This window comes from Microtus oregoni, unplaced genomic scaffold (genome assembly GCF_018167655.1).
Source record: "Microtus oregoni isolate MIOR12 unplaced genomic scaffold, Mior012 000009F_ref0000495, whole genome shotgun sequence".
NCBI classification, from domain to species: domain Eukaryota; kingdom Metazoa; phylum Chordata; class Mammalia; order Rodentia; family Cricetidae; genus Microtus; species Microtus oregoni.
The window spans coordinates 32,014,204-32,086,292 of record NW_024543068.1 but is presented as its reverse complement, the minus strand read 5'-3'; positions in this window follow the sequence as shown (position 1 = coordinate 32,086,292).

Genomic DNA, 72,089 nt, shown 5'->3' with positions numbered 1-72,089 from the left:
TCTCTCATTTTGTCTCTCTCTCCAACTTTTTAATGTGACACTGATGCATTTTTTGGCCCCTTGATATTTCAATGTATTATTGATGCAGGGTGTGAATTCCTTGTCATCTTTAGAAGACGATATCTAGCAGTGGGCATCCTGATCTTGGCTGTTGTTTCTGTAATAGGAGCCATTTGTTTCTCTTACCATTTTATTAACCTTATTCCTATTTTAAGTATGTTCTACTACTTAAAAACTTTTCCTTTTATTAATTTTTCAGAGTAGAACCATTTCAGCCTGAACACTGGAAACTATTATATTAATGTTTTATATATACAGGATAAACAGGATATAGTTCGAATTTGATATATTAAATTATAATAAATATATATATATATATATTAATATAAAAACATTCTTTAATATAACAATATATTATATATTTTTATTAAAATTATCCATAGGTATTCTGTTGCGGGAGGTCCTCCCACTCCTTGCATTTTGTCTAGAATTCTCAAAGATATAGTCTACTTAACAGAAATAAAAATTAATTCACAGCCTACGGTGTGGGAGTTCCTTCTGTCTGTGTGTTGCTTTTCTTTTCTTTGTGTGTGTGTTGCTTTTCTTGGTTAATGAATAAAGAAACTGCCTTGAAATGTTGATAGAGCAGAACCTAGGTAGGAGGAGAAGATGGAACTGAATGCTGGGAGGAGGAAGAGAGGAGTCAGAGCAAAACACCATGGAACTGCCAGATTCAGGCATCCCAAATCTTTGCCAATAAGCCACTGCCATGTGGCAATATATAGATTTATAGAAATGGGTTAAATTAATATAAGAGTTAGCCAATAAGAAGCTAGAGCTAAGGTCCAAGCAGTGTTTTAATTAATATGGTTTCTGTGTGATTATTTTGGTTCTGGGCAGCCAGGACAAACAAGCAGCCTTCCTGTTGCAAGCCTATTTCACAAAACTGGATTTACTTCTCAAATATCACATTTGATGTTTAGATAATAAATCAATGAAAAACATTTCTACATCAACAGGCTTTTGTCAAACTCAGATAAGAATAAGTTTCATGTTCTCTTGTGCAGCAGGTTGGTTTTAGAAAGACTAATGAAGCTAATGTTTCAAAAAGCTTAAGGAAAGGATCTCAGATATTTTTGTCATTTTGGAATAATAAGTGCTTCAGGGAATAAATGTGTCTAATCTAATTTAAATATATTAAATAGGTTCATGTATTAGAATGTAACTGCATATACCATTAATGATTACAAGTCATAAACAATGAATATACTAAAGTCTTTTTAAATGCTAATATGTACACATATAGAGAAAACACTACGACATAACAAAGTTTATGAAGAAATACTTTGTTGAAGAAACAAAACCTAGGGTATGAAGTAATTATTAAACATAAAGCCAAAGAGCAATTATATGAACCTAACTCCATTTGGAATCATGTATGAATAAAAGATGAAATTTGTTCTTGGTGTATCCATTCAAACTGGGTCTCATCCTATTTCTTATTCTATAAATGTCAATAATCATAATGTCTAGCTTTGTGGAAATTATTCTATTTCTCATGCTTAAATTTATTTCCAAGTGCAATTCTTTTACCCTCCTTCTTTAGTGACACACAAAACCATTTACTTTTCTATTCTTCCTAATATTCTTTAACACTACTTCATTTCAGATAGATAAAATACTAACATTTTGTGTGTGTATATATATATATATATATCATATATTTTACTTACTATTTGGAACATATGGTGATCTCCAACTGAGTTCTTCAGTTCTAGAATACTACTTTACTTTTTAATTAAAAATGGAATAGAATTACATCAATTTTTATCTTCCTTTCTTCCCTCCAGGTTCAATAAGCCTCCTTTTCTCAAACCCTTCCCACATCTTGCCAGTCTTAATATTATAACCCTTTCTTCTTTGATTATTTTTATATACACACTAATGAATGTATACAAATATGTATGTATATAAACACACACACACACACACACACATGCACACACATGACCTGCTGAGTCTGTTTTTGTTGTTTATGTGTAAATAATTTCAATGCTAAATCACTGTTGTTGGAAAGCCGATTAGGGGATTCAAACCTGGGAACGGCTGATTCCTAACAGAAAGTCTGCTGTGAAACAGTCCTTTCTAGAATAGGCTGCATTACTAAGACTAGATCACTGGCAAAAGCAATGGACATGGTTAAGGCGGAAGGATATAAATTAAATGTGGTCCACAACAGGACAAAGAACTAACAGTAATCCTTTTTTCTTCGAATTTATTTATTTTCCTTAAATAACGAATGTTCTCCAAATACTTCTTTCATCAGACCTCCAATACCATTATCAATTGCTATAGTTTACTGTATGGAAATTGTGTTTTTTCTCTGGTCAGGTAAGATTCTTCTCAGTCTGAACATATACCTTTCAAGATTAGATCACCTTGGATTTGATCAAGTTACTAAGTGACTCAAGGTATCACTACCTTTACACATGACTAGAAATTGGAAGAAGAAATCCATAACAATGAAAATGCAAGCTGTTATTAGAAGAGACAAATACAATATTTGAATAAGAAAAAGTCAAGAATTCTTTGCCTTGACAGTGAATTGTCCTCACTTGAACATTATTTTCTTTTTCTTTCTTTTTTTTTTATTAAAAATTTCTGCCTCCTCCTCCTCTCCCTTTTCCCTCCCGCTCCCCCCACTCCCCACAAACCAATCCCCTCCCCCTCCATCACCAGTCCAAAGAGCAGTCAGGATTCCCTGCCCTATGGGCAGTCCAAGGTCCTCCCCCATGCCATCCAGGTCTAGGAAGGTGATCATCCAAACTGGCTAGGCTCCCCCAAAGCCAGTACATACAGTAGGATCAAAATATTGTCCTTGACTTCTCAGCAGTCCTCATTGTCCACCATATTCAGAGAGTTCGGTTTTATCTCATGCTTTTTCAGTCCCAGTCCAGCTGGCCTTGGTGAGCTCCCAATAGATCAGCTCCACTGTCTCAGTGGGTGGGTGACCTCTTGCGGTCTTGACTTCCTTGTTCATGTTCTCCCTCCTTCTGTTCCTCATTTGGACCTTGGGAGCTCAGTCCATTGCTCCAATGTGGGTGTCTGTCTCTATCTCCATCCATCGCCAGATTAAGGTTCTATGGTGATATGCAAGATATTCATTAGTATGGCTATAGGATCTGGCCATTTCAGGCTCTCTCTCCTCAGCTGCCCAAGGACCTAGTTGGGGACATCTCTCTGGACCCCTAGGAACCCCTCTAGAGTCAAGGATCTTGCCAAACCTATAATGGCTCCCTTATTTAAGAAATATACTTCCCTGCTCCCATATCCATCCTTCCATTATCCCAACCATCCCATTCCCCCAAACTCTCCCCATTCTCCCCTTCTCACTTGTCTCTCCCCATCTCCCCTTTCCCCCATCCCACCCCACCCCCCCAGTTTCAATTTTGGCCCAGCAATCTTGTCTACTTCCAATATCCAGGAGGATAACTACCTGTTTTTCTTTGGGTTCACCTTCTTATTTAGCTTCTCTAGGATCCCGAATTATAGGCTCAATATCTTTTATTTATGGCTAAAGACCCAAAAAGATGAACATGGGATGGACATTATTTTCAATTACCAAAGTAAAAATATAAAACCTGCAGAACCAAGAAAAACATTGGGTAAGACGTGCTTAAAGACGACAGTGAGTGAATGAAAGAATGTTTTACACTTTAAACATCTAGAAGAAATGATTTTGAATTTTTTCACTGCATAAAAGGATATGTCTGAAGAGATAAATATGTTGACTTTAAACAGTATACAACGTATCTATGTATTACAACTTAGCACATATACCATGAATAAGTGTAGTGTTTAGGTTTTGATATACAAGGTAAATAGAATAATGTGGGAAAAAAAATCACTAAATCATCCTCATAATGTCTCTTCAAACAAAAATGGACATGGGGGCTAAAAGTGTTTATGACTGCACGTTTTTACTGTGTTGAGAGATTGAAAAGATAAAGAATAAATATATAATCTCTAGTCCCTTGCTTAGTTCTCTAATGTCTCTCTGTCTAAATTACAAAGGTAGACTAAGAACTAAAGAAAATGACATTTTTCTAAGCAAAACTTCCTTATGTTAAAATTAGGGCTGCCAAACTTTTTTTTTTTTTGTATTGCATGAGTGAGTCATGCTTAGAATCCCTCATTAAGCTCAAATCAATTAAGGTCTGTCCTCTGGCTCTCTTTCTGCACATGTAACTATACAAGATTTCAGGTATCAAATTGCACTGTGAAGAAGTAAATCATTTGAGAGTTAGGAAAATCACCACAGTTGCACTGAGTGACAACACCAAACTCCATCCACTTTTCGAAGACAAACTGTTAATACAGACAGGTGCAGTTTTCCTAAAATACTGCAGAGCATTTAGAAATAATGAGACAAAGGCAAAATAATATAAAAGGTAAGCTTAAAATGACAGGAGATGAATAACAAGATCTTTGCAACAGGAGAAGAATCATGTATTCACGTAGTTTAAAAATAGAAGACAAAAATGTCTTAGAAACTGAAACTAGAATTTAAGTTTGAAGGGGTTTCTAGGATGCCACATGAAGCACATAATTTAAAATAGAAATTTAGAGCACAGTTAATACTAATATAAAAAAAGACTTTCTGAAAGTTTTTTAAGGCAAATAGCTGCTGATATCCCTATCAATGAAATCATATTGTTATCCTTTTCAGTGGAAACATAATTTCAGTAATGCATTGCAAGTACATTTTCATAAATGTATAACCTCAGGTCTCTCTAAGAGAGCTCTGACTATTTTCTGGAATTAGTTTTCCATACACAGGAAGTGCTGTGTTTTTAAAGAAGCTGGGTGTACAGGAGCCTGAAAGTGAGTCTTCAAAGTATGATCCTTGACAATAACTCGTTGAGGAATAACCACGTGATCACCTTTGTATATATACCGTGTGGAAGATAGCGAGATAGCACAGCAATTACGAGCACTCGAACCTCTTCCAGAAGATCATATTGGTTCCTAGCATTCATACAGTGTAGATGAATCTATGAGTCAGGGAGAGAGAGTTGCCATGGAGCCAATGATGGAGTCACATGCCAGAGCATCACCGGTCAGGCACAGCCATGTGACGATACACAGATTAGTAGAAATGAGCTAATTTTATTGTGAGAGATTGTCATTAATATGCCTAAACCATTGGCCAAATAATTATAATTAACATTAAGCCTCAGAGTGATTATCTTATATGTGGCTGAGGGGCCGGGCAGAACATATAGAAGCTTCCAACTACACATAGGTCAGTTCATAACCACCTGCAACTCCAGCTTTAGGGATCCAGTGCATTCTTCTGACCTTGGGAAATTATATACATACACACATATTACAACTTGAAGCATACTAAAATAGTTTAATAGTATTATAATTACTTTATTTTACTCTGGCTACAAGAATATTTTAAGCTTTCCTCTTCACAAAAAACCTTAATCACAGAAAATGGTTGCATAATGCAGGGGCAACCAACTCAGATCAACCACAGCAACATACAATAAGTTAATTTCATGCCTATGGTAAGGTGAAAAATCTCGGTTCACTATTCACCTACATTATATCAGTTAGAGACACTAAAATTCAGATTATTTGAATAATTTCAGTTTAAAAATTGTAACTGATATTCCTTGCCAAATTTTTGTAAATTCAAAATCAATTTTTAGTATAAATGTCCTGACATCTTCTCTCTCTATTGGGGGCCAGTCTTTTCGCTGCAGGCATCTAGCAGTTTAAAAGAGAAAGGCAGATGTCAATCTGCAATGGTTTCATAGTGGCCCGTTGTTAATAAGTTAAATATTGTCTTTCTTTGCCATGTGGTCTACAATATACAGAATTAATGAAGCAGGTGATAGAGTTTTCAAGGCCAATCCTTAGTTCCCCTGCATTTTAATTTAAAGGGACTTTCATTTCTTTTCAGTTACACTTACAGCACTCTTCACTAATAGGATAAATTATTCTTGCCCTATTCTTTCACGTGTCTCTTTCTCTACTGTGTAACCATATTCCATAGCTGCTTATGTCACCCAAACACTCATTTAGAATGAATTATAGTATCCAGTTACATAATTATTGTCTCTGCTAAAATTTCAGGTCGTAGTTAAAGTTCTACATTTTAACAGCTGGCCATGGGAAATTAGGTAATGAAACCTCACAGACAAGGGAATTTCCAAGTAAGCAGAATAATTCATCCTTGATAAGCATTGTACAAAACATTAATACTTATTGAAACAGTTTCTAAAAGCAATGCTGTAATGACATCCATAACTAATAGAAGATCAACAGTGGCACCATTCAGATGAGATGATATGTTTTATTGGAATAAAACTAAGGAATACAGTAGGTTAACGTTTAAACTACCCTGAGGCAATGTCGCTAAGCTAGCTTACAGCCACTAAAGAAACTGTAGAGGAAATTATAATTAACATACATCCCTGCATGAACACATGCACACATGGAAGCAGAAGACTAATTCAATAACAAGCTGTATCACACGTTCAGCAACAGTTGTGTATTTTGTTCCTAGACGAGTCTCTGCTTACCTGAAATTGTATACCTCCGGGAAAGAACTTACCTGCATTCTACAGTAGGCTTCCTTGCAAGTCTCCCAAAGACAGGTGTAAGATCTCAAACTATTAAACTACTAGAAGAAAACAAATGAAGGAAATACTTTAAATTACTGCTCTGAGCAGTGTTTTTTTTCCTATTTTTTTTAAAGAAAACAGTTATCTTTTTTCATTTTACATACCCATCCCAGTTCCTAATCCCTCTCCTCCTCCCATTCCCTCCACTTACCACCCCACAACACCTCGAAGTCACTCCTCAGAGAGGGCAAGGCACATTGCTTTGGGTAAGGTCCAAGGCCCTCCCTACAATATATAGGCTGAGCAAGGTATCCATCCAAAGAGATAGGTGCTAAAAAGTCAGTATAAGTAGTAGGGATAAATTCTGGTGCTACTGCCAGTGGCCCTACAGTTTTCCCCAGGCATTACACCTGTCACCCACATTCAGAGGGACTAACTTGGACCTATGCTATTTCCTTCCCTGTCTGGCTGGAGTTAGTTAGCTCCCATTAGCTCAGATAAACTGTTTCAGTGGATGTACCCATCATGGTCTTGACCTCTTTGCTCTTATTCTCTCTCCTTTGACTCTTCAACTGGACTTCGGGAGCTCAGTTTAGTGCTCCGATGCAGGTCTCTCCCTTTGTTTCCATCAGTTGCTGGATAATGGTTCTATGGTGATATTTAAGATATTTAGCAGTCTGACTACAGGGCAAGGCCAGTTTGGGCTCCCTCTCCTCTATTTCTTAGGGTCCTAGCCTTGGTCATCCTTCTGGATTCCTGAGAACTTCACTGGTGCCAGGTTTTTTGTTATCCCATAATGGCTTTCTCAATCAAAATATCTTTTTCCTTGCACTCATCTCTTCCTCCATCTTGACTATCAATTTCTTCTTTCCCTCTCCTTCTTTCCTCTTCTTCCCCTTCTGCCCTCCCTACTACCCTACCTCCATGCTCCCAATTTTGTCAGGCGATCTTATCTGTTTCCCCTTTCCAGGTGAATATATATTAGTTTTTCTTAGGGTTTACTTTGTTACTTAGCTTCTCTAGGATCATGAACTATAGACTCAACATCCTTTGATTTACAGCTAGTATCTACTTATGAGTGAGTTCATACATGTTCATCTTTCTGGGTTTAGGTTAATTCACTCAGGTTAGATTTTTTCTAGTTCCTTCCATTTGCATGTAATCTCAAGATGTTAATGTATTTTTAACTGCAGTAAAAAAAATGTGTAAATGTGCCACACTTTCTTTATCCATTCTTTAGTTGAGAATCATCTAGGTTGTTTCCAGATCCTGGCTATTACAAATAATGCTGTTATGAACGTAATTGAACAAATGTCCTTGAAGTAAGATTGAGCATCTTTGGGTTTACATCCAAGAGTGATGTTGCTTGGTTCTGAGTTAAGTTGATTCCCAATTTTCTGAGAAACAGTCATACTGATATTTAAAGAGCTCACACAATTTTGCATTCCAACAATAAATGGAGGAGTGTTCCCCTTACTCCACATCCTCTTCAGCAAAAACTATTATTCATGCTTTTGAACTTAGCCATTCTGACTGGTGTAAGATGGTATCTCAGAGTTGTTTCAATTTGCATTTCCTGATGACTAAGAATCTTGAACATTTCTTTAAGTGTCTTTCAGCCATTTGAGGATTCTGTGTTGAGAATTCTCTCTAGTTCTGTACCCCATTTTTTAATTGGATTATTTAGAATTTTGATGTCTAATTTCCTGAGTTATTTATGTATTTTGGAGATCAGTGCTCTATCTGATGTGGGGTTGGTGAAGATCTTTTCCCATTTGGTGGGATGCCTTTTTTGTCTTATTGACTGTGTCCTTTGCTTTACAGAAGCCTCTCAGTTTCAGGAGGTCTCATTCTTTTCTTGTTGCGCTCAGTGTCTTTGATACTAGTGTCATAGTTAGGAAGTGATCTTATGTGCCCATGTATTTAAGGTTCCTTTCCTCTTTCTGTTCTATCAGATTCAGTGTGGTTAGATTTATATTGAGGTCTTTAATTTATTTGAACTTAAGTTTTGAGCATATGGATCTCCTCTATTCTTCTACAGGTTGACATCCAGTAGCACCACTTGTTGAAGACACCTCCTGTTTTCTATCGTATATTTTTAGCTTCTTTGCCAAAAATCAGATGTTCATAGGTGTATAGATTAATATCTGGGTCTTTGATTTGATTCCATTGGTCAATCTCTCTATTTCTATCCCAATACCAAGCTGTTTTCATTATTGCATCTCTATAATGGAGCTTGATGTCAGAGAGAGTGATGCCTCTGGAAGTTTCTCTATCGCAGAGGATTGTTTTGGCCAGTGCCCCAATTGTCAGCCACATTTAGTGGGTCCAGTTTGATCCCATGCTCATTCATTCCCAGTGCAGGTGGATTTGGTGAGCACCTATTGGCTCTGGCACACTGTCTCAGTGGGTGAGCCAACCCCTCATGGTCCTGACTGCCTTGCTCATCTTCTCCCTCTTTCCTCTCTTCAACTGGACCTTGGAAGCTCTGTCCAGTGCTCCGATGTGGGTCTCTACTCTATCTCCACCTGTCACTGGATGAAGGTTCTATGGTAAATATCACCCCTTTTACAGCTGTATCATTGTAAAAAGTTGGGGGCTTGTATTCCTCTTAATAGTTTTCAGAATCATTGAGAGTTAACTTTAATTTTTTAAATTTGTCTTTGTTCACTAATCTACCACTCACATCTTGCACTTCCAACAATTCTTACTGTTATAGTGAAAGGTCCGTTTGATGGCAGCGTGTATTTGAAAGGGATGTGTAAAACTTAAAGCTTTCAAATTATTTTAATCCTATAAAATTTGACCATGTGAAAAACATAATGTAAAAAAAAAATAAGAAAACAATAGGCTCAGGGGTTAATAAGTAATTGTGTGCTATTTCTAAAATCCAGGAGAACACAATATGAAATCAGTTAATTGGGTACCAACATTTAGAAGTAGTTTTAAAGTAATGAACAGAGGTCAGTGACTTGGGTAGTAAATATCTTCAAGTATTGGGATTCCCAGACATACAGCACATTCTGGTCTAGGAAAACACTTGCAGTTTGCTTTCCTTTTAGTGCCTGCTGCAGTCTTTCCAGCTCTATAGCCTAGAGTGTATATCTACATGTTTCAAAGTAATTTTATGTAATAAATATTTTCCAACTGAGAAATTTAGAACATTGTATATGTATGTGTTAATACTTACTTAACCATATAGCATAGTGGTTGACAGTTGAATTTGAATTTGTTTTATGAATTGTATTACACCTATTACATAGGAATTTAAATTTAAGTCAATTTAGAATTGATTATGGGAGATAGCATACAGAAAATGTAAGTTCTGGTATTAATTTAAGAATGAAATAAAGGCCAGCACCCCCAGCACCCCTCCCCAACAATGCCCTGCTGTATGCTAGGACCAGTGCTCAACTTTAGTTTTAAGCTCCTAAACTAAGGCGACCCACCCAGAGCGGTGAGTGCCTCAGGTCCCCTGTAAGGGAGCCAGGCACCTTCAGCTCCTGCGCCAGGCTTCCTGCGCGCTCCTGGATACCCCCCCCCCCCACTTGCTCCATTCATCCTGTTGGCCCTGGATCATTGGGCTACCAGCGGCCCTGTTTAGTTGCTGAGGAATCCCATCAGGACGGGTGAGTGTGTGCTATCCAGGGGTGGCTGTCCCGGAAGAGAGCACAAACCCCCTCCCCCAGCTCCTTCTGCAGGGCTGTCTTTCTTTCACATGACCCAGCACCCCCAGCACCCCTCCCCAACCCTGCCCTGCTGTATGCTAGGACCAGTGCTCAACTTTAGTTTTAAGCTCCTAAACTAAGGCGACCCACCCAGAGCGGTGAGTGCCTGCCTACCCGGCAGGCCTCAGGGTCCCCTGTAAGGGAGCCAGGCACCTTCAGCTCCAGCGCCAGGCTTCCTGCACGCTCCTGGATACCACCCCCCCCACCCCCCACTTGCTCCATTCATCCTGTTGGCCCTGGATCATTGGGCTACCAGCGGCCCTGTTTAGTTGCTGAGGAATCCCATCAGGACGGTTGCTGAGGAATCCCATCTGGACGGGAACGGTTCCTGCTTCTACACTGAAGAGATATACCCTGAGAGTCAATCACAGCAAAGACTGGACCAAGAGACCAGGCCTCTCCTGGCTCCATTTGAAGGAAGAGATGGGAAGGCGCCAATACAAGAATTCCTCCAACAATCTGAAAGGCAACATGACACCACCAGAAACCAGGGATCCCGAAATAAGAAGAATTGTACACCCTACTCCTGAAGAAATAGAAGAAATCGACTCAAAAGTGAACTATATGAAAATAATAGAGGACCTTAAACAGGAGGTGAAAAACTGCCATAAACAATTAGAGATTACAAACAAAAAGGTAGAGGAAATGAATAAATCGCTCAAAGACACGCAAGAAAACCAAGAGAAACAAGAAAAAGCAATCAAACAGGTTAGGGAAGCGTTTCAAGACATGAAGAATGAAATGGAAGCAATGAAGAAAGCACAAACCGAGGGAAGAATGGAGATGGAAAATCTGGGTAAACGAACAGGAATGACAGAAACAAGTACTAACAACAGATTACAAGAGATAGAAGAGAGACTATCAGACACTGAAGATACCATAGAGAAAATAAACACACTGATCAAAGAAAACAGCAAAACCAACAAATTCTCATCACAAAACATTCAGGAAATTTGGGACACAATAAAAAGACCAAACCTAAGAATAATTGGAGTAAAAGAAGGAGAAGTGCAGCTCAACGGTACAGAAAATATACTTAATAAAATTATAGAAGAAAACTTTCCCAACCTGAAGAAAGAGGTACCTATGAAGGTTCAAGAAGCATACAGAACACCAAATAGGCTGGATCAAAAAAAAAAAAAACATCCCCTCGCCATATAATAATCAAAACACAAAATATACAGAATGAAGAAAGAATATTAAGAGCCGCAAAGGAAAAAGGCCAAGTTACTTATAAAGGTAAACCTATCAGACTTACACCTGACTTCTCTATGGAAACCATGAAAGCCAGAAGGTCCTGGATAGATGTACTGCAAAAACTAAGAGATCATGGATGCAAGCCCAGACTACTATATCCAGCCAAGCTTTCGTTCACTATAAATGGAGAAAACAAAATTTTCCAGGATAAAAACAAATTCAAACAATACGTAGCCAAAAATCCAGCCTTACAGAAAATTATAGAAGGAAAATCACTAACCAAGGAGTCCAACAATGCCCACAATAACTCAGTCATCTAGAGACCTTTCACCAGCGCAACTCAAAGAAGGGAAACACACAACCCCTACTACTAAAAAAGTGACCGGAGTTAACAACCACTGGTCATTAATATCACTTAATGTCAATGGGCTCAACTCACCTATAAAAAGGCACAGGCTAAGGGATTGGATACGAAAACAGGATCCAACATTCTGCTGTCTACAAGAAACACACCTCAACCACAAAGACAGGCACCTACTCAGAGTAAAGGGCTGGGAAAAGGCTTATCAAGCAAATGGACCTAAGAAACAAGCAGGTGTGGCCATACTAATTTCTAACAAAGTTGACTTCAAACTTAAATCAATCAGAAGAGATGGAGAGGGACATTTTATACACATAACAGGAACAATTCATGAGGATGAAGTCTCAATCCTGAATATCTATGCCCCGAATATAAAAGCGACCACGTATGTAAAAGAAGCATTACTAAAACTCAAGGCAGCCATCAAACCACACACACTAATAGTAGGAGACTTCAACACTCCTCTCTCACCAATGGACAGGTCAATCAAACAGAAACCTAACAGAGAAATTAGAGAATTAATGGAGGTAATGAAGCAAATGGACTTAGCAGACATCTATAGATTATTCCACCCGAAGAGGAAAGAATATACCTTCTTCTCTGCAGCTCATGGAACCTTCTCGAAAATTGACCACATACTCGGTAACAAAGCTAACTTACACAGTTACAAAAAAATATTTGTAACCTCCTGTGTTTTATCAGATCACAATGGATTAAAGTTAGAATTCAACAACAATGCTACCCCCAGAAAGCCTACAAACTCATGGAAACTGAACAGTCAACTTCTGAACCATACCTGGATTAAGGAAGAAATAAAGAAAGAAATTAAAGTCTTCCTTGAATTCAATGAAAATAAAGAAACAACATACTCGAACTTATGGGACACTATGAAAGCAGTGCTAAGAGGAAAGTTCATCGCACTAAGTGCCCACTTAAAGAAAACAGAGAAAGCACATATTGAAGACTTAACAGCCCACCTGAAAGCTCTAGAAAAAAAAAGAAGCAGACTCACCTAGGAGGAGTAGAAGATTGGAAATAATCAAACTGAGGGCTAAAATCAACAAAATAGAAACACAGAAAACAATCCAAAGAATCAATGAAACAAAAAGCTGGTTCCTGGAGAAAATCAACAAGATTGATAAACCCCTATCCAAACTAATCAAACGGCAGAGAGAGAATACGCAAATTAATAAGATCAGAAATGAAAAGGGGGACATAACCACAGACACAGAGGAAATTCAGAGAATCATCAGATCATATTACAAAAGCCTGTATAACACAAAACTGGAAAATGTAAAAGAAATGGACACTGTTTTAGATAAATACCATATACCAAAGTTACACCAGGACCAGGTGAACAATCTAAACAGACCTGTTGGTTGCGAAGAATTAGAAGCTGTTATCAAAAACCTCCCAATCAAAAAAAGCCCAGGACCAGATGGTTTCAATGCGGAATTCTACCAGAACTTCCAAGAAGAGCTAATACCCATACTCCTTAATGTATTCCACAATATAGAAACAGAAGGGTCATTACCTAATTCCTTTTATGAAGCTACAGTTACTCTGATTCCAAAACCACACAAAGACTCAACCAGGAAAGAGAATTACAGGCCAATCTCACTCATGAACATCGACGCAAAAATCCTCAACAAAATACTGGCAAACCGAATCCAAGAACACATGAGGAAAATTATCCATTATGATCAAGTAGGCTTCATTCCTGAGATGCAGGGCTGGTTCAACATACGAAAATCTATCAATGTAATCCAGCATATAAATAAACTGAAAGAAAATAACCATATGATCATCTCATTAGATGCTGAAAAAGCATTCGACAAAATTCAACATCCATTTATGTTAAAGGTCTTGGAGAGATTAGGGATACAAGGGTCATACCTAAATATAATAAAAGCTATATACAGCAAGCCGACAGCTAACATCAAATTAAACGGAGAGAAACTCAAAGCCATCCCGCTTAACTCAGGAACACGACAAGGATGTCCACTCTCTCCATACCTCTTCAATATAGTACTTGAAGTTCTAGCAATAGCAATAAGACAACATAATGGGATCAAGGGGATTCGAATTGGAAAGGAAGAAGTTAAACTTTCGTTATTCGCAGATGATATGATAGTGTACATAAGCGACCCCCAAAACTCCACCAAAGAACTTTTACAGCTGATAAACACCTTTAGCAATGTGGCAGGATACAAGATCAACTCCAAAAAATCAGTCGCCCTCTTATACACAAAGGATAGGGAAGCAGAGAGGGAAATCAGAGAAGCTTCACCATTCACGATAGCCACAAACAGCATTAAATATCTTGGGGTAAATCTAACCAAGGAAGTGAAAGATCTATTTGACAAGAACTTTAAGGCATTGAAGAAAGAAATTGAAGAGGATACCAAAAAATGGATGGATCTACCTTGCTCTTGGATTGGGAGGATCAACATAGTAAAAATGGCAATTCTACCTAAGGCAATTTATAGATTCAATGCAATCCCCATCAAGATCCCATCAAAATTTTTCACAGATCTGGAGAGGACAATAATCAACTTTATATGGAAAAACAAAAAACCCAGGATAGCCAAAACAATCCTATACAATAAAGGATCTTCTGGAGGCATTACCATACCTGACTTCAAACTCTATTACAGAGCTACAGTAATGAAAACAGTGTGGTACTGGCATAAAAACAGAGAAGTCGACCAATGGAATCGTATAGAAGACCCGGATTTTAACCCACAAACCTATGAACACCTCATTTTTGATAAAGGAGCTAAAAGTATACAATGGAAGAAAGAAAGCATCTTCAACAAATGGTGCTGGCACAACTGGATGTCAACCTGTAGAAGAATGAAAATAGACCCACATCTTTCACCGTGCACAAAACTCAAGTCCAAATGGATTAAAGACCTCAATATCAGCCCGAACACACTGAACCTGATAGAAGAGAAAGTGGGAAATAACCTACAACAGATGGGCACAGGAGATCGCTTCCTATGTATAACCCCAGAAGCACAGACATTAAGGGCAACATTGAATAAATGGGACCTACTAAAACTGAGAAGCTTCTGCAAAGCAAAGCACACTGTCACTAAGACACAAAGGCAACCTACTGACTGGGAGAAGATCTTCACCAACCCCTCAACAGACAAAGGTCTGATCTCCAAAATATATAGAGAACTCAAGAAACTAGACTTTAAAATGCTAATTAACCCAATTAAAAAATGGGGCACTGATCTGAACAGAGAATTCTCAACAGAAGAAGTTCAAATGGCCAAAAGACACTTAAGGTCATGCTCAACTTCCTTAGCAATCAGGGAAATGCAAATCAAAACAACTTTGAGATATCATCTTACACCTGTGAGAATGGCTAAAGTCAAAAACACCAACGATAACCTTTGCTGGAGAGGTTGTGGAGGAAGGGGTACCCTCATCCATTGCTGGTGGGAATGCAATCTTGTGCAACCACTATGGAAGTCAGTGTTTCGGTTTCTTAGGAAATTCGGGATCAACCTACCCCTGGACCCAGCAATACCACTCTTGGGAATATACCCAAGAGATGCCCTATCATATGACAAAAGCATTTGTTCAACTATGTTCATAGCAGTATTATTTGTAATAGCCAGAACCTTGAAACAACCTAGATGCCCTTCAATGGAAGAATGGATGAAGAAAGTATGGAATATATACACGCTAGAGTACTACGCTGCGGTAAAAAACAATGACTTCTCGAATTTTGCATGCAAATGGATGGAAATAGAAAACACTATCCAGAGTGAGGTATCCCAGACTCAAAAAGATGAACATGGGATATACTCACTCATAATTGGTTTCTAACTATAAATAAGGGTCACGGAGTCTACAATAGGTGAATCTAAAGAAGCTAAGTAAGAAGGTGAACCCAAGGAAAAACATATAGTTATCCTCTTAGCTAAGGGAAGTAGACCAAATTGCCGGGGAGAAAATTGGGATCTTGGGGTAGGGTGGGTTGGGGGTAAGGGGAGATGGGGAGAGAAATGTTAGAAGGGAAGGAGGTCGGGCCTTGGGAAAGCAGGAGGATTGGGATAAAGGAAGGTTGGACAGGGGAGCACGGAACCACAATTCTGAGTTAAGGGAACCACTTTAGGGTTGGCAAGAGACCTGACCCTAGAGGGGCTCCCAGGTTACCAAGCTGAGGTCCCCAGTTAGTTCCTTGGGCAGTTGAGAATAGGGAACCTGAAATGACCCTATCCTTGAGCAATACTGACGAATATCTTGCATATCATCATAGAACCTTCATCTGGTGATGGATGGAGATAGAGACAGAGACCCACACTGGAGCACTGGACTGAGCTCCCAAAGTCCCAATGAGGAGCAGAAGGAGGGAGAACATGAGCAAAGAAGTCGGGACCACGAGGGATGCACCCACCCACTGAGACAGTGGAGCTGATCTATTGAGAGCTCACCAAGACCGGCTGGACTGTGACTGAAAAAGCATGGGATAAAACTGGACTCTCTGAACATGGCGAACAATGAGGGCTGATGAGATGCAAAGGGCAATGGCATGGGGATTTGATCCTACGTAATGTGATGGCTTTGTGGGAGCCCAGCCAGTTTGGATGTTCACCTTCCTAGATATGGACGGAGGTGGGAGGTCCTAGGTCTTACCACAGGGCAGAAAACCCTGACTGCTCTTTGGACTGGAGAGGGAGGGGGAAAGGAGTGGGGGGAGGGGGAGAAGGGTGGGAGGAGGGGGCGTAGGGGGGGAGGAGGGTGAGGGAAATGGGAGGCTGGGAGGAGGTGGAAACTTGTTTTTTTTTTTTCTCCTTTTCTCAATAAAAAAAGAAAAAAAAAGATTATTATGTTAAATGTATTTTTAGTTGAAGCAATAAAAAGTAAAAAAAAAAGAATGAAATAAAGGTTTTTATTTATTTTAAAAATAAATAAAATTTATTTCTCTATTCTAGGAGGCTTTTTAAAAAAATGAGAAAGTGTCACATAGGTAATCCTTGCCAGCTGTCTACAGAGTGTGAATTTCTCTGTGGCACTGAAATATTCCATTTCATCTCAGGTACTTGCTACAAATGTGCATTGCAACTTTTTTCAGGCAGGTGAACAAAAGACTAACATTTTAATCCCAAGGGAAAAGAAGAATCGATCAAGGAGAAAAGTGACTTCAATTAGTTTATAAAAAAAAGAAAAGGAGAAAGAGAATTGTACTACTTACAGAGTGGCCAATTCCTACATGATGACATTTCTTTCTGTTCAACATACATCAGTCTGAAAAGGCAACATAATTTGATTGACAAGCTATGGCACTTTACATGTTCAGAAAGCCCTGTGGATACAAAGAGCAGACTGACACTGTTGATTGCTTTCTAGAGGAGTAAGTTTGTATCTTTAAGGGGCTTGTTATTATAGAGAGAATGAAAAGAAGATGACATGTTTTCTTTATTTTTTTCTTTTTAATGAAAGTCTGTAAATAAAAAAAAACCCTAGCTAATACACTGTATACTATGGAAATGAGTAATAAATTCAAAATTCACCAAAATACATTTAAATCAAAACTATATTGTCTCTACTGATGTTCTCAAAAATACATTTAAAATAAATAGCAGATGCTTATAATTAATATCATCCTGTTCTGGGGAGAATAACATTTACTTAGGAACATTGAAGGGGAGAATTTATTTTTCTCATTCTTCTACTACATTAAATAAAATTGTTTTGACTTAATTATACTTGAAGTTAAGAAAATGTCAAATACATACAAAATGAAATATATTTATTTTAAACATGAAATATTTGATACTTTATTGTATACATGGAACATTCCATACATAAATTTTATTTACTGGCTCAGGTCACCTAATATAACTCTGAGGAATGAAACCAGGCTCTGGTTGGAAGGGCCACAGCAAAACTGTGCCTGTGACAATTTTATTGAGAGCAATCAGACTTTTACACCTTCATCAGAGACAGAATATAATGGCAGTTGCCAGGATACAGTGAAATTTGCAAGCCATTCAGGGGACACCAGATTAATGTCTAAGAACAATTGTCCCTTCAAGTTTACATGCATTTTTGACTACTAAGGAAACATACAGAGAAACACAAATTGGCCCGAATACTTCACTACCTGAAGGAGGGCATCTGTCTCTCAGGAAAGAGAAAGCCTATTGACCCCAGGAACCATGAACTCTCACCTGAAAAACGTATTACACATGCTCTCAAGACAGCTAGGCCACATCAGTTCCATGGTTCACCACACATTTCAATATTAAACTTAAAAAAAATTAATTAAATTGAACTTTACCCATTTAAAAATAAAAATCACCCTGAGGAATAATTATTTTTTATTGAATACTAAATTACTTAGGTTATTAATTTTTATTTAATTATTTAATGTAAAATTGACATTGTACATAGTTAATGACACTAAGTTTTATGTACAATTAACAATTAATGACTGAAAACTCAAAATCCACATCATATCCACTGTGCATAATCTGTATCACTGCAAACCTCCTAGATATAAGTTGGAATTTTCATGCTAAAATAATGTTCCCCTTTGTTTAGAGGATCATTTTAAATTATTTTTATTTCTCTTATGTGAGATCAGATGATGCTCATAAGATTATGACTATAATGTTCTTAGAATCAGCAAAAATTTTGTGATTATTTTACATATCAGTCATATTTAATCCCCCTAAATACAGCTATAATCATGACATTAGATTCAGTTCCAGTTACTATTTGCATTTCTAAAACATGCATTTCCAGAAAATGAGCACAGGTTTTACAGGAAGAAATATAACATATTGAATATTATATGTTATAATCTAATAAACACAAAATTGTTGAGAAACTATAGTCTGTCTCTTGAGATCAGTTACTGCAGCAGTAGCAAGTCTACACATTCCAGCTGGGAATGTAGTCATGAACTGATTATAAATGGCTGAGAATCAAGAGACTTCCCTCTGTTACCCATGGCAGATGTCACTATCAACATGCCCAGAATGAAAGCAAACAAGAACAGGAGACAAAGAATCACAATAGAAAAGTAGGAAGTGAGCACTTTGTGCAGATGTTACAATTTAGTACACAGATGACTCTACCAGAAAGCATCTAAAATTAATAAACATCTTTGGTAAAGTAGTAGTATGCAATATTACCATACTAGCTCCTATATTAAGAACCATTATTATAAAAATTTAAGAAAATTAATTAAGACTGAAAGGATAAAATACAAGTATAAAATTAATAGGCTTAAGATAGTTGACCTAAAATATATAAGATGTTTGTTCTCATTAGTTTTTTTTTTTTTTTCTGTCTGTTTGGTTTTTGTCAACTTAAAATAATCTAAGCTCCTTTGGGAAGAGGAAACAGCACCTGAGAGGATGCTTATGATTGCCATATAGGAAAGCTGCATGATATTTTCTTGATAAATAAAATGTGGGATGGCACAGCCTATTGTGAGTGGTGTTGACTTTTGACTGTATAAAAAAGCAAGTGGAGTGTGCCACGGAGAGCATGGCAGATATCTGTGTTCCTCTATCGTTATATTTTAGTCCCTGCCTCCAGGTTCCTGCCCTGAGTTTCTGCCCTGGCTTCCTTTCCTTGATGGAATGTTAGTTATAAGATGAGATTAAGTTTTTCCGCCCCTAAGTTGCTTTTGGTCATTGTGTTTATCACAACAGAAAGCCAACTAGGACAATTTTTCAGATAAATTATTTTTTAAGTGTCATATTTTAATGAAAATATTAATTTGCAGTATTACACATATAAAAAAAATCATTGTGCTGCGTGATGGTGGCACACGCCTTTAATCCCAGCACTTGGGAGGCAGAGACAGGCGGATCTCTGTGAGTTCGAGACCAGCCTGGTCTACAAGAGCTAGTTCCAGGACAGGCTCCAAAGCCACAGAGAAACCCTGTCTCGAAAAAAAAAAAAAAATCATTGTGTCTAAACGCTCTCCAACAATCATCCAAGTATACGTCAATGTTTTAGTGAAAATAACAAAGTAAACTCATTTTAAAAGTTTCAAGCGTTAAAACTCAGTATTAATATAAAATAAAACAATTATTCGCACAGAAATTTTCTAAAACAATTTGCTAAAATAATGGCTTGCCTTCCGGTTCGCAGGACATCGAGTGTGGGTTCTGCATTCTGCCAATGCTACTGAAGTAGTCGAATATTATGTAAATTGGTGGAAGAAGCAGAGTGGGAGTCATACGCTAAAAGAAGAAAACGAGCTAAAGGTTGCTTTTCTAGCCTAATGACACTTTGAGTCCTGCAGGATGCTCACAGCGGAGTTCATGCATTTATTTAAACGTGCACTGTTAAGTTTAAATCTTTTATCTGTAAGTGGATTTGTAACGATAAATAAGTCATGCCTTCCAATAATGAACAGATCTACTGTTGCCCTGTTGAAAATATCCTAATCAAAGTGCATTGAAGATCTAGGCAGTGGTGGTACTGTGAGCTTTTAATATCAGTACTGTGGAGTCAAAGTACTGAATCTGAGGCCAGCCTGGCCTACAGACTGAGCTAGAGGACAGCCAGGGCTACACAGAGTAACCCTGTCTTGAAAAACCAACCAATCAACCGAAAAAAAAAAAAAACAAAAAGTGCATTGGGGAAATGTTTTATGCTTGTAGTTTTGTCATCTTTATTAAAATAACATCACTATCTTACTTTATTTTTCAATGCCTTCCGAGTTTTTCTTGATACATATTTTTCTATCTCTTTTATTCTTGATTTGACTAATAGATATCCCTTTGAATGGGATGACAGAAAAGATCTATTTTAAGAAAAAAATTGTAAGTACCAAATCAAGCAGGTACCTAATGTGAAGAACTTGTCATACCAATAGTACCATAGAAGTGCCTGAAAAGCTGAAAACTGAATAAAAATGAAAGGAAACTATGTTTAAGTTTCCAGCATGGACAGCATATGTAATGTGTTTTCTCTGAAAAGGGACAAACCGTTAAGACTCTTGATAAGAAATAATCATGGAAGTTGTGAGTCAGAGCATCAATACATACCAAAGCCCCCAAACAGGAGTTAAAAAACACCGATGTATTCAGAAAAGAAAATGAAAAGGATATCTGACAGTTTGGAGGGGCTCCAAGGAAGGATTGCCATGTGCTTGCCATGAAGGAGTTCTAAGGATTGGTATCCATTCCTCATTGATCTATTAGGTGAATTGTGGGTGATATTGGTAGAAATTGAGATACTCTGGTATGAAAATCACCATTTTTTAATTCAACATTAAGCAATAACATGGCCTACACATCCTTGAATGACAACTGGAGAGCTGATCATGAATCATCATCTCAGGAAAGTTACCAAATTATGCTGTTAACTTTTGTGTCCTCTCTCCCTCAACTCGTTTTAATTGTTTGTTGGTTATAGATCACAGGTTTTCACTTGGTTGATTTTAGGCAATCTGAAAGTTTACAAACTAGTATTGACCCTGTCCTATAGAGAGTTAATTTCTGTCTCACTATTGAGTTTGCATTGCTAAAAATATGCTAACGTGTGCCAAATACATTAAAGATTATTATAAGACTTGAAAATCAGCTGTATTTCAAAAGTATCAATATTGACAAAGTTTATGTGCATGTAATTGATATGTAAATGAGACCTGTCTTTCTGAACAATAATCTGTATACCATCACGACTGAAATTATTTTTTTAAGATTTTGTTTTATTTACGAAGATCGTTTGTGTGTGTATACATGTACATGTGAGTGTGTGTGTATCCATAAGTACACATGTGCCACCAAGGCAGAAGAACTGATATGGGTGATGAGATTTAAACTTGGATCTTCTACAAGAGCAGCAAATTGTCTTAATCACTGAACAATCATTTCAACACCTAAAGGTATTCTATATACAATATCCATTATTGCTTATTTCCTTTTATCTAAAAATACATTCTAAATTTACATATAAATGCACTGGAAAATAAATAATGAAGAATTTGTTCTCTGATTCACCATTTGACTCAGGCATCAAGTATTACTATGTAATGACAGTCTCTCCTCCAATCCAAGTGTCTACGAGATAATGTGCCACATAGAAAACAATAGCATCTTTGATTTCTTTATTTGTTTGTTGAGATGGGGTTTAACTATGTAGCCCTGGCTACTTTGGAATACAAAGATCCACATAGCTCTGCTTCACAAGTGCTGAAACTAGAGATTTATTGATTGATACAATTAGGCTCACCTAAACTTGTTTAATGGCTTAAAACATTAGTGAAAAAAATCTTATTTCATCTCTAACATGTAAAATACTTACATGTTAGAAGATATAAATTTCATCATTAGAAGAAATAGATGATGTGAAACCAGGATAATTTTCAGTGTGTCCTCTAGTGAACTGAAATTAGAAGGTTTCTAACATGCCAGATCCAAAAAGATAGATCCATGCAGTGGTAATTTGCATTCTAACTTCTGTGGAAAGGAAAGCCATGGAGCCATTAGCAAGTAAGATTGCTCAAGTGACTATTCTGATAAACTGCTAGAGTAAACAATGCACTAAAACCTGAAATTTTCCAGAGGGTCGATAGACTCCACTGTCCTGTGTGAATATGCAAGAAAAATCCAAAAGATAAGTACAAAATTTCAAAACATTTAGAATTGCAAAAGCACATTTCTATTTTACATATTGATAAAATCTCAAGAAAATTTAAGATATGTATTGAAGAAAACTAAAGCATAATCCATCAAGGTTTACAGAAGTCAAGGAAAAACTTACAACACTAAAATAAAAAAAAAAGTATTTTATAAGAAAGTAGACCAGAAATTGAAATTGAAAGCTTCTATCTTAGGAAACAAGAGGGAAAAATAAAATGAGTACATAGTATAAACGCAAACAGAAAAATAAAATTTCATGTAGGGCAGAAATCAATGAAATTTGAAAAAAGAAAAATCTATACTACACAATGCTCATTATTTGAGAAAATCAGCAGGATAGAGAAATCCATATCCAAAACAACTAAAAGACAGAGAAAGGATATCTAAAATTAATGAAAAATAAAAAAGATAAAAGGGATATACATAAACATAACAAAGACAGTTTCCATCAGTCTTAACCAATATCAAATTAAATAGAGAGAAACTCAAGTAAATTCCTCTAAAATCTAAACATCAGGAAGAAGATAAAGTTTTCCAATCTCTCAGTATATATTCAATATAGTACTTGTCACTATAGTAAGAACAATAATACAACCAAAGTAGTGAATTCAATAGGATACAAATAAAAGAAAGTTGTTAAAGGGTTTTTTGTTTTGTTTTGTTTTTGCAAATGATATAATTTCATACATACACAACCTTCAAACTTCTAGCAGAGAAAAACTATAGTTGATAAACACTTTCAGAAAAGTGGCTGAATATAAGATTATCTATAACCCTCCTATGTAAAACTGAGAAAAGGACTGAGAAATAAATTAGCAAAATCATACATTTCACAATAGCCCAAAACAGGGTAAAATAACTTGAGAAAACTTCAACCAAGCAAATGAAAGACTTGTATACTAAAGAAAAAATATTTGAATAAACAAATTAAAGAAGGTATCAGAATGTGGATCAACATAGCAAAAATGTTCATGCAATTCCCATCAAAATCAACATAATTCTTTATAGAACCTGAAAGGACAAGTTTTGATTATATATAGAAAAACAAAAAAATTTGAATGCCTAAAAAGAGTCTAGAACTGCTAGATGTCCCAATATTCTCAATTTCCAGCTGTATTACAAAGCTATATTAATAAAAAAAACACATGATTTTGTCATAAATTCAGACTGGTGAATTGAAAAAAACAGACATAAATCCACTCACTTATGAACAAATATTTTTTGGTAAAGAAGTCAGAAATTCACACTAATTTACATTATCCAGTCATCATCAGAGAGGCTTCCTCAAGCAGCTGATGAGAAAGGAGACCCACATCCAGATAGTATACAAACAGAGAATCTAAATTGGCGGTATCCATCAAATCCCTCCCCTCAGAGCTAATGGAATCCCTTTGAAGAGCAATGTAAAAGAATATGAAAGACAGCTGACCAGGTGAGCACTGCCTTCGGAATCAACTAATCAAGATGCATAAGAGCTCACAGATACTGAAGCAGCATGCTTAGGGCCTACACAAGTCTGGCCCAGGAATCTGTGTATACATTTAGCTATTATTTTAGCATTTTTATGGGACTCCTAAATGTGAGAACAAGTGAGTCTCTGACTCTTGTGCCTGCCTTTGGGACTGTTATACTCATGCTGGATGGGTATGTCCCTCTTCAATATGGTAGTTTTTGCTTCATCTTTTTCCATTTTATTTTGTCATGTGTGGATGTTGACTCTTAGAAGCCTTTTTCTATTTGAATGAGAAACAAAAAGGTAGTGGATCTGGAAGGGAGGAAATATGGGAAGAGCTGTAATGAGCAGAGGCAGGAGAAGCTATAATTAGAATATATTGTATGAGAAAAGAACCTGTTTTCAGTTAAAGGGGAACAAGCATAGAAAAATGACTCATCAAAAGTTTAGTAAAAAATAACCTAACACTGGAGAGAGTTGTACACATCCAAGTACAGGAGGCATTATGCTCTAATGAAAATTCCAGAACTATGAAACAAAAAAATAAATATCTTTTAAAAAAAAAGCACATGACCCACAAAAGCAAAATCATTAGAATTTCACTAGACCTCAACAACACACAACTCGACAAAAATATTCAACTCAAGAAAAAAGTCTTTTTATCACCCTTTTTATCACTGAATATAAATAATGGCCAGATAAGATTATGCATATGCACATGCATCAAAACAATGCATGAAAATTATATTTTCAAATTGATTAAGACACAGTTGATCTGTAAACATAAGAATGTAAATAATACAATTAATGAAGACAAAGTCAATATTTTAGTAGTTATTTAAATAACATCTATGCACAAATGAGGACAAAAGGCTATGAGAATCAAAGGAACTTGAGAAAGAATAAAACTTTGTGTAAAGGAGAAGTAGAAAAATATATATAACACGTTCATCTTAATAAACAAGAATCTTTCAGAGTAAGATTTAAGAGAAAGGTTTAAGAGGAAGTAATACAGACATTAACCAAGAAGCAAACTAATAACATTTTAGGACTTAGCATTTAACTTTAAATACAGCCTTTAAATGTAAACTGTCTTAATGCTCTAATTAAAAGACAAAGACTTGTGGTTATATTAAGACAACAAAAACAGCTCATATGTTTTTTATAAGCAAGAAACTCATTTTACTTAAAAAGTAGACATGGAAATTGAACATTAAATAATTGCAAAATAACACTGTAGGCAAAAGGAAAAAGATATCTGATAGTAAACTGCAGAAACCATACTTTAGAAGACACAAATGGACTTAAAGTAAATCAAATTTACTTTAATACTAAATACTACATACTAAAAATGAAACTGAACTGTCCTTAAAAATATGACTTGATTGCAAGTTTCTACTGAACATTGTTGGATATCATTTTAAATTTCAAAAAATACTTGTCATGTTATTGTTCCAATAAAATATGATGTCAATACCCCAAAATCATTAACAGATTTTATATTAAAATTTACCTTTGCATTAAAATTTACTACAAATTAAATGGTATGGATGAGGACTTACAGACATTTGTACCAATATCTGCAGAACATAAATTCTACCCAGTAGCATTCTACACAAACAGAAAAATCAAAAAAATTTTGTATATTTTCTCAACTGACAAGGAAAAAAAGAAATATCCAGACATGGAAACTGAACAACACACAATCAATGATTATTTTCCCATTGAAATAAATTGGTGTGAAAATTAATTTCCTAGAATCAAATAAAATTACCACTTGCCAGGATATAAAGGGTTTTAAAAAGATAGTTTTGTAATGAAGCATGCAGATGTGAATCTTTGTATTTAGAAAATTAGCAAATACTTCTTTAAAATTCTTGACTAAATTTAAACATAATATGACTAAACAAGTTTATCAACAAGATATAAGAAAGTAAAAATATTATAAAGTGTGTAGTATTAATAGTCTCCTCAAAATGAACTGTAGAAGAATAAAATATTCAACATAAGCTCTGGAAAATTTGCTTATTCAATAAAAATGTTAATATCAATATTTTAAAAAATACTCCATAAAATACAAAGTAAGTTTGCATGGGAACCTCTGATATCAATGAATCTAATCCTCAGAAAGGGAAATTCAAGACAGTTCCAGGTCAGAGGTCTTTTGATCTTGTTTCTGAAGTACATAGTGTGTGTTGAAATAGGATCTTATATTCAAACTCTGGGGATTAACCAAAGACAACAGCTTCCAAAGGAAAGGGACAACCAACAGTCTTACCCAGCTATGACGCCTATAAACCATAAAATGTCCAACATGCTACAATAAACATAAGTTTAGGCATACCATGGTGGTAACCAATAGCTCTCTAATTGAACTTCAAGACTCACACAACAAGAGGGAGACTATGCCTGGTATTGGATATATTGTTAACACTTCAGGACTAATGAAGCTATGATTATTAGAGGAGAATCCAAAACCATTACTTTACTAAACCAGCACAACCCCTAACAACATTTTATAAACATTTGTCCTTATGCTCAAAGAAAAGAGTAGGCTTCACTCCTCATCAGAGAACTTCTCAGTGTAACATTTGGAGAACACTACAAAACCCCACACCAATTAATATGCATAGTTTTGGAACTCAGTCACAATAGATCCATTTACAAAACACTATACACCAAAGGCTCAGAAAGCACTGCAGAAGAGTATGTGAAAAGATAGTAAGGACCAGGAATTTTGCGGTGAGATTGTAATTCCTACTAATATCTGAAGCTACATCCATAAAATTTCATCAATATGATTGCCCAAATGTGGACTGAACAAGGATGAAGGTAGGCCAAACTGAATGGGGAAAGCCAATAAGACCGCAACCCTATCCAAAAACTATATGCAACGTAGGAAAGCTAAGAATAGGCTTTCCACACAGAAGAGCTGATCAATGGCTGTCCAATGCCAAATTATCAGCCCAGAAAATACGCAAAGAGGTAGCCTTATATGGGCTGAAAGGGATATATTTCAAAATGTACAAAAGATACAAGATACATTCTAAAAGATTATATATATATATATATATACACACACACACACACACACACACACACACACACACATGCATGCATACAATAGCAGTGCAATTGAAAGGCCATTAAAGTGAATGAGAGCAGAGAAGAATATGTGGGATGGTTTCTAGGAAGAATTTTTAGAAAGGAGAGTGAAGAGAGAGATACTATAGATAAATTGTAATCTCAAAAATAATTTAAAATACAAAAAGGAAAGAAGTGTCCAAGTTAATTCTACAATGTAATGCCATAATTTAATAATAATAATAATAAATGGATACTATGATGCCAAAACTATTAAGAACAAAATGATATTGTAGATAATTTTGATTTATAAATATGGATTTAAGACTCTTCAATATAAGTCATAATCAATTTTCTGTCATTCCAATGATGCAAAGAAGATTCAATATGGAAATCAATTAGCATAAAACAGAACATAAATATAAACAAGGATCAAAATCAAATGATCATTTAAATAAAGGCAAAAAGTTTTGACAATGTTCAATATTCTTTGTTTGTAAAAATTCCTGAGGAAACTAATAATTGAATGATTATACTTCAACATGATAAAAATGGATATGTACAGACAACTGATTATCAAGTCTCTGTTGACTGGGGAAACCAAAAATAATTACTTTAAAATAAAAATTAGAAAAGGTGGTCAATTCTTACTATTATTCAATATATTGTTTCAATTTTTCAATGCCATAAAAAAGATAAACAATTTTTACTAACCCATTCATATTTCCAACACAGGATACATTATTGATGTAGATAATTACTCAGTTGGACTATAAAACTATGAATTTAGGATCTTTTATACTCACATTGATATTGGCATACTGATGTATTTTTAAAAATGATAAAAAACAATATAATAGGAGTGAAGATGAATATGTGCTTGTATATTAACTTGATGGAATATCATTTATACATAACAATAAAATATATAATCAAATGATGAATAAATGTGTCAAATATTAAATGCATATTGCCAAATGACACAGAAGAATGAATAGGCTGGATACTGGAGCATTGCAATTAGTCTGTCAATGTCAAAACTATGGAGACATTGAAACATACTTAATTGCTACAGGTTTGAGGAAAGAAGGGAATAAAAGAGAACAAAAAAATCAAATTGTTTGTAAGAGTATTTTGTTTGGCATGGCATTGCAATGGTAGATATGTAATATTGTGGATTTTAAAAACCACTGTACCTATAAAGCCTAAGAAAACAATTGTAGCATATGAAGGTCAAAAGAGAGATCATCGAGGTTAGCATACACGAGAAAAGCAGGTCATTTGTGACTAGAGCATATAATTGTGCTTTAAATTTATAGAGACTAAAATATCTCATTTAGGAGATAGGAAATGAGGTTGGAAAGCAGAAGAAAAAACAATTCCTGGATATGAATGGAGGCTACAATACTAAAAGCAAAATGAAACACACATAAGCCTTTTGTTGATAAAATGGCCTCAAGTGGGAATAGATCTATTTACTCTGATGTTGTTATGCATATGTACTTAAATTGTGCAGTTAAATAAACAGCTGCATGGCAGCTACATTTCTCATCAACAAAGGAATGATTACACATAAGCAAAGGCCAGAGACTGGAATGATCAATGTGGTAATAGACTTGCTTTTGAGGCATCAGTATAAACAGTTGCTTTATTTACTGCAGACACATATATTTCCAGATACAAATATGATTTATATATGTATCTATACACTTCAGTATGCATGCATGTATCTTTTGTTCCTTTGGCTGAAAGCTTAGAAGAAAGAATTTTCTCAATCTTCATGGCTGAAAGCTTAGAAGAAAGAATTTTCTCAATCTTCATGAACAAATTGGTTACCCAGATCATAGTTTGTAATATCATTCTTCATTAAATGCAACCACATCTCCTTGGAGAAATAAATGGTAAATTGAAAGGCTGAGGCAAAAATCTATGGAGCTGGGAGAATCATGTGGTGCTAGAAACCATAAAAACCTGTTCAATACACACATATATGCATGTGCACACACTCATTCACACAAATTCATATATGTACATGCATGAATGAACATATATGAACACAAGCATTTATATACATAAACAGAGAGAGAGAGAAAGCATATATCAAAGCAACACATGAACCACCTGAAAGCCAAGCTATATAGCCTAAGTAAATAATAAAGAAGTGTCAAGTTATAAACTATGTGTTAAATAAGATGCATGATCCGTTCTGATTTAGTAATTATGAAGAATTAATTGATAGATGGAAAAAGACAAACATCTCAAAAAGAATCCACAAATAGTTGCCACTTGTTAAATATTCCCCATGTTTACTGATTTTCTATTGGTGAGCACATCATTAAAATCAGGGTAATAAAGTTGATTCCATGATTTTTTTTTCTTGTTTGAACACTCTGTCTTATTACTAAGTTGCACTGGGTCTCCTTAATTTTTTTTATCAGAATCACACCACTTCTTTTTGTTAAAAAAAAATATTTGTTTTTCTCTTACATGAATGTTTTGTAGGCATTTGTAAATAAGCGTCACCATGTGGATGCCTGGTGCTGAGAAGATCCTAAGAATGTGTCTGGTTCCACTGTACTGGAGTCACAGATGGTTGTGAGACATGACAAGAAGTTTGAGAACTTAACCCAGAAAGTCTGAAAGACCAATCAAGGCTCTTAATGGCTCACTCATCTCTCCTTCCCATCTCACCAACACTTAAACACTTTTTGGAATTTTCTAGCCTAAGGTGTGTTGCTTATAATTTGGAAAGTATTTTTAACTTTTTTTCTCGCTTTTGCCTTTGATAGCCCTGTGCTAGAATGAGGTTAATTCTCTTTAAATAAAATAAATATAGTTTGTAATATATTTACTTAAAACCAATTTATCATACTCATGTCACTAAATGTAATAACCTTGCTTTCTCATTCTGAGGGTTGACCTGTAAAAGTTTATGCAAAAGCTATGAGACCCTGTATTTGACAACCAATACTGAAAAATAGTTCCCATTATATGCATAAGAGAATGCCATTGAATTATGCCCATCAGAACTTTTTAGTTTTTATTTTTCATGCTAATGCCCTTCTTATCCCTGAAAAACAGCATAAGTCCTTCGATCTCTGATTTTCACCATTTCCCTCTGTGCATACCCTTGGATGCATTTACTGGCTAACACTCTGTAATCTATTTGAAGCCTTTCCTAGGAACTCATTTGTCATTGTTGATTTCTCCATTTTCTTTAAGATTTTAGCAGGTCAATGTCCTATAAACATTTCAGTAGTCCTTCTTCCACAGCCAACATGTCTGTTGGTTCTGTCGTTGTTCAGCTCATGTTAGGCAGCCCCTTTGGTGAGATTTTATGGGTTTAGCTTCTAAATTGGTTTAAGTGCTCTTCATAAAATAAAGATAGAAAGGACTTTATCAGATGCATGATTTTTAGATATCTGCTCCAGTTTGTTTTTCTTAACTTTGCATGGTATATATAAAGAAATACTTTTAATACTTTTATTATGTTATTGGGTGACTGCTATTTTGTTCTCTGTGTTTTTATTGTCTAATTTGAGGAATGTTTGTAATATAAAGTCATACATATTATCCCCCCCATACCTTTGCAAAACTTATTTACCCTTTAGTCCAAACATGTTTTAGATACATTTGGAGTTATCTCTATGCAGAGTTTTACACAGCATTCTACCATATTTTGATATTACAGCTTTGTTGGGTAAATTGTCTTATATCAATTTAAATATCAGTTTATCTTATTTTATTTATTTGCTTTAATGGTGATTTTATTCCACATTTTAAAAGGATTTTATACATATTAAATTATTCCACCTTTACCGAAGTTACAAAGTAAAAATAACATCCCTTACCAATGCCTAACAGAACAGTTTCTGCTGCTAACAGATTTTGGGAGACTATGAAATTAGATTTCATCCTTCATTTTCTAATCATACTTAGAAGTTTTAATCATGAACATAAGAGATATTTTCAGATATTTTTCGCAGCTACTGTCACAAAAATTGTTCATTGTGATTTTACTCTATAGATGTGTAATTTTACTCTATAAGTGTGTTTTCTCAAAAGTTATGCTAAGTAAGGTAAAACAGGTAAGAAAGACTTTAAAGTTGACTTACACAGTGATAAGAAAATAAAATTTCCTGATATGTTTTTGACAAGTATTATTTCTTCAAGGTCATTCCATAGATTGTTAAACTCTCAGAGGCAAATTATTCTTCTTTCATTATTCCTCAAAGAACTAATTTATTATACCACATCTAGTACTAATAATAATTGAGTGGTTGTGAGATAAAAATACACTGTTTTTCTCCTAATTTTGTTGAATATATAAAAGATTACTCAGCCAAATATGTCCAGAAACTTTTCAGAGAGAGCAGTAAGCGAAAAGTTAATTATTTGATCTTTAAATAGTTAATAATATGTAAAAATAGTGGAACTCTACCTTTTATTTCTTGCCATATTAAGTTAAGCCATCAATGATATTTTCAAATACTCTGCAAATTATATGTCAACATGTAATGTTAAGGCAGAGCAACAGAAGATACCAATATAAAAATGAGAGGATTCCAAGCCACCTGATTTATTTAGTGAATAAAAGGGACAAGCAGTTGACCAGCCCAGTATTTCTGAAGGAAAAATCATTTCACACAACATTGAACTTAGATCAGAGCAATAGAGTGTAGGTGAGAAAAAGTGAATCAGATAAGTCGCTGAGTGTCTCTAGAGAGAAGATAAGCAGCACAGAGTGTCTTCTGCAGAGGGAAGAATATTGGGGTGAGAAGGTCACAGTGATCAAGCTTCTATGTGATTGACTATTAAATCCAATAACCTCCGCAGGTTTTTTTTTTTAATCGACTTCTCAAATCTCCATTAAGGAAATGTCTCAAGGGAGAGAGATAAAATAAACCACATGGAAAGCAAATTGAGATAAAGACAACACCAGGAATAAACCCAAGCTACAAATTAATCTAAAAATAAAGATGGCTGTTCAATATAAAGGAGCAGCATTCTGGATTGTGCACCCTAATTCCAGACTTAAACGACCTGCATCCACTGCTGTTGCCCTGGTTACCTCTAGACAATGTGTTCTGAGAATGCATAGGTTGCCTGACAAAATGGAGAATAGTAAACCGTCTATGAAGTCCTGAACATTAGAAATATGTCCTCAACAAAGTTTAACTTCTCAAACAGCTAAGGAATTAGTAGTGATAATTGGTAATTGAACAGAAGAATTAGAACAAGGTGTTGTAATAACCACTCTGTGAATGCAGTACTTCTTAAAATTTCTTGTTCAGTTATAGTCAGTTTTCTCTTTGTCCTATCCAATGGCCAAAATAAGTAGTGAAAATTGGTGTGATTAAAAGTTATAATTTTTACGTAAATGCAAGCTCTATTGTGAAGATGAAAGTGCTAATAGCAGCAAATAACCAATGTGAGATTAATAGTGGAACCGTAGTGACAGAGCATGGGTATGGTGGGCATTAAATAAAGACACAACTTTTAGAGATGGAGTGAAAAATCTAAGGTTATTTTTTTATTTAAAAAGCGTAAGATTTTAAGCTTATGTGTTATTTTTTTGAAATTTCATGTAATATTTTTAGAGAGTGGTTTACTGTTCTCCTGGATAGCTTCAGCTGTCAAATTGGCACATCCCAAAGTTATCTGGTGTTGACAGAGTTATCTGAAGGAGTCTCAATGGATGATTGCCTTGGTCAGATTAGCATGTGGTAATATCTATATGACATTTTTAGATTTTAATTATATATATACATATATGTGTATATATATAATTTTTGATATTATAAAACATTTAGATTATTTCATCTTTTCTATTTCCTTCTCCTTTCATATAACCCCTGCCCCAATCATTTTCAAATGCTTGGCTCCTTTTTCTTTAATTATTGAAATACATGTTTTTGATTTATGTCCATATAAGTATATAATGCAACCTGCTATGTCCATTTACTTTTACTTATAGGAATGTTTTCAGGGCTGATTATTTGTTATTGGATAACCAGTTGGTGTACTCTTCCTTAGAGGAGACCATTTCTCCTACTCTTAACACTCCTTAACTGTTGTTCATTGTTTGAGATTGATGCCTTCTAGACTTTCCCTATTCTTAGCATTAGCATACCTATTGGTGTCATCTGTGACTTGTGGGGCATTTTCTTTGTTTACTATAGCCCAGCCCCTTTCTTCATGTGTGTGTGTCAGGGGCTGGGGGAGTGGGGAGTATGGTCTTTAAGCAGGGATGCTTGGGTTATGTAAGAAATGTAGCCTTTGTACTAGCAGTGAGCTGTATCCTTCTGTGGTCTCTTTCAAGTTCTTGCCCTGCTTGAATCAATTTTCTGCAGTCACACAGTATGGACTGTACCCTGTAAGATATAACAAACAAATATATCGTTTTCTCCCCAAGTCACTTTTGGTTACGGTGTTTATCACAACAGAAAACAAGCTAGGACAGCCACAGATACCTGAAAATAACAGATGTGAATATATATGAAAGGGGAAGTTACCATATCAGGCAGACAAATCATTATTTAACTGTGTAAATCCTCATAAGTAATATATACAGTAAAGAATATTTTACATTTAAATTATGTAATTATTTTCACTTTTTTGGGCTATAAAACCATATACTATGCTACTGGAAGTTTGTATCTCTTTAATAAAAAATATATACATACATACAGTAAAGAGGATTCCTCTTAACTTTTTTATTTTGTTCATAAAGTCTATATGCCAGAAAAAATAAGAATTATAATATTATAATAATTAGAATCTGAATGAGTCCATCCCATCTGTTGTACACAACCACATATATTCCTATGTGCACATACCCAGGGAGAGGATGAAAAAGATAGGAGAAAGAAGTCTGAAAGAAGAGGGGTTTCTTTTTAAACATTTTTTATCACATGCTTATTGTCATATAATATAAAATTTAGCACATTTAATAATAGATAGTGTAATTAAAAATCTTAACTTGGATGCCACTACTTCATTTTTCAATGACTTAAATTCTAGGCAGACTAGTTACTTAAAACTAAGAAATATATTTCTTTGATCAAAGAAATTACACTAAAATCTGGCCTTCTCTCTCCTACATAGCTGTCTCAGGTTGCACTGCTTCATTATCTGTTGAAAACAATGTGGACTGTAGCTTAGTTCTCAATAACTTTTTTCACTGCCTACTGTACACAGATATTGTTATAATCACTCATCCATAATTATACTCCACATGAATTAGTCATCATGCAATTATACTGATTGTCAGATAGTATTATGATATCTTAATTTCCCTATCAAAGATATACTTGCATGAAAGTATATATACTTCTCATGAAATAAAGTAAGTTGTTGATAGTCATATATTTCAAAAAATTTGGTATGGATACACTAAAATTGAAAAATAGTATTGAAACTCAAGCTACTTTTTGAGCAGAAGACATCAATTTAAATTAAACATTCGAGGGGAAGGAAATAAATTACTTGCTATGCAATCATGAAGATCTAAGTTATATATCCAGAACTCACATTTGAACATGTTGTCATATGACTGAAATCCTAGTGTTGGAAGTCAGCTGCATCATTGGAACTCAATGTTCAGCTGGCCTAGCACACATGGAAATCTCTAAGCCAAAGAGTGACACACTGATTCCAAAATAAAAGTAGATAACTTCTGAAGAAATGATATTTGAGGTAGATATCTGGTTTACACACACACACACACACACACACACACACACACACACATACACACACATTAACGCACACACCTATCATTATAAATCTCGTAGTATTTAATATCAACTGCAAAGGAGAGGACTCTGCAATTAGAATACAGTCGTATTTGTCTGTCGTCCTCAAGGTCAGTCTGAGCCATGGAGAACTGGATGTCCTGGTGTTTTCCTTGGCAGCAGAGTGCGAAGGCTGGAGTGGGAGGGAAAGGAACCAGGGCTTTTCTTGTCTCCTGTTCCCACACCACTGCTCTTCCTGTCCTGAAGAATCTCAGCATCCCTTTCCAAACTTTCCATATCCTTCTGTCTGTCACCACCTCTTGGAACTAGGTTTTATTCCACTTATTTGATCTACTCCTGATTCTTAATCAAAAGCCACTTAGATAACATGCAGGACAATCTCAGATACTTAAATTTTAGATACCTGCATATTTATGATGCATGGTTTATATGCAGATGAATTTCAAGTTTTCTATAGCCAACAATAGGTCTTCTAAAAGATTGGTATACTTACTGCCATAATAACTAAATGCATTTAAACAATGGAATAGGAAAGGCAGTAACGGATTACACACCTGATGTGTTTTGGAAAACATGTAGTGTATCAAACCTAACTACCCCCAAATTGATATTTTTCCCAACCAAAGAAAATATCTCAGGACAGGAAAAAGAAATAAATGGACAAAGTTGAGACTAGGGGGACATAGCACCCTATAAAGTACTTTATCTTTACATGTGGTTATATTGGTTACTTTTTGTTGCTATAACCAAACTCCTGAGGAAACTTAGGGGAGAAAGAGCATATTGTTTGGAAGTGCACAACCAAGTAAGGGTTGCCATGGTGACAGGAGTGCAGTGGAGTCTGCACACTTCTTTGCTGAAGAAGAACAGGGGTACAGGCAGGAAGTAGAGTTATCTAGGAAACTTCAAGCCCCTTGCTTCAGTGAACCACCTACTTTAGGCTCCATGACCTAAAGATTCTAAAGCAGCATTGACCACTGGGGAGTTCAGAATGTAATTATGTTTTCTACATACTAAAAATAATTTAAAAGCCAGGCTTTCTTTTCTCTTTTAGATTGGGGTATAGCTTACTATATAATAATTTCAGCTAGTAATTTGAAAAAATAATTATCTACAGTAAAATAAAAGCACATCTAGTTAAAGGTTTATCAGTCCTGTACTGAGGTTACTCTTTAATGCAAAGTTAAGTTACTCTATTGTTCATTAAAACAGCCTTGTAATCTTTATAAAAAGAGAGCTTTTTCCCTTCAGAATAAACTCAATTATAACCTTATCTTTTTAATATACAAAATTTACAAGATGATGATAGGGCAAAATTAAGTTTGGGTAATAGAAATAAGAGCATGAGGCTATTTTTTATTTGTTAATTTGCCATTCTAATATGTCTGAAATGTATAGTTTCCAGGGATCTCCACTACAGGACATTCACTTTCTAGATAGTTATTTAATGTAGATTTTAAAAATAAATATTTGGAATTTCTCCACTCTGATAGCCCACACTGTTTGTATATTTCTCAGTTACCTAAAATTATTTTTTGAATGAAATGAAATATCACCCAGTATCTTTCTTCAACCTCATCCCATAAACAAAATTAAGATAGATAGTGCCAAGTAAAGCACCATTTTGAAGCAAATTTTGGAGCCCTGGAAAGAAAAAAAACACACCTATTTCTGGTGCAGTTATAAAACACAATAAAAAGCTTTCAGTTTTTAAGCAAATATTTCATATAGTTATATTATTACTTTTGTTCATTTTTCTTCAAAGATGTACCATTTTCAGTCCTGTCATCATAAAAAAGGTACATATTTTATACTAAGTGGTAATACTGAAATGTTGAAAAGTAAAATTCCATTTTCAGCTATGAATAGTTTATTATGTAAGGTGAGATCTGAAGGGAGAAATCTTTAAATTAGAAAGAATAAATCACTTCCAATAAGATAAACACCAATTTAACTTTTTATACTCATTTTTATCAGAAAAACATAAGAGAGATGTTATATTAATACTAACCACATTATATAAAATGGATAGAAAGGTCTGTGCACATCCGTACAATTTTTGCTTTCTCTGGGCTCAGCTAGGTGAGGGAAGACAAAACATAAAGTCAGAGCTAGGGAGCTAGGTTGGTGATGGAGGAAGGTCATTGGCTAATAAAGGAACTGCCTTGGCCCATTTTATTGGTTAGAAGATAGGTGGGAGGAGTAAACAGATCAGAACGCTGGGAGGAAGAGGAAGTGAGGTCAGTCTCGACAGCTCTCCTCTCGGGATGAAGCTCCGACCCAGGATGGACATAGGCTAGAATCTTCCTGGTAAGCGCACCTTGGGGTGCCATACACAGATGATTAGAAATGGGCTAAATTAATATGTGAGAATTAGCCTAGAAGAGAATGGGCCAAACAGTGTTTAAATGAATACAGTTTGTGTGTTGTTATTTCGGGCATAAGCTAGCCAGGCCCGCCGCTCTTATTACTACAGGTTGGTGAGTACAACACTTATGGCATGAGCATGAGGGCTTGTGTTTGGAATCCGACCACACTTGTGGACTAGGACTCAAGTAGTGCAAACCTGCAGTCTCAGTACTCCTCTGGCAAAATGGGATGCAGAGGCAGAAGAGTTTCCTTAAGTTTGTGGATCAGCTAGTGCTGTAATTGCTGGGCCCCTTTTCAGTCAACACGGAAGAGTAGGACTGACACTCAAGGGTGTCCTCTGACCTCCATATGTATAACCTTTCAAGTGTACACACTCATACCACACACACAGCACATACATTCACACACTCACATACCACACACACATATACACAAATACACACTGCTTTAAAAAATCAATTTCTGTTATAATTGATCTGTAATCACACCCTAATACATTTTCAAAAAATTCTAGATCTTCACACACACTATACAAGTGCCTAAGAGCTTCATCACTGAATTATATCACTAACTGTTTGTACTCTGTTTTTTTTTTTTTTGTTTTTTAAATTTTATACCATGTTCTCTCAGATTCTATGTGGATGTAGTCAGCCCAAGTTGGCATGCCAATTTGTTAGTGAAGACTGCTTGTTTGTTTCCTGGCTGCCCAGACCCAAATCATTACACAGAAACTATGGATGCCATTTGTTATGATATAACATAATAACACATAAACCACATTAATTACAACATGCTATTAGCTCAGTCTTCTTATGAAATAACTCTTACATAATAAATTAACCCATTTCTATTAATCTGTGTATTGACATGAATCTGTGGCTTACTAGTAAGTGCCCAGCAGGCAGAATATTCCAGTCTGGAATTGGCCATAATCCTAAATTTTGTTTAGATCCTCATAAGGTTATCAGTGCCCCAAATCAGCAGGAAGTAGCCTAGAAACCTATGCCCACACTCCCCCCCAATGAAAAATGGATTATGAATGTTTGTCTTTGTTTAGAGTGTTGGTTACAAATTGTTATGTGTAGTAATAAGGGGCGGCGGAGCTGCGTCCCTGGCACCCCAGCCGCCTGGCTAGCTTATGCCCCGAAATAACAACACACAAACTGTATTCTTTTAGACACTGCTTGGCCCTTTAGCTCTAGCCCTTACTGGTTAATTCTGATATCCCGATCAATCCATCTCTAATAATCTGTGAGCACCGGTCTTACTGGGAAGATTCTAGCCTAGTCCATCCTGGGTCGGAGCTTCATGGCGTGTGTCTGCCCGGGAGCGGGGCATGGTGTCTCTCTCAGGCGTCTGCTCCCGAGAGGAGAGCTGTGGAGTCTGAGCTCACTTCCTCTTCCTCCCAGTGTTCTGTTCTGTTTACTCCTCCCACCTATCTTCTAACCAATAAAATGGGCCAAGGCAGTTCCTTTATTAGCCAATGACCTTCCTCCATCAGTTATGCATAATGGTAAAAAAAAAAACTAAACAAAGGAGATAAAATTCAGAGTTCTTGTTTGACAAGTGGTGCTCCTGGGTGAGAGGACAGTGGTGGCTTTAAGGGGCCAGACTTTCTCTCAGGCAGTCAATTTAGTATGAATGGAACAACATGCAATGAACTTAGAGGCAAGGTTGTATTTTTAACCCAGTAAGAGCATACTTAGAGGAATTACCAATTTATACACAATGGTATAAAAATTATTTTAGGAAATATTAAAATAAATAGCCCAAGGAGATGATATGAATAACATACCCTAACTCTAAGTATGGCTGAAATTAGGGAGCATTAGAAATTGTGGAGATGATAAATTTTATCATTATTTAAATATAGAATTGACTTGATTGTCTCTAAACACAAGTAGAAATCTATATAAAATGGGTAATTCAAAGTGTCATTAAATGCATAATTAAAAAAAATAGGTTTTAAGTTAAATTCCACCACTGAAGGAAGAGTTCTCTTTAGCAGAATTTATCATGCTAGAGTGTCAGTCTGCCCAGTTTTATATCAACTTGACACAGCTAGAGTCAGGCCAAAAGCTAGTAAGCAGCATTTCTCCATGGCCTGTGACTCCATCAGCACCTATCTCCAGATTATCACCGTGTATGAGCTCCTGGCCAATGGCTCTCAATAATAAGCTCAAAAATACATATATTGAGGTGTATGTGTGAAACAAACTCTTTCCTGGACAAGTTGCTTTTGGTCATGGTGTTTTATTGTACGAATAGAAACCACAATTAAGATATTATCATACAATTGAAACTAGTGAAATTATTGTGAGAAAACATGCTGGTGAGCGAAGCAATACTCAGAGAGTTGGATAGATCAGGTTTGTTTTATATCAAAGGCCTTATCCAAGCTGGTGTTCTACAAAATCAATCCTGACCTCAAGTTTCTAACAGTATTTATAGGCTGAACAACAGTGCTGAATTCTTCCCCTATGTGACCACCAGCAGATGGTCTCTGTGTATCATGGTCACTCAGGGAAAATTCCACTGTGGTTAGACATGTCTACAAGAGTGGAGCCGATAAGTTAGAGCAGTTTCTATAATGTCTCTTTTAAGAGAGCTTTTACAAGTGTTAGCACTCTTGAGATAGGGAAAAGGGAGGGCAAGGTTTCAGCTGAAGCCAGCAAGAATTCAGTGGGAGAATTCAGCATTTTATCCTAAGTATAGAAGAAGTAAATTTTTACCTAAAGTCTATAGCTCTTAGTCAGGAATTGTCAATGAGTCATCTTCAGAGCAAGTCAGCTGTATTAAGTGCATATTAATGGTAACACATGTATGACATATATTTTCTTCTGTCTTTCAGAAGAAAAATGAATTAGGATGTCAATTGTGATAGAATTTCAATAAGAGCCTAGAGCAGCTGCCCAGGGAGTTCTTTTCCTACGATGGCTTTGCAAAGTGAGCTCAAATTTGGCTGACCTGGACAAACCAGATCAGTTACTGAATGCGGGATGCCCTGCCAAGTTAGCCTTTGATGTAAGGTTGTTTGTTAGAGCCACAGAAGTGGCGGAAGCTGTTGGCAACAACAAGCTCAGTGTTTGCAGCTGTAAAGGAAAGAAAGGCTCTGACAGTAAACCGGAGTCAAAAGATAACTGCATAGACAGAGGTGTTTCCCTGTGTTAAGAGTAAAATCCAGCCTCTGCAGCTCCTGGAAAAATAAAGCACTGTACTCTTATGCATGTACTTGACATAAACTGGAAGCGAGCCTCCAAGACTAGGCAGATGATTAGAAAATAATAGCTCAAGAATTGAAGTAGTTCAAAATCCACAACAGTGAGGAGGAACTAGCAGTAATTAAAACAGATGCTTCCAATGGGGATGAAATAGTCAAAAACTAGAAGCTGTCAACTAAGTATACATGGCAGCCCAGATATTTTTCAAAGATTTTTTGACCCATAGCAATAGGATGCAGCAAAGGGTGATTTTGATATCAAACAATGGATGTCAGACTGCAGTACCCTTATTGACCACTGTGAAGTTGATTTCACAAAGTGCTTGTCACAGTTCTTACTATACCTTATCATAGAAGAATAAAATCACCCTTTGCTGCATCCTATTGCAATTGGGTGACTCTTTCATCCAATCAATGGTGGAATTTCTCTTGGTTTGACCTTATACAAATCCTGTGGCCTACCTTACTGGGAAGAGTGGCAGCTAGTCGATACTGGAGGAGGGAGGTAGAGTCAGTCTTCTTTGGGAGTGTGGCTACTGGTAGGAGGTCATGGTCCAATGAATGACTACACTCCCACTCCCATAGTCACGTGAGCAGCACTAACTGGACTCAACAGTTACTTATAGTCAAAGCAGAAAGTAACTAAAAATGGACATGAAGTTGGAGGAGATATGAGGTGAGGAGCACTGGGGACTTAGTGAGGTAATGGTAGAAAGGAATGTTCATCACACATTGTAGAAATGTATGAAGTTTCCAGATAAGAAGAAAATTAAGAGGTGAAAGAGGGTGAGGGGTGATAAACTCTCACAGAGAGAAAAAAATCACTGAAAATTAAATGACAAAACATTAATTCTAATCCTTTTCATTTTAAAGCTACACTTTCACACATTAAACTTTAAAGGAAGAAACTGAGCCCCACATTGTGCTATAAATTTAAACTACATGTATGGATTCTGTTATGACTGTAGCTGTGAAAAGAAGAAAAATTAGCACATGGCAGAATCTCAGAAACAGCATAACTGAGTTATATTTATTTACATAAACATTCTCTATTTTTAAAAAGTAGATAATTCTCATAAGCAGATTTTAGTTGTTTGTGATGCTAAACTCAGCCTCACACATAAATAGTCAAGTAGTCTCAAGGCTGAGCTGAATTACCTGCTTTTAGAAACATACTTAAGAGGGTGATCTAATAAAGGAAATGTGCAAAGATTGAAACAGTTGACAGTTGATGTACTTACGAAGAAATTGAACATGTTCTGGTCTGAGAAAGAATAAATATACTTAAAGTATATTACGCCAAAAAGAAAATAAGAATGAAACATAAACTGAGGCCAAACCAAAACAGTTTTACTCAAAGGAGACAAATTATGTCACGAATTATGACATCATGTCTCTATTTAGTATTACCTAGAAAGTTAAGAGTAAGCCTGGCAAGGTGGTGGGCACCTCTAATCCCAGAACTCTGGTAGCAAATCTCTCAGTTTGAGACTAGGGAGTTTCAGAATGGCCAAGGGTACACAGAGAAACTCTGTCGTGAAAAAAACTAATAATAAAAATAATGTAAGACTTCTGTATGTCCTTGTTTATTTTCTTTGCTCTATTAACTGTGGATTATCAAAATTTTGGGGGTCCTACCTAACTGGGAAAAAAGAATAGGCAATATCATTCCACAAATAGAGTCCACCTACAAACCCAGATATCGGCACTTGAGATGCAGTTACAAAGGAGGACTACGAGGACTAGAGTTCTGTGGTACACCTTATTGTTGATAGTGGTAGATGATATCAGTCAGAACCTTTTCAGTTCCCACTGTAGTAATAAAACTAGTATTGCCCCTTCATGGAATAACTACCTCAGAACTAGGTGTGGGATCCTACCTTAGAACTAATTGCCTCAGAACTAGTTGTCAGGGTTAATACCTCAGAACCAGTAGACAGGGTTCCTACCTCAGAACTAGTGACCATAGCATTTTCCATGCTTGCATCAATTTTCTGCTTTATTTTTTTCCTTTAATAAAATACCTTAAAAATGGGAGTCTAGTAGGGTGTGGAGAGGATGTAGTTTTAGTTCACAGTTCCAGGCTATAATACATAAATTGTGCTGGTATCAAGCTAATAAATTCAGATAGCCTTCATCACCTGCACAGTCAAAATCAGAGAGAAACGCATGCATGCAAGTGTTCCTGTACTAGTCTGATTACTCACTTTGTCATCTCTACTATCAAACTATTCAGGATCCCTCCCTCGAGAGTGGTCCTGTCCATGGTTGGATGAGGCTATCCACATGAATTAGGTCAATTAAGATCATTCCCAATAGATACGCCCACAAGCCAACCCAACATAGACAGTTGCTTATGGAGAATTTTTCTAATAGTCTGAGCCTGATTATATGCACCTTTGACCTCAGCATCCAATGGTAGGATAGGAAGATACTGGTGATTTTAAGGATGGCTTTGTCTATACAATGTGTTCCAGGCCAACGAGAACTATATAGTAAGACCCTGGAAAACAGGTGGTGGTAGGACAGGAAGAATCTTTCCAGGAGAATCTAAATTGTATCAAGTTGACAACTAGAGTAAACTATAACAATCAGTAAGAAAGTGCTCTTGCTTTCTTCTGTCACATGATTTGTATGTATGTTTGAATGACATTCCATTAATAACTAGTACCAGGTGACAGACATTCAGTTTGACTTGGTTTTCATTGGTAAAGCCCTACTGAAGAAAAGCATGCATTCCAGTTTTCAAGAATTTTTTTATATGCTATCTTGGCCTCAGACATCTAAGGTTCTGTCCCTGCAATGACTGATGTGACAGACACTATTCTCTCTGAAAAAAATATATATATATTCTCAATAAAGGGTAGTGGCTCACAACTCAGAAGTTTATTGCGCCTAACTCCTTCACTCAAAGATTGTGCTCAATTGTAGTCTTCAGAAAAATAGTCCAGCGTTGAAGGCTTTCAGATATGGTGAGAAACAAGTGCACATCTGTTGTAATGGAGGAGCGGCGGGCTATGTTCCTGGCGCCTGGCGGCCCACATGGCTAGCTTATGCCTGGAAATAATTACACGTTTTAAACACTGCTTGGCCCATTAGTTCCAGTCTCTTATTGACTAGCTCTCACATTTTGTTCTAACCCATTTCTAATAATCTGTGTAGCCCAAGAGGTGGCTTACCAGGGAAGATCTTAACCTGCGTCTGTCTGGAGTGGGAGAAACATGGTGACTCACTGACTCAGCTCTCTTTCTCCCAGCATTCTGTTCTGTTTACTCCACCCACCTAAGGGTTGGCCTATTAAATGGGCCTAGGCAGTTTCTTTATTAATTAACCAATGAAAGCAACAGATCAGAGAGAAATCACCCCCACATCACACATCTGTATTTGTGTGTGTGTGAATGAGTGTCTAATACAGTTAAGTATCTTTTTGTACCCTTAATAGGAATAGAGTCCTTGATATGGTTAAGTTACAGTTCCAGCACTCCTGTAAGCCATTATAAGCTAGGTGTCATTTAAAATCTCCTGGATTCAAAGCAGAGGTTATAATTAGCAGCATATTTTGGGTAATAGCATTGATAATACCATAGTCACAAACATCCCACAAGAATGTGGGTAGCTTGATTGAAGCCATTCATTGCCTGGCTTCATTTACACCCTGCAGAGCAATTTAGCTCTTTAAATAACCAACCCCTACTGCTATAAGCAACTATGCACTATGCAAAGTAAATTAATATATGTCATTTGCTTATATCAACAATTTCTTAATTTGCCTCATCATAAGAAATTTTAATAAATCTTAATTGAGATCTTCATATTAAGAGAGGATTTGATCTACCTTCAGATGAGAATATTCACTAAGTTTTCAGAAATGACATATGAACCAGCATTATGAAGTAGAAGTGCTAATTGAATTTTTTATAAAAGCTGCTTTTTAATCCTTTTAAAGAAGGAGAAAAACCCTTCAATCAGGATCTAATTTATAAGCGTTTCCTGTTGAAGCCACTCAGTAAGTAATTTATTTCTTTAGCCTAGTCATTCAAGATTCCAATCACTAGTATAATTTGTAATATGTGAGGGTGTAGTACAGATTTCAAGCAGTACTTATTTATTTTTATATTATGTATATGAATTATTTTTGCAGGCACGTATGCATATTCATATCATGTTTTCCTGGCGCTTTTTAGCTCACAATTCCAGGCTATAAACCATAACTTGTGGTGGAACCTAGGCAATAACTTCAAATACATATCACATGCACAGGCAAAAGTAGAGAGAAATGACTGCATGCATACACATAACAGCATCACATGTTTGCCTGTGGTTGGAAGGCTGGCATAGGTCATCAGATTTCCGAGACCTACAGTTACAGATGATCGTGAGTCATCATGTTGATGTTCAAGAACCAAACACTGGTTCTCTGAAAAATGACTATTTCATCAAGATATGTATCATGTCTTTCTGTTTTATTTTTTTCTCCTGATGTTAATACTTAGATTTGAGATTTTGGAAGTAAGTTTGTTTGTTTGTTTGCACATTTATATGTTTATGAGTGTTTTTCCTGATTACATTATGAACCATGTGCAAGTTAGTTGTTCAAGGAGACCAGAAGTTGGCATTGGATACCCTTGACTGGAGGTATAGATTATTGTGAACTATGATGTGGGTGTTGGGATTCAAATCTGTGTCCTCTGTTTTCTAAGGTTTTACATAAGTCATTTTATTCCTATTTAGCTTCCAACTCATTTACACAAGGATTATATTTGGTGTTTTTCTTCCCAAATCCAAACATCTAAAGGAGCATATAGGAAACTGGAGGGATGTGAGAGTGAGCCAATGAAATCCACACATGGGCTGTGATGAGTTCTGGACTCCTTATCTCCCACAAAACACTGGGATTTTTAGTTGCTTCAAAGTAGGACTGATTCATAAAATACTTATTAGATACTAAAACAAAGGATGGTTACCAAGGACATACCATCTTCTTTTAATGCCATGTCTGCATATCGAATGCAGAAAAAGAAACACTCCCAGAAAACCAACTCCTGGAATGTCCTCAACAAGTGTCTACTCTTGATCATTTTGCTGTCCGATGGAAACTTCCAGCTTTTGTGTAACTGATTACTCACACTTTCTTAAAGAGCTAGTATCTTAATATAAAAATAAAATTTGTAATTGTGATTATGAATTTGAAAACTATGTATATCTGCGGCTGAGTAAGTAGCTCATAGCCACATTTAATTTTTGTTACTTGATCTGATAAAAGATCTCAATATGAAGATCATAATTGGGATCACTATTAGGATGTTAGTTAGGGAAGGGAAATAATGAATAAATAAACCCTTGTAACAGTGTTCTATTAAAGACCATGGTGGCTTAATAAAGGATAGCATCTGAACTTAATAGGTTAAATATGTGACCGAGGAAAGAGTAAATTTGCCTCATGGCCCTAGGGATCATTAAGATCAGGTGTCCAAGTAAAGTGACCCTGAAAAGCACCAACATCAAATACATCAGCATCCACCTACATGCAAACTGCTTAAGCAGTTCAGGTGATCACTCTTTATATGTAGGTAAATGGTCAACTCTGTCAGTTTTGCATTTTTTTCCATTTCTTCTTCACTTAATTCCCAATCGGTGATACACTTCACACATTACTTCAAGCTGAACTAATTTTAAATTTGGGGGAGAAGGCATGAGGGAAGCAAGGCAGAATAGTTGAAAACAGGCTCTGCACACTGACCACTTTTGTAGCTCAGCAAATTACCCAGATAATACACAAGTCAGACTTCTTCAGAAAATAGGAAAAATCATCACGAAGCCTAACAATGTCAAATAAAGAAAACATTTTATAATATTATATGAGCTTGCATAACAAATAACCTAACACTGCAGTACACATGGCAATAGGTTTGAACAGAATGGCAGGATATCTCTATATTCCAATGTGCATATTGTACTCATATTACATCAAATCAGAATGGAATTATAATGCTCTAAAGAGGCCCACTGTGATTAAACTCTTTCATCTGATTCTTTTGATGGTATAAAACCTCATCATGGCTGAATATTTTTCTGCTTTTGAAATTATCTGTATGCATCTCCTATATATGGTATAATTAAATTCAAATACTGCTATCCATTCTTCATACTTAAATGATGTTTTCATAAAAAGAAAAATTAATACTAATTAAAGATTGTTTTCATACATCAAGTAACATATTCTCACTGAAAAGACAGATCATTATTTATACAACTTTGATATATTTTTGTGCCCAAGGAACTGGTAGAAAGGCATGGTTGGTCTTTTAGTGGTGAAATCCATCAAAATTGTACGGAACTTGAAAATAAACAATGATATTTCAGTTTATTTTGACTATATGAAAATTGATGACAAAATTTATTCATGATACAGATATAATCTGAAGACAATATTCCATGAAACTATACAAAAACTATGGAAAAAATAAGCAAAACTAAGTAAACTGAAAAATTGAATATAAGGAGAATATACTGTTAGCTGCAGACAAGCCAAAATTGTTTACAGGTGAGAAAGGAAAATTGTTTTTCAAATTTTTATTCCAAACATTATAATTTTAGCTTTATAATTGTATTTTTACTACAACAATTCTCCCTTTCAATTTTTTCCCTCCAAGATCTCTGATATAGTCCTCTCTACTGTCCTTTTAATCATGTCCTTATTTGCATCAATTTTATTATGTCCAAATATGTGTTTATATAAACATATATTCATAATTATAACCTGTGATTCTGTATCATGTTATTCATGTATAAGTTTTCAGGCATGATCATTTGGCTATTTCTGGCAGTAGATATTTTACCAACTAGTGAGATTATGGTTATTGGAGTAGAATCTACAACCACTGACCTACTAACTAACTCAACATAATTTCTAACAGAAGGGTTCAAATATTTGTCCTTCTATTCATGGATAATTATAGTCTTGACCCTTTATCAAGAAAACTTCTTTTTTCAACAAATGGAGACCTCAACAAAAAAAAAAGAAAGAAAGAAAAGAAAACCCATCAAAACGTATAGTTGCAGTGTGAAAGGGCAGGACTGGGAAAAGCTTCCTCCATCTTTGTTGAGGCCATTTCAGGTTTAACCAAAATTTGATCTCCAGGATGGGGAATCCCATGGAAATTATCCAACTTCATTTTAGCATAATTTAGCTAGGTTGTAGTTTCTGCTTCCCAAAATGCTGTAGTCTGGATAGTTGGTGATACATTTAGGATCCAATACCTGAGTGTAGTCCCAGCCGGCTGAAATAAAGATGTTCAGTTGCCTATAAGCTATGCCAGGGTGACCATCTCAGTGGGATTCATGTAACAGTGGAGCCCAGTCCCAGTAACTATAACAATAAAGCATTCCAATTCAAATTTTAGTGAACGAAATATAAATACTTTTTCCTATTGGGTATTTTAAATTTGAAATTTGTTCTTTTACTGTGCACACATTTTAAAATATAATTTGGCAGTCGTTTCTTTATTTTTGAAGGTTGCTGATATATCTTGTTGACATAATCTTAAATATTCATTTATGCTGAGATTGATAACTATAAAAAACTCCATTTTTCCTCAAATTTTCTCTCTACATGCATTTTCTTTTGATTAAAGAACATTTACCATTTTACTGCATTAGCAGGCAGAAATGTATCTTCTGGCATGATATAGTAGTTACCCTCTAGAATGATTAGCAGCTATGTTACTCAAAAGAGACTTGCACAAGTTTGACCCCTCCAGCTTTCTGTCATGTACTGGGGAGGAGCTCAGGAGGCCACATACCTCCAAAAACATTTATAGAGCTTAGAGTTACTAAGGTCACAGGAAATTCTACACTTTCACTGAATTTATAAGCATTTATAAACTGCTAAAGAGTTTCAGCAGGTCACACCATCCTGCAACATGTATAGACAATTAACAGTTGCTTTGAGAGAGAACAATTTTTCTTTCAGTGTTGTAGCTAAACATAAATTGGCCAAGATCCTATAAGTAGCACTTCACCCAGGCTTCTAGAAACAACCCAATAAAACTTATAAAACTACTTTGGTTGAGTTACTTCTAGCTTCTATCCTTGGTGACCTATCTTGGCTAAACAGGGGTAAGTATAAGTCAGAACAGTAGTAGTTAGATAAAGTTTTACATTCAAACTCTGTGAAACATGAGGACTGAAGCCAAAATTTGTAAATACTCTTACTCATAAGATAAAGAAATAAATTGTGTATGTGTGTGTGTGTGTGTTTGTGTGTGTGGTGGGGCATATAGATGTGTTACAATGGGGACATGCACGTGTGTGCCTGTGGATACCATAGGTCAGTGTTGTCATTCCAGCACTCTTCTCTCCCTTCCTCTTGTTCTTTATGACAGGGTTTGTCACTCAATATATCACTCATCATTTGACTAATCATTGGATGGCTAAAACACTTCAAGAATCTGTCTTCCTCTGCACCCCAAAATTGCATTTATTGGTACACACACTGCTACATCTATCTCTTTACACGGGCACTGGAGATCTGAAATCAAGTGTTTACATAGCAAACACCTTACCACCTGAGCCAGTTGCTCAGCTCCTATCTCTTTTTTATGCAATCAATTCTTTATATAGGATCTTGAACTGTCCATAAACATTGCTATGAGCATCTCATTCTATTGCCAATCTATCCAGCTGGGATTTTGTTGCTGTTTTTGCTTGTTTCTGGGTCTCCATCTCTGAGGGACTGGGAAAGAACACAATAGATATAAAAATCCTTGCTGTCTAGCCTAATGACTTGAGCCTAAGCCCTGGAAGTCACATAGTGAAAATGGGAGTAACACTGCACATTGTCTTCTGAAACCTTTCCCACCTGTTTACACCTCTGGATGGTATCTCCTTGTCTTCAGTGGGCTCAGTTTGATTGCCCAGTGGTATAGGACTAAAAGTAAAGAGCAAAAACTGTATGAGCTGTCCCCTACTCTGTGAGTCCAGTGAACAAAGACAACAGTCCTTCCTGAGTTCACAAGTTCTCATATCTTCCCATGGCTTCCCATTGCTAGAACTGAAATAACATCACCATTGCCTTAAGTCAGACAAGAAAATCAGTAAGATTCTATCCAGCTCAAAGATCCTCTGCTCCATACATTTGCTTTGCTTTGAGTTGGTAGAAAACCTGCAATATCTGAGTTTCTGTGCAGCTTCTTGCTCTAGATAGCTGTTTCATTTGTACTCCCCATCAGACTCTGACCTCATGGCATGATCTGAACTCACTCTCTCCTGCCTTGAGTTTCCTTCAGTGTCGAAGAACTTCAACAGCCTGTGTCCTATACAAGCTCATAAGTATCTGCTGCCTTCAGTCCCAACCGAAGTCATTTTTTAATCAAAAGCAAAATCATTAGGCAGACATTTCCAATCACCCTGATATTTCTAGTCAGCATTAACTTGAAGACTTCACATCCCTCTACTACGTCACTACCACCGTCACAGTACCCCAGAGAAAGAAGACCATTCTGTACCCTCAGCTTCTTTGAAGAACATAATAAGTACCTGAGAGTGTACAGACACATAATGAACATCATAAGAAACTAATAGCAAGTCTAAGAAATTCATTTACTGTGCTCTGTTCATGAGCCTTTCAATGCTCATGCAGTTGCAGTAGAAAATGAACGTATTATCTATTACTGATTGCTTCCAGAACAATACCTTTGTATGAGCTACCTTATTCAGTTATAAATAAAATCATTGCATTAATAAGTCTAACACCAAAATCTAACATATCATAATTACTTCCTAGCAACTTTCTAGGAAAATGCACAGATTTATTTTATTGTGCAACATTGTGCTAGATATGGACAAAAAGTAGAAAGATGAAGACAAGCTTCTAAAAACCAAAGAGGGAAAATTCTATGTCAGAATAAAGACAGTACAATGTAGGGTTTTGCCTTCTGCTCAGCCATAGGAAATATAGGAGGTTAACATGCAAAGCTGACTGATCAGAACGTTAAGGTTTACATTTTAAGTTCCAAAAAAAGAGGGTATGATTCAGCTCTAAAGCATGCACAAATAACATGAACTAAAAGGGTTCTATTCATATTTGAAATCTCTCTCCACCAACCCCCTTACACGTGTGTGTGTGTGTGTGCGCGCGCGCGCGCTCGCGCATGCAAAAATAATTAGTGAAAAAGAGGTCATGAATTCAAAGGAAACTGAAAAGAGAATCATGACCATTCTAATGAATCTTTAACTGAGAGTTCCTTTAAAAGTTTGTGTAACAATGAAACCAAATTTACAAGCCAGAACTGAACCAAAATTTTCATGGTCATTGAGGTTCCAACGTAGATAGACAGATAGCATTCTGTTAAATAATATATGGCCCATTTTAGCCTGGCTGTGTTGTTTCACTGATTGAAATACATCAAGAAGTATTAGGGGTGGTGTAGGCACCATGCTGTCTTGGCATCAAGAAACATCAAGCAATGTAATTTTCTATGTCACTAGTCACACGAATGAGTTCCAGCTGATATGTATTCAATCAAAGACAGAGTTCGCATTTTAAATAACTGCTGTCTTATTCACTGATAATTTAATTTAGTATTTTTAATTTGTGTGAATAATGCCCATAGGAACACTTATCTCTCCAATTACATAGAGCAAGCAGTGAAGTTTTGCTTTTGGAGAATATATTTCAGCCAGAATTTCTGGAGCTTGTCACCTTTGTAGTCAAGATCTCTGTATGCAGGCAAGTTTTGGGATCATTTCAATTCTGTCTGAAGTAATCATTTAAGGAAAAAAATAAGACAAAAAATCCTGGCTTTAAAGAAAATCTTACATGGTAATGGTACTTAGTGTTACAAGGCACAAAAGGAGAAGTTACTCTGGCATGGCCTCTTACACTGTAAATGTTGATGTAAAGCATGTGTGTGTTCTCTTTTCCAGCTGCTGGATACAGTTGCTGTTTTCCCATTCTGGCAGAGGACTGTGTTATACTCAATTCTGAGCTAGTGTGTGATTTCTTTTTAGTGTTCGTCTTTATCTGGCACCCCATGGTGATCCCAACTTCACACCTACTGGCCAGACTAGTCCAAAAAGCCCAAATGGTCTAGGGCCCAGAAAGTCTCCCACCTCAGTCTGCCTGGTTTGTTTTCTTGTAATAAGTGATTTTTTTTTTTTTTGTAAAACTTACATCACAGCAGATCTAAGTGCATAGCAATTTGGAAATTTCCCAAGCCTGCACACATTTCCCCCCACCATTGCTGGGTTTCCAACAGCATGGTGACTTGCACAGCTTCTGGTTTGTGCTTCCTGCTCATGAGTTCTGGGCTCCTTGGTGATGAATGGAGTTGATTAGTTTGTTTTTGGTTTGTCAAGCAAAACATAGGAGTCAGTATTTGACCAGTACCAAGGCAGAAGGCCGAAGCTGTGTGGACATGAGTATCATTACTCCAGAATCTTAGCATCCGAATTGGTGTCTTTAAGAGTCAGATGTTCAGTTCCTAGGAACTTGAACCCTATCTCAAGTGAAACAATACATGAGATGGGTTGAATGCATAAGGCTAGAAGGACAGAGAGGAAGGCTTAGGCCTTATGTGGTTAATATTGCTGTGAATTTATGGAGTCGTGACCTGCTGCAGTAATGAAAAACTCAGATTAACATTCCTGCATGTGCCAGAAACTCACATTTCTGGGAAGGATATTATAAAGTACTACAAAAAAGTACTATAAAAAATAAACACAAAGCAACTAGTAAGCCTTTGAGGTAACAATGGCCTTACCTTAAAAATGGTTAACTGAGAAACCAATATAGATTAAAGAGTGGCCTTTAACAGAAGACAGACTGCAGGCTTTAGAACAGCTGGTACGGGAGCAACTAGATACTTACCATATAGAAGTATCAAGCTGCCTTTGGAATTCTCCTGTGTTTTTTTATTATAAAGATATCTGGTAAATGGAGAATGGTGATGGATCTAAGAGCTGTCTACAAGGTAATTCAAACTATGGGCCCTCTACAATCTGAAACTTCTCTTCTTTCTCTATTACCAAAAAGCTGGCCTCTTAATAATTATTGTTTAAAAGATTGTTTATTCACTATATTTTTACTAGAAAAGAAGAGAGAAAAATTGCCTTCACAGTGACTGAGAATTATAATAATTTTCAGCCTACTAAGAGATACCTGTGGACCATCCCATCACAGGGAAAGCTCAATAGCTCTACCCTATGCCAATAAATTTTAAATTAGCCATTGGAAATAATATGTAAAAAAATTTCTGAATTACCACTACATGGATAACATTTTGCTATCTGATTCAAACATAAATACTTTAGAGAGAATGTTTGAAGAAGTAAAGAATATTTTGCCAAAATGGCGCTTACAAATTTCTTGTGGAAAAAATACAGAGAAGATATTCTGTCAATTACCTAGGTTATAAAATAGATTTAGAGAAAATTAGAACACAAAAGGCACAAATTAGGAGAGACCAATTGCAGACTCTTAATGACTTTCAAAGTTTGTTAGGAGACGTTTCCAGTCTATGACCAACTGTTGGGATAACACCTGATCTAATAGTTCATTTAAACAAAACCTTAGATGGTGACAGAGACTTAAATAGTCCCAGGGAATTAACAGCTGAAGCAAAAAAAAAAAAAGGAATTGATTGTCTGTGAAGAAAAATTACAGGAGGCACATGTGGATAGGGTGAACCAAATCTTAATTGCATTGCAGTCATATTGCTTTCCAGAATTTCCCCTACAGAAATTTTAATGCAAAAGGAAAATATTATCTTAGAGTAGATCATTTTACCACCTAAACTAAATAAAACTTAAAAACAAATGTAGAAAAAATCTCTGAATTAATTTTTAAAGGACAATTTATATTTTGTCAACTAGCAGGTATAAACACATGAGAGATTATAGTGTCTTTTACTACTGATGAAAATAAAAATTAGGGAGAGACAATAAAACTTGGCAAATAAGTTGTGCTAATTTTTAAGGGAAGATGAATAGCAATTATTCCAAAAGTGATAGAACTAACCTTATAAAGAGATCTACTTAGATCCTTTCCCACACTGAATATGACACACCATTAACTGGAGCCTGTACATTCTATACTGATACAAATAAATCAGGAAAGGCAGGTTACCAATCAGAAGATTAATTAAGGTGAAACAAAGTCCTTATAATTCCATTCAAAAGGCAGAATTGTACGCTTTTCTCATGATACTAAGGAATTTTAAAGAACCTCTTAATATTGTTACTGATTCACAATATGCAGAAAGAATTGTCTTACATATTGAAACTGCTGAATTTATACCAAGTGATACAGAATCGACTACACTACTCATACAGGTTCAAGATATAGACTTTGTCTCATATACATAACGCACATCTAATCCCATATGGGTCTACCAGGTCCTCAGGCACAAAATAATGCAGAAGTTGATCAATTACTGATTGGAAGTGTATTGAAGACCTCAGAATTTTATAAGAAACATCATGTCAATAGCAAAGGTTTAAACAAAGAGTTTTTTGTTACTGGGCAGCAAGCTAAGAAGATTATGAAGAGATGTCCTACTTGCCCTACTTGCTCTTTCTATAACCAAACATCGCTGCCTGGAAGAGTAACCCAAAGGGTACTCAAAGGAACGAAATCTGCCAGATGAATGTGTTTCACTTTGCAGATTTTTGGAAAATTAAAACATGTACACCACACCATTGATACTTATTCAGGTTTCTAATTGGCAATTGCCTTGAGCTCAGAAAAGGATGATTCAGTAATCACACATTTATTAGAAGTTATGGCCATTGTGGGTATACCTACACAAATAAAGACAGATATTGGTCTGGTATGTGTCTCAAAAAATGAAAGATTTGCTTATTATAATATAAAGCATATTACATGTATACCAAAAAGTCCTACCGGTCAGGCAGTTGTAGAAAGATCAAATCAAACTATAAAGGATATGTTAAACAAACAGAAAGGGATGAAATAGATTACATACTGCTTAATTAACCTTGAATTTTCTTAATGCTATTGAGCAAGGAACAACAGCAGCAGAGAGAGATTAGATAATAGAAAAGTCTTCTGAATTAAATAAATTAAATTATTAAATTATTGAGAGCTTAAATTTGGGTCTCTTGTTTATCCAGGGCAACACTGGAGCAAGAGATACATTAAGCAGTAATAAGGCAGGGTATTTATTGGGGTTAGAGCAAGGGGAATCTAGGAGTCTGCAAATTGCTTAGTAATAGACTCAGGATTGATGTTCCTCCAAGCTGGGATACCAGCCCTAAACCAGCCATTAGCTATGGCTGCAGGGAAGTTGCTACATCTGGTGGAGTTTGCCCGAGGTTACCGCATCCCATCTTTATCAGTAAAGTCCATCTAGAACCTGCTCTTAGCTTCGTTTTATATTTTATTTTTTTATTGTATGGGGGATATCTTTCACTTTTTTCCCCATTAAAAGTGGAAATGTCTGGGGCACAGTACATTTTGCTGAGTCTGGGGCCTATATTCGGCTGGGTCTTTTCTGCAACCCGTCATGGCTACAGAATAGTCAAGGCAGGGGTCTGGAAAAAGGCCTTGGCTCTTCACTTACAGGATCAAGCACAACTCAAAGACAATCGTATCAGCTAAAATGGCTTCCAGTATGGGTGATAATTCATAAAGCTGAAGCCCTGAGGTTCTGTGTATAACTTTCAGGAAAAGCAATGGTCAGAGAGTCTCTAGTGTTTACTGCTTTGATGTAGGAGTCCCTTCTGTGTGCTGCGATTACCAAAATGAATAAAGAAACTGCTTTGAGCCTATAGCAAGGCATAACTTAGGCTGAATGCTGGGTAAAAGAAGGGCAAATTCAGAGGAATGCCATAGGGCTGCCACCAGAGTCAAGCATGCCAATACTTTGCCAGTAAGCCGCTGCCATATGGTGATACACAGATTAATAGAAATTGGTTAAATTAATATAAGAGTAAGCCAATAAGAAGCTAGAGCTAATGGGCCAAGCAGTGATTTAACTAATATAATCTCTGTGTGATTATTTTGGGTCTAAGATAGCCAGGTGGCCAGGAACCAACAAGCACCCCCTCCTTACTACAGATTAATGCCCCCATGGCCAACTAAATCCACTTCAAAACCTAAAAACAGTTGAAAAGAAAAACTAAACACAGGAAAACAAAGTTTAGCCTCATTTTCTTTCAGCTGGTGGTGTGCTACAGCTCCCTTAAGGGAGGTTTTCCTAATTCACTAGTAGCAAAAAAAAAAAAAAAAAAAAGTAAGGGATAAACAAAGACATTGATAAAATGTGTGTGTGCATGCATGTGTGTGCACATATGTATGTGTGCATTTGTGTGTGTATGATGTATGATAAGACATCTTATAATTGTGCCAGAAAAAATGGTAAGGTAAATGTAAATAGCACACAAAATTAAAGGCAGAATTGTTTGTCACAACGTCATATTGACATGTTGGATTGATGATGGACAAAACTGATCAATAATATAATATTACAATACTGGATGAGAAAAAGGATTGTATGAGAAACTAACATAAATAAATGAGCAATTAAGTGAGAAGAATGAACGAAATCGTCCAAGTAGAATAATTGCTAACTATTTTGTGTACAAACTGTCCCTCAAGAATAGAAAAACTTCTTACTTATTTAGGCTGTATACAGGGAATTTCAAACAATACAGTGCTAGTTGGGTTTAGTTCTTAATTCCCTTGTCTCCTCAATTCTTGTGTACTCTATTGAAAGATTTCAAAAAGAAACAGAGGCTAGTTTAACCAATAGAGAGAGTTAATTGCTAAGTAAGCACGGCCCACTCATTGCTGCGGACAAAGATGAGCAAACCACTGCCTTGATGTATACAATAGGCAGGCTATATACTAATTTTTACAGCAACAGTAACAAAGCCTTCCAGGCAGCTGCTTTGTGCCAAACAAGAGATGTCCAGGTGTATTTACATTAACTCTCTACTTTTTTACAGGTCAGAGCTCTCTATTGTAGATTACAGAATGGTAGATTTTGTTTTGAGCCTTGTTTTGTTTGGTTAGCTAAGTTGTCTCTTGTTATACAATGATCTTTTGAAGTTTAGGACTTCATGGAGCCCAGTCTTTATACTTATTTATTAACTTTCAGGCAACTTGGAAGATCATGTCAGCCTTGGAGCTCACTTTTACTCGAACAGCTAGAAAAATGTCTCAGGTCTTAACCTTCTGATCATTAATTAAAGTCCTGCTGTGTCTGTCCTTTAGCACCAAGGCTCTAAGTATGAGAAGGGATTTGGACTTGATTTCCTTCAGGCCTGCTTATATTTAACTGATTGCCTACCATAGCATACATAAAATGACAAAACTAAAAAAGAGAATAAGTCTACATTGGTGAAGTCTGACATTTCATTATAAAGAATTCTGAGTAATTATGTTTATAGTGTGAACTCTGATCAGGCTTAGAAATGACACCTCCTAAATATGACATTAAAACTGTCACTTTGAACTATGAAATCAGTGCCAGAATAAAGTTCCTGTTTAGATCATTTAGATCATTCATCTCCCCTAAAAATTTACTCTTTTGCTTAAATATCTTACTGGGATAAAATGAAATTCTGAATCTCTTTGCCTTTGGAGTTCACTTTCTATTCTTATGATGTCCATTTGCTAATAATAAATTGTTATATCTGTGTGCATTTATCTTGTTTGTCTGTTGTCAGCATATTTCAAATACTCAATTACAAAATATGGATAATGTCTACAATATGGAAGGAAAAGTTCCTAAGTGTTAAAACTCTTCATATGAGATCCTTTCTTCTCAACAATGTTCAAGTCAAACATGTTCTCCAAAGGTGTTACTACTGTGCCCCAAACTGGAGAGTAAAGAAAATTAGCACAAGCATATCTGAAAGATATACTAAATAAATATATTTAAAAATTCTAGTTAGAATCTGTAACAAAATAAAATGCAAAAAACCCAAGGAAATCTGGAAAATTATAAATTATTGACTATAAAATATGTGATAATATTAACTACTATGCACTTACTAAAAAAACACAGTATTTAAACTAAAGTGATGTTTAAAAAAATCAATGCAAGCCGGGCGATGGTGGCACATGCCTTTAATCCCAGCACTCGGGAGGCAGAGGCAGGCGGATCTCTGTGAGTTCGAGACCAGCCTGGTCTACAAGAGCTAGTTCCAGGACAGGCTCCAAAACTACAGAGAAACCCTGCCTTGAAAAACCAAAATAAATAAATAAATAAATAAAAGCAACACATAGACCTCCTACACCATATACATACACATATTTGCAGATAATTTTCTACAGAATTGGTCTCCCCAAAGGCTGTTCAATCACATAATTCCAAGAAATGTAAACAATTCCCACTGACATTGCATTTGAAATTACCAATGTTTTTGTTTTGTTTTTAATCAGTATATACTGCAGTAAGTATTATGACATATTTGAACAAAGTGTATTTTTGGATCATTTTTTCCATTTCCCCCCTGTTTTCTTTTACTGTACTCTATGTATAGGCCCCATGTCCCATAATATTTTCTTCTTTCCTACTCCATGTGTCCTTTTGTCCACTCTCTATCCTCCCTTATGCCTACTAGTGCCCTTCCTTGATATCCTTTCTAAATTTTTATGTTTCATCCACACCTATACCTCTTTATGTATATACATGTTCCCTTTTCAGTCTAGAATAGGAATATAAAGGGAAATATTGGTCTTTTATGTTTAGGAGTTTGGCTTACTTGCATTAATATTGGAGTGACCAGACAGATCCTCCATTTTCTTATAAGTTCCATGGTTCTTCACAGCTGAATAATATTCATTATATGTTTTAGCATACTTCATTACTCTTTCCTCTCTCTCTCTCTCTCTCTCTCTCTCTCTCTCTCTCTTTCTCTCTCTCATTTGTTTATTTTTGAGAACTGTTTTATTGTAGCTTTGAAGCCTGTCCTGGAACTAACTCTTGTAGTCCAGGCTGGCCTCTGCTTCCCGAGTGCTGGGATTAAAGTCATGTGTCACCACTGCTTGGCTTTCCATTCATCTCTTAATGGACAGCTGAGACAATTCAATTTCATAACTGTCATGGGTGCGGCAGCAAAACACAGGTATATGCACTCTGTGGTAATATATAGAGCTTTTTGTTCTTGTCCAAGAATGCTATAGCTGGGTCATATGGCTAAGTTTTCTTAAAAAAAATTTTAAAAATGTGTCAGTTCCAGGCTTTTCCAGACCCAGGGCAGCTGGTCTTGGTGAGTTCCCAGTAGAACATCCCCATTGTCTCAGTGTGTGGGTGCACCCCTCGCGGTCCTGAGTTCCTTGCTCGTGCTCTCTCTCCTTCTGCTCCTGATTTGGACCTTGAGAATTCAGTCCTGTGCTCCAATGTGGGTCTCTGTCCCTGTCTCTGTCTCCTTTCATCGCTTGCTGAAGATTAATATTCAGGAGGATGCCTATATGTTTTTCTTTGGGTTCTCCTTATTTAGCTTCTCTAGGATCACTAATTATAGGCTCAATGTCCTTGGTTTATGGCTAGAAACCAAATATGAGTGAGTACATCCCATGTTCCTCTTTTTGGGTCTGGCTTACCTCACTCAGGATAGTGTTTTCTATTTCCATCCATTTGTATGCAAAATTCAAGAAGTCCTTGTTTCTTACTGCTGAGTAATACTCTAATATGTATATATTCCATACTTTCTTCATCCATTCTTCCATTGAAGGGCATCTAGGTTGTTTCCAGGTTCTGGCTATGACAAACAATGCTGCTATGAACATAGTAGAGCATAAACTTTTGTTGTATGATAAGGCCTCTCTTGGGTATATTCCCAAGAGTGGTATTGCGGGGTCCAGGGGTAAGTTGATCCCGAATTTCCTGAGAAACCGCCACACTGCTTTCCAAAGTGGTTGCACAAGTTTGCATTCCCACCAGCAATGGATGAGTGTACCCCTTTCTCCACAACCTCTCCAACAAAGGCTATCCTTGGTGTTTTTAACATAACGGACAATGAGGACTACTGAGAACTCAAGAACAATGGCAATGGGTTTCTGATCCTACTGCACGTACTGGCTTTGTGGGAGCCTAGGCAGTTTGGATGCTCAACTTACTAGACCTGGATGGAGGTGGGGGGTTCCTTGGACTTCCCACAGGACAGGGAACCCTGACTGCTTTTCGGGCTGAGGGGGGGGGGGGGCTTACTTAGGGGAGGGGGAGGGAAATGGGAGGCGGTGGCTGGGAAGAGACAGAAATCTTTAATAAATAAATAAATTTAAAAAAAAATAAAATAAAATAAAAAAAATGTGTCAGTTCAATATTGTTTAAATGCCTTTTATATTTTATGAAACTGGAACTTTTGCTAGACCTCACATTCACTTAATAATGCAAATTAAGTTGTTTTAAGACTTAAGGATGATATTGTGATATATTAAGGCTATATTGTGTTTGTGTAACCTACTTTTAAGGGAAAAAACATTTTAAACAAATGGTTTGTTTAAACAAACAACAATATTTGCTTGGGATTTCTCATAGTATCAGCTTTTACAACCTATTATAATCCAGAGTTTTAATCTTAAAACATGCCCTATTCCATGCCCTTGATAATAAGTGATAAAAACAGAAAATATTAATATTTTAAAGAATCTTGCTCAATGGCTTCAGAGAGCTGCTGAATCCTGGTAAGTAACGTATGTCTCTGGTAAAATTCTAAGTTGGTGGCCCGGTGATAAAAAAAAATAACTAAGACATATTTCAAACCCTTTCCAGTATTTCTTATTATGTGCTGATCCAAGTATTACAGTATCCTAAAGTTAGAAACTCTTTCCCTTTCCTTCTCCAAACCAGTTTTGCAAATGTAGGAATTTTTAAATTATTATTATTTTTTGAGCTCTACATTTTTCCCTGCTTCCCTTCCTATCTCTCCCTTCCCCTTCAACCTTCTCTCAAGGTCCCCATGCTCTGAATTTACTCAGGAAACCTTGTCTTTTTATACTTCCCATGTAGATTATCTCTATATATGTCTCTCTTAGGGTCTTCATTGTTGTCTAGATTCCCTGGGATTATGATTTGTGGGCTTTTTTTTTTGCTTTATGTTTAAAAACCACTTATGAATGAGTGCATGTGAATATTGTATTTCTGGATTTGGGTTACCTCACTCACGATGATGTTTTCTAGCTACATCCATTTGCCAACAAAATTCAAGATGACATTATTTTTTTCTGCTGTATAGTACTCCATTGTGTAAATGTACCACACTTTTCTTATCCATTCTTCAATTGAAGGGCATTTAAGTTGTTTCCAGATTCTGGCTATGACAAACAATGTTGCTATGAACATAGCTGAGCATATGTCTTTGTGGCACAATTGAGCATCCTTTGGATATATACCCAAAAGTGGTATTACCGGGTCTTGAGGAAGGTTGTTTCCTAATTTTCTGAGAAATTGCCACACTGACATCCAAAGGGGCTGTACCAGCTTGCAATCCCATCAGCAATGCAGGAGTATTCTCTTTACCCCACAACTTCTCCAGCATAAGATGTCATCAGTGTCAAAATGACAGCCTACAGAATGGGAAAAGATCTTCACTAACCCCACATCAGACAGAGGTCTGATCTCCAATATAGACAAAGAACTCAAAAAATTGATCATCAAAAGAACAAATAATCCAATTTAAGAAAAAAATAGTGGAGTACAAACCTAAACAGAGAACTCTCAACAGAGGAATCTAAAATGTCTGAAAGACACTTAAGGAAGTGCTCAACATCCTTAGTCATCAGAGAAATGTAAATCAAAACATCTCTGAGATTCCATCTTACACCTGTAAAAATGGCCAGGGTCAAAAACACTGATGATAGCTTATGCCGGAGAGGTTTTGGGCTTAAGGGAACAGTAGCCTAAAGTTAGAATCTCTTTCCCATTCCTTCTCCAAACCAGTTTTGCAAATGTATGAATTTTATTCATGGGTTTACAATAGCAATGCCACAACATCCAAATGTACATTTTTGTACGGACAAGTCCTTTTTCTATGATAAGTGACATAAGAAAAGAGAAAAATGTTCATTTTAGTTGACCTTTTGAGGTTCCAGTTTATAGGGGCAAGGAATTATGGTGAGAGCAGATAGAGGTAGTGTCACACGGCATCTAAAGACCAGAGGCAGAGATCACTGAATGAATGGTGCCACTCCTCTTTTTCCATTTTATTTTGTCAAGAACCGTAGGCAATGGACAAATGTGGAATCTATATCCCTGGAACATAAAGTAAGAGTTATTTTAGGTGGAACCAAAGAAGCTTATTGTTGCAGCTACATAAGAATATCCCAGGGGAGCCGGGCAGTGGTGGCGCACGCCTTTAATCCCAGCACTCGGGAGGCAGAGGCAGGCGGATCTCTGTGAGTTCGAGGCCAGCCTGGTCTACAAGAGCTTGTTCCAGGACAGGAACCAAAAGCTACGGAGAAACCCTGTCTCGAAAAAATCAAAAAAAAAAAAAAAAAAAAAAAAAGAATATCCCAGGGGAATGGCAGAAAATAACTATGTATTCCTACACCATTATAAGTTAATTGACATTACTTAATCACAGCTTATGAAAAATAGATGCTAATGTGCATAGCTTATAAGACAAAAATTAATAATGGAGAATATCTTTCTCCTGCTCTCTTGCTAGATATAGTGTATTGAAAGAAAAGTGTTTCAGTAAATGCTATGTAATCTTATATCCATACAATTCACCCCTATAAGAAAACAAGGCTAGAAGCATTTTACATAGTCTTAAGACTATAGCAGTGAATGTTATATTAGATGATAGAAATCACATACTATCTTAGACAGGAAATTTTAGAATAAAGTATTATATTATGCTAATTTCACTTTTATAATATATTTCATAAATATAGTGTCTTAAACATTAGAAAATTATCTTTGTAAAATTTTCAATGTCAGACATTTGGCATCCATTCTCCTCTGTCATTTTTAAGAGAGTGGCAGAATGGTTCCTTAGGAGATCTTGAGGGCACAGCTGGTGTCTTGCATTATTTAGATTCTGGTTGTTGCCAGTCTTCTTTGATTTGTGGGCACTAGCACTGTAATTTCTGTTTTTATTGCTGCATTTTCTTCTCTTCAAAATGCAAGGCTTTCTTGCTCTTCTGCTTATAAAATAAAGTAAATTACTTGGCTGATATGCAACAGATTGAAAAACAAAAGCGTGTCATGAGATGAAGTTTTTCTGGGAGCTGGGAGTCTTACACTTCCCAACTCTAAAGATTGGAGTAGTTTTTTTTTTTGTTGTTGTTGTTTTTTTTTTTTTTTTTTTGTCAGAGGGCTTCATGGTGGCTCTGTTGCTTACTTGTCTAAGAGGGTCTAACTGAAGGTGATGTTGTTTTCCCCTATGATACACATACCGTGAAGACACAGCAATGGTTAGGACAGGTGCCAGAGTGTTCAAGGTCTCAGCAGAAGCAAAGCAATGGCTCAAGCAGTTCTGAACAGTTTGACAGAACACATTGTGTCCTTAAAATACAATGCTGCTGCTTGACATAATTATTTTAAATGTTTCCTCCTCTAATCCAACTTATCCATGTGGGTTTCCTCTATTTGCAAATCACATATAGTGATTTTGTAACAATAACATGGTCTCTTTCTTTCTCTCTTTGCCTGTTTCCAAATCTGTCTTTGTTTCCATCTCTGTCTTTTGGTCTCTTTCTCTTCGACTCTCTCTCTCTCTCTCTCTCTCTCTCTCTCTCTCTCTCACACACACACACACACACACACACACACATCTTTCCCCACAATATCCACTTAATATTATAACTAATATATTTAGGGAATTCCATATAAAAGTATGTGTAATAAGTAGCAAATCATTCATATGCACTTGTAAGTAGTACCCAGTACCTATGTAAATGATTATATCAGTGAAGTAAAAACAGAATATAACCAAAGAATGTGATTGACGGAATTCAACATTCCGATATGTGGGAGCAGTTTGACTAAAGATGTTAGAAAACACATGTAGAAATGATTCATCAATACATCATATACCTTTTCTTTTAAAACAGATGAATGAGAGCTTTTTCTGTTATTTCTCAGCTTTAAATTTTTCTAGTTAGTAGATAGTAATTGCCAATATTCCATACATTTTTCTAAAAGATGAATATGGATTTAGATTACTATTAATATGATTTTAAATATAATTTCATTTATGTTTAGTTTACTACTCTTCTAATCATCTCTGTGAGAAGAAATCACAGTATATCTGTATTTAATTAAACTCTACTTACAAAGTACTATTTTTGATTAATTTAAACATAATGGCCCAATTGAAAGTTTAGCATTTTTCTCTGGATATACTTAAAGAAGATGGCATAACAAGCTTTGACTTCTCAATATGATTCTCTTTGTCCAAACTAAGAATGTCCAAATTAAGAATAATTACATTTCTAGTTTGACTTTTCTTTTCAGTTTTATTTTTGTTATTGTTTTCTCTACCTCTCCTTTGCTCAATTTGAATAGTTCTTTACACCATTGTTGTTCATTTTTGTTAGTTAGCTTTTGGGATGGTAATATAAAACTTTTTTAAAACATAATTTCTTTTTTTTAAAGATTTTAAAACTGTTTTTCTTTTTTTTAAATATTTATTTATTTATTATGTATACAATAGTCTGTCTGTGTGTATGTCTGCAGGCCAGAAGAGGGCACCAGACCTCATTACAGATGGTTGTGAGCCACCATGTGGTTGCAGGGAATTGAACTCAGGACCTTTGGAAGAGCAGGCAATGCTCTTAACCACTGAGCCATCTCTCCAGCCCCCATAATTTCTTAAGTAAATAAAAATTAATATCTTCCAAAGGGAAAAATATTAATTCTAACAGAAGACTGTTTCTGTTCTTGAAGATTAGCACTCAGATATATGAGTTAAGATTAGTGAATGCATCAAGTCAAAAGCAGGCTTCATGACTTCAATTTCTTTCCTGTGAATCAGAGTTCTTGAGAAATTGATGCCACTTATAAAAGCAGAGAATATAGACATGCTTTTATCGTAGTAGTAATACTTATAAACATGCATAAAAAAACATGGATAGCCTGATACATATATGCAGAAAGAATTTGGGTAAATTCTCTCTCTTCAACAATTGGTGCTCCATTGTGGTAAACTGACTTCACGTAAAACCTGAAATGGCTTTAAAAGGAATTCTAGACACAAACATAGAGTTTTACACAGCTTTTGCTGTTTGCTAGTGGCGTGTTGCAGAAAGCTTTTCCTAACTCAGCAGCTTTACAAAAAAAAAAAAAAAAAAAAAAAAAGCCTTGCGGTTTTAAAATGCAGCTTCCTGGCTGTGCCGCCAGAGCATGAACTCAGGCTATGAAGCCTCTCAATGGCTTTTGTGTGCCTGCTTGGGATTGGGAAGAAAGTATTCTGAGACCATGCCAATGGCTCGTTCTCCCTGCCTGGGCAGGTGGTAGGATCAGATCTACTAGGCGTGCACAAACAGGAGGACATGGCAGATTCCTGCCGCCATACACAGAGATGTTCCCAGGTTGCACAGTGCTCTGCATGGCAGATTAGGCTGTAACTCAGATAAAAGGAGTTTATGTGCTGCACGCTCATTCTCAGAGTTAAAGTGCTGAGTGCTTCTGAACTAATATGGGATGATAGACCACGTCCTCCTGAAAGGTTGCTGTAAACACCCTCAAAAACTTACTTTGCTCAACTGCCAACGGAGATGAACCTAGCACACAGGATATACCATGAAAGACCTGATTAACAGAGCCCCCATACAGCATGAAGCAGTTTGGAGGGAAAAAATTGTGGTCCATACTCCCAAATATTGTTTATAACTGTTGGTTTAGATTTAAAGGAATATATTCCTTTAAATCTAAACAAACATATATATATATATATATATATATATATATATATATATATATGTTGCGGGAGGTCCTCCCACTGCTCCAGCCTATCACCGCTGAGGTACCAGCCCATTGGGGCGTGGTTTCTCTCCCTTTAAAAAAGCGGCCACTTCCCTCTCCTCTCTCTCTTCACTTCCTGCTCCACCGGCTACTAGACTCCTTTCCTGGTTGTGTAGAGGGCTGTTGCCTGTTACAGTGATCTGTAAGTTTTTTCCCCTTTAAATAAATACCACCCTAATAATCATAACCCCGAATTGGTGTGGCATTGTTTGTGACTTATGCCTTCATTTTGGCACCCAACGTTTGGTTTCAGAACCTCTCCTTTCCCCGCTCACAGCCGCGAGTTTGGCTTGGCGGCCACAAGTTCGGCTTGGCGGCCGCGAGTCCGGCTTGGCAGCAGCAAGTTTGGCTAGGCGGGAACCCTCCCTTCCTCAGCCGCCCCCTGTGCCTGGCAGTGGCGGCCTTGGACTCCCCACGTGGATTTAAACTCCACAGGCCCGCATAGTCTCTGCCCGCGGGGTTTGCTCTTTTCTGAGTCATTTTTAAATCTCCCTTGCAAGTACAGCTCTTAAGTGGCACGAACCAGAGCACGCGGTTGCTGAAAGCTGCAACCCCTCAGGGTGACTCTGTCACGTGGAGGCATAAGCGGCTTCCAGATTGCTCTTCTCTACCCCTGGATTCTGGGTTTCTGGTTCCGTCTCAGGAATTGATTTAATTACATTTACTTTGTTGAGAAACTTGAATTTTCCAGTTTTTAACATCTACTAAGGCACTGAAACAGGACCATGTTTTCACCGCGACTCTGCAACAGCGCCACCTGCTGGATAATAGGTAATATGGCAGTTTTCGTTTCTAACGCAAATTTTACAGCTTTGTTTTCACTAATACAATGGATTAGTAAACTTATATTTACTAATACAATGAATTACATCATACAAGGTTTATATGATTATGGGGATACCTTAATTTGCTTGTTACTAGGCCTCAGTTTTCTTTTCCATATTCTATCATTAAGGAAGAATATGGCACTCCTAAGAACAATTGAATCTTTACGTACTAATAATGAACAGAAGAATATGGCACTCCTAAGAACGATTGAATCTTTACGTACTAATAATGAACAGAAGAATATGGCACTCCTAAAAACGATAGAATCTTTACAAACTAATAATGAACAGAAGAATATGGCACTCCTAAGAATGATAGAATCTTTATGAACTAATAATGAACAACTAATTGACAGGATTAATATTATTGAAAATCAGAGGTTATCTGAACAAGTGGATACTATGACAGACAAAACTGATTCCATATCCAAGGTTATTAGAAAGTTACCTGAAAGGTTTCAGGCTGTTGAATTTGACCTTCAGACTTTATCACAAAGTTTTGATAAGGTAATAGACAGAATGTACCTCCAAGATGCGAATCTACATGATATACAAGAAAAGTTTAAGGAGGACATGTTATCTTTGAAGGAAAAAATTAAAGCTTTGGAATCACAGGTGCAGAATGGGGACCAAAAAATTGATACCTCAGTGAAATCACAGGTCAGGAGATTCAGGATTTAAGAGAGACAATGATGAAAAGATTTGAAAAGATTGGGGAAATTATTGCAGCTGGTGAAGAGAGTAAGGAGGCACAAGGACAGGATACAATGCCTCCACCAGCTATTACAACTGGCTTACCCAGGGTTCTAGCGACATACCCTATACTTAATTCTGAAAAAGCATCAACTTCTAAAGGCTCAAAGGGAGTCAGAGAAGCTAGATGGACGCCAATAGCAATGAATGATATGAAAGAAATTAAGCAAGCTGTTGTTAATTTTGGCTTGCACAATGCATATGTAAAGGAAATGATAAGGACTTGGGCTTCTAATGCTAGAGCTATTCCCCATGATTTCCATCAGTTAGTGTCTGCAGTTTTAGATAATGGACCTTCCTTGATGTTTGGAATTTATTTCAGAGAAGAATCCAAACATATGGAACAGCAAGGAAGAGCAAAAGGTATTGAGGTTTCCCAAGATCAAATTCTTGGTGCAGGAGAATATGCTGATCCACAGGTCCAAGCTCTTTATGACTATGAAGTACTGTGTCTATGTCACCAAGCAGCTTTAAATGCTTGGAATAGGATACAAGATCCAGCAAAAAGGGTTGAATCATATACCAGAATTAGGCAGGGACAGAGAGAACCCTTTATTGACTTTTTGCAAAGATTAATTAAGGCTCTGGACATAGGGGTAACAGACCCAGAAGCTAGACAAATACTTCTTGAATCTCTAGCTTTTGAGAATGCAAACATAGAATGCAAAAAGATAATTGGGCCTTTAAAGTCTAGATCAGCACCTATGGATGAATGGATTCAGCATACGATGAATGTTGAGACGTTTAGCTATAATGATGAATCTTGGGTAGGAGAAGCGATTTCCAAAGCAATGAGGAGACAACAAACTGCCAGGTGTCTTAATTGTGGTAAATTAGGACATTTGCAAAGGGATTGCAGGCAAAGAATTTCTAGGAATAATATCTCTTCTGGGAATGACAAAAATAGGAGACCTCGGCCTTCAGGTATATGTAGGAGATGCGGTAAAGGCAGGCATTGGTCCAACGAATGTAGGTCAACAACAGACAGATGGGGCAATCCGATATCATCGGGAAACTCCTTGGGGGGCCTCTCGCAGGCCCCCAAGCCAACAGTGGCCCAGTCATTCCCAGTCACAGTGGAGAACGTGCCTCACCAAGAAAATTAAAAGCTCCAATTTCTGCTGTAAAAAGTAATACTGGTCTAAATGAAGAAATACGTGTGGAGAATGAGTCAAAAAACCCAATAGGACAGAGTAAATGTATATTTTGGCAGACTTCTATTAATGATCAAAGACCAAAGCTAAGAGTCTGTATAAATGGCAATTTTATTGAAGGCTTATTAGACACAGGTGCGGATGTAAGTATCATTACCCCAGAATCTTGGCATCCGAATTGGCCTCTTCAAGAGGTAGATGTTCAGTTCCTGGGAATTGGAACCCTATCTCGTGTAAAACAAAGCACAAGATGGGTTGAATGCATAGGGCCCGAAGGGCAAATAGGAAGACTAAGGCCATATATAGCCAATATTGCCATAAATTTATGGGGCCGTGACCTGCTACAGCAATGGGATACCCAGATTAACATTCCTGTATTTCCAGGAACTCATAATTCTGGGAAGGATATGATGAGTTATTATGGAAAAAGGTCACCAGCCATTCAGGCTGTACAAGAACATACAGCGAATACCAAACCTTTAGAGGTACGAACAGCCCTACCTTTAAAATGGCTAACTGAGAAGCCAATATGGACAAAACAATGGCCTCTAGCTGAAGAAAAACTACAGGCATTGGAACAGCTGGTGCAGGAGCAACTAGATGCTCACCATATTGAAGAATCAACAAGCCCTTGGAATTCTCCTGTGTTTGTTGTAAAAAAGAAATCTGGTAAATGGAGAATGGTGACAGATCTAAGAGCTGTCAACAAAGTAATTCAACCTATGGGCCCACTACAATCTGGAATTCCTTTGCCTTCTCTGTTACCAAAAGGATGGCCTCTTATAGTTATTGATTTGAAAGATTGTTTTTTTCACTATACCGTTACAAGAAAAGGATAGAGAAAAATTTGCCTTCACAGTGCCTACTTATAATAATTCTCAGCCTAATAGGAGATATCAATGGACTGTCCTCCCACAGGGTATGCTCAATAGTCCTACACTGTGCCAATATTTTGTAAGTAAGCCATTGGAAATAATTCGTAAACAATTCCCCAAGTCCATCATTTATCATTACATGGATGACATCTTGTTATCTGATTCAAATAAAGATACTTTAGAAAGGATGTTTGAAGACGTAAATAAAGTCTTGCCTAGGTGGGGATTACAAATTGCCCCTGAAAAAATTCAAAGAGGAAATTCTATTAATTACCTAGGTTACAGAATAGGGTTAGAGAACATTAAAACGCAAAAGGCACAAATTAGGAGAGACTGGTTAAAGACTCTTAATGACTTCCAAAGATTGTTAGGAGACATTTCCAGTCTACGACCAGCTGTTGGGATAACACCTGATCTAATAGTTCATTTAAACAAAACATTAGATGGTGATAAAGATTTGAATAGTCCAAGAGAACTGACAGCTGAAGCAGAAAAGGAACTGACAATGATTGAGGAAAAATTACAGGAGGCACATGTGGATAGGGTGAACCCAAATCTTAGCTGCATCCTAGTCATATTGCCTTCCAGAATTTCTCCTACAGGGATTCTAATGCAGAGGGAAGATATTATTTTAGAGTGGATATTTATACCTAATAAACCAAGAAAAAAATTAAAAACTTATGTGGAAAAAGTCTCTGAATTAATTATAAAAGGTAAGCTGAGACTTCGTCAACTAGCAGGTATAGACCCAGCAGAAATTATAGTGCCTTTTACTACTGAAGAAATAAAAAAGTTATGGGAAGACAATGAACCATGGCAAAGAGCTTGTGCTAACTTTTTGGGAGAAATTAATAGCAACTATCCCAAAAGTGATAGACTTAATCTCATAAAAAGAACTTCTTGGATTATTCCTAGAATTGTACGTGATGCTCCAATAACTGGAGCCCGTACGGTCTATACTGATGTAAATAAATCAGGGAAAGCAGGTTACAAGTCAGATGAATTGAGTAAGGTGGAACAAAGCCCTTATAATTCTGTCCAGAAGGCAGAATTATATGCCATTCTTATGGTGCTAAGGGATTTTAAAGAACCTCTTAATATAGTTACAGATTCACAATATGCAGAAAGAGTTATCTTGCATATTGAAACCGCTGAATTTATACCAGATGACATAGAGTTGACTTCATTGTTTATCCAGGTAGAAGACATAATCAGGAACAGGCTTTGTCCGATGTACATAACACACATCCGGTCCCATACAGGTCTGCATGGTCCTCTAGCCCAAGGCAATGCTGAGATTGATCAATTATTGATTGGAAGTGTGTTGCAGGCCTTGGAATTTCATAAGAAGCATCATGTCAATAGTAAAGGCCTAAAGAAAGAATTTTCCATTACTTGGCAACAAGCTAAGGACATTATAAAGAGATGTCCTACTTGTTCTTTCTATAATCAAACACCGTTGCCTGCAGGGAGTAACCCAAAGGGCACTAAGAGAAATGAAATCTGGCAGATGGATGTGTTCCACTTTATGGAATTTGGTAAATTAAAATATGTACATCACACCATAGACACATATTCAGGTTTTCAATGGGCTACTGCCCTGAGCTCAGAAAAGGCTGATTCAGTAATCACACATTTATTGGAAGTTATGGCCATCATGGGTATACCTGCGCAAATAAGGACAGATAATGGTCCAGCATATGTATCTAAGAAAATGAAAGGCTTTTTTGATTATTATAATATAAAACACATTACAGATATACCAAATAATCCTACAGGTCAGGCAGTTATAGAAAGATCAAATCATACTATAAAGGATATGCTGAACAAACAGAAAGGGACTAAAAATACCCCCAGAAATAGATTACATAATGCTTTATTAACCTTGAATTTTCTTAACGCTAATGAGAGAGGAACGACAGCAGCAGAAAGACATTGGATAATGGAAAAGTCTGCTGAACTAAATCAACCGATTTATTTCAAAGATGTGCTGACCTCTCAGTGGAAGCCAGGAGATGTGCTACGTTGGGGAAGGGGTTTTGCTCTTGTTTCCACAGGAGAAGAAAAATTGTGGATACCATCAAAATTAATAAAGTTTCGATTTGAAGAGGAGAAACCTCTTGGAAAGGAGAAATAACAACTCATCCACAACGATGATATTTATACAGGTGGTAAGAAAAACATATATAATGGGGTGGGGTCAGGGTTCTGTTTTTATCTCCACAGGAAAACACTCATCTTTGAGAAATTCAAGGGACCCTGGATGTTTGGATACTGACAGATGGAAAAATACCTGCCCAATAGGAAATATCAAGACAACTGAATGGGTTGTGTAAGTAATATTAAACCATATTTCTAAATTTAAAAAGCTGGTTTTGAAGTTGGACTCTGGCTCAGTCCCTCTCCAATTCCAAGCCTGTTAGTAAGAGAAAAACCCATAGTTTCTGGAGTTTCTGTCTCATGTCAAGAGCCATGATATGGGACAGAAAGAAATATGAGTTTATAAAACATCTTTGCTTTTCTTCATATCTATCATACTTTTCATTGAATATATCTATCATGCCTTTCAGTGAATATATATATATATATATATATATATATATATATATATATATGATTAATGTTTAAGTTTTTTACAATGAACAATGAGTTTTTCCTGAAGTGACATTTGAAGTTTCCAGGAAGAAGATGGGGCCCCGTAACAACAATTCCACCTGGTTGATATGACGTCATGATACTGATAGCGCTACTACAAGACCTGCTTTGGGTACCAGCTGCACAAGACAGTTCCAACTTGGTTAGCTGAAATGGTGCACATCTTATACAACATTTTGGCCAGACCTGCACAAAATACTCATAGACTATTGGCAATTTTAAAAGACATTGATCTTGAAATTTAACCATCATTTTACTTTCACAGGATCCCCCAGGAAGAACGTCGCCCCCATGACAGCTGGAAGTAATTCTAGAGGACGACATCCCCTCTCCCAGTAAAGTTTGCCCTTGGGTTTAGGGACATCATTTAGGGGTTGATTATAATTAGTATACGATTGAGGGTTGGGGGAGGAATTTTATACGCTCACGGATCATTTTGAAAAAA